The following is a 72,089-nucleotide window of genomic DNA, read 5'->3' on the forward strand; positions in this document are numbered from 1 at the left end:
GTCATCCTCTTGACCTTTGACCTCAGCCCATCATATATCCTCTTCCACCACCTCACCCTTCTCCAGCAAGTGCCCTTTTAGATAACACACCTTCAATATGAAGATGGAGAACGACACACACGTGCACAGTAAAACAACTTCTATCAGGGAAAGAATAGTCCTCCATCTCCAGTGGGCTCCGAAACACCTCCGTTTTTTTGTTTAGTTTTATGTTTTGTTCACTTATTTATACCAGGGTGTCCATTCTTTACTATATATTTTGTCCATCAAAGCTGGGTTGAGAGGTCACGGGGAGGGGCTCTTGCGTGAGGATCAGAGTGTGACATTTCAGTTACAGGGCTAAGGCCAACCTCACTACAACACACATGCATGCAAACGTCAACCCACACCAGAGCTGGTGAGGCACGCATGGGATATAAGGGGGTTAACTCTTCTTCCTCTGGAATACACACAAATTCTGATTGGATGGAAAAAGAAACTATGACAAATAGCAAAAAAGCAGGAACAGGTAATGGAAGTGGTAGTGTAATAAAGAAAAACGAAATAGTCAGAGGCACTGCAAGCCAGTTTCATAGCGTCTAATTGGCAGAGATGGGTCAGGCAGCGAGGGTTTCCAATAGCTCTCTCTGGCACAGTTCCTCCCCCTTTTCCTGTCTGGCTGTCCTTCGACTGCATCTGTCTGTGTCCTGTCGCTCACACCTGGACAGGAAGTGTTTGGTTCATCTGTAGTCTCATGTCCTGAATGCTACCGAGAATCTTCTTCTGATGGCCGGCCAACGTTACCCCTATCCGCAGCAAGTCCCTGTGGAGTGACAAGAAAGGAGAAGAAAAATGAGAACAGGTGGCTCGGTCATAAAATAAATAAAAGTAGACAAACATCACATGTCTGAAGTTGAAGTGCAACTTTCACTTTTCAACCACAAGTAAAGCACTTTGGCAATCCCCCATAAAATGGCTTCAAAATGTGAAAACTCATCCATCTTTAGTTAATGGTAATCTTAATGCAACATACTTCTGTTGCCTGGCAGGTGGGCAAGAGGAGTGAAGTCAAGGGGCCATAATGTGATGGTTAATGATTAAAGAGCAAACTAAGCTACTGTTCGGCAGCTGGCAGACTTCACAGCGTCCACACCAGCCTGCCACTTTGTATACTTGACAGATTACTCAGTAAGGAGCCTGTCATTCATACTTCTGTGTCAGTGTATCAGGTTTAACTTGGCCACTGTTACACAACATTCCTCAGTGCTTAAAATAGCCAAGCAAATAAGACTACAAAGTGTAAATGAGTGTTTTAGTCAAGATGCTTACAGCAGCTACAGCGTGATCTTAGAGTAAGTAGAGGACCTTAACCTCAGGTTCAGGGTGCAGTGGGAAAATATGAAAACTGTTGACATACAGTGGACATTACTACACCCTTAAAAAGGCCTGGGAGAGCGCACCTGCTCTGGCCATCATTAGTCAGACGGCATAATCTAATCATCATGGCCATGTTGGTTTAACGCTGTATCACAAGAACCTCTCTTTTCCGCTTGCTTGTTTGATTTCCCAAGTCGATAGCTGAGGAAAAAGCGGACGGCGTCTGGAGCAGCGATTAGCTGACTGTTAGGGCCCTGCCACAGTCTGCATCCTCTCCGTTCAGTCATACACACACTCGGACACACACAAATACTGGATAATCTAATATTACATGCAGGCACCATACACTCTGCTTGTCTCAATGACTTTGTGGCCCCATCCATTTTAGTACAATTAACTCACACATGAGCAAACGCACACATGCATGTAGTAGCACACACACACACACACACACACACACACACACACACACACACACACACACACACACACACACACACACACACACACACACACACAAATCCACACTGCACATCCATCCTCTCCAAAGCCAAATAAGGGCACATTACCACAATTTCACACAAATAAATAGTGTTTCTTTTAGTTTTTTTATATTTCGCCATTCCCATCAGTGTAGCGATGGAGGATGAAATGATAATAAATGGGCAACATTAGAGGAATTACTGGCCATTAAGGGCAACAGAGAGCCCCAGTACACCACACCTGTCAGCCTGTCGAAATTGAAACAAATTACCCCCACCTCCGTTGCCTATTATGCAGCTAATGAGGATAATTTATTTATCATTATAATCCTAATTCATTTATTTGATCATCACTAGCCTTCAATTTCCATGACTTCCATTACATAATTTCCTGTTTGTACACACGGCAGAAGGTGGGTGACCCATCAAGGTAAACTGGAGATCGTAGTTAAGTAAGCAGCGACGGGAGTTTGGTTAAAAATTGTACTACACTGTAAATTGTGTATTTGTCCATTGTGTATCAGATTTGCTGGCTTCTGAAGCAGGTGATTGTTATTAATATCCTCATTACATAAGCCTCCCCGTTCTACAGCAAACCTATCCTGATTGGTCAAATTAGAGGAAAAGCGTAGAGGATCTTATGTTTAATCCATTGTTGTACTACTTAATATCTCTCTCTCTCTCTCGTGTCTCCGCAAGTTGTGTTGCCAGTAAATGTCACATTTTCCTTTTTTCCCCCTTTTTTAAACTAGTTTTCTTTATACACTATAACGTGTACATAAATACTGGAACACATAACAGTAAAAAGGTGATACTGTATATCTTCAAAGCAGGATTTATCTTTATAGCACAACAAACATGAAATGTCTGCTTAATGTACCAAAGTAAAATGTGATTTTTTTTTTCTTCTTTACATCTGTTCTTATGTATTAATTTATTGTCTGAGCCTAATCAGAGCCGCATTTCCACATCTTATCATGTTTAATTTAGACTATTTTTATTCCCTCAAGGTCAATCTGTACAACACTAATTTGACTCTCAAACTCTCAAACTCAACCCAGTCAATCACTTTAGGCCTGATTAGCTGAATCCACTCCCTCTCCACTCACTCTGCTGTCATCTGGGCCACCAGGTCAAAGGAAGCAAATCCGGCGTTGACGAAGTTATCACGGTAGCGGCTCATCTTGATGGCGTCCAGCCAGTCCCCCACAGTGGTGAAAGTGGTATAGTCTGGCACACAGCGGTCAAGCAAGGGCTGGGATACCCTACATTGGGGAGAGGGGAGGGAGGAGGGAGAAAGAGAAACAGAGAGAGAGAGAGAGAGGGTTTAGGTCGTCACTCTACTGCCTCTACCGGCCAACCTCACCCCCAAACGCCCGTCGCTGAGCGCCACCTCTCCATTTCTCCACCTCTCCTCCTCTCTTCTCCCCTCCCCTGTCCTCTTCTCCAAATGTAAGGAGTTGTGTGCAGGGGGGTGGGGGGGGGGGGGGGGGGGTCACTTTTATGACTGTGGAGAGACTGGCTGGAGGCTTGGGTGCTGGGTGCTGGGTGCTGGGTGCTGGGTGCTGGCGCTGCAGCTGGTGAGGCAAGGTGGTGTGTGTTCATAGAGCAGATGTCAAATCTGGTCTTGAATGATGACTACACACATTGAAATTTACAAGGAACCAGACCCTGGAAATATTTGTATGGCTCTCTCCCTGTTTGCTGAATCCTGTTCTTCTTCTTGTTGTGGGGACTTACGAAACAGAAAAAAAACCCACTTGAAATTCAATCTGAGTGGTTGTACTGAGTTGCACCACTTAACTGTACCAAACAGTGGGGGAACTGTCAGGGCCCTCTAGGCACTCAGAGAGGGCCTAAGATATCCCAAAGAATAATGTTTAAAAAGTAATCAGTTGTAATTTAATTTTATCAGTAAATATTTTCACTATCTAAACTTCTAAACAAAACGTGTTTGGGGAAATAAACCCTTTAAACCTGCCTATTTAGTTTGTGTTAGAATGTGAAGGGTTACATTAATTTTGCTGCCTCTGCAGTTGCTGGGAAGAAGATGTTATTCTTTCAGCTCTGTGACTGGTGGTAAAGGGTATACATTTCCAAAGGCCGAGAAATAGTTTTTAATAAGAGACTAATTTCAAATGACAGTCAAATTGACCATTCATGTCTTCACTCTAAATAGGTGGGCTTTGTTATCGCTAACTCTAGGACAAGTTCCGCCCGCTGTAGGGGACACGAATCACAAGCAATCACTGCCTATACTTCCATGAGCACCGCTGATAAGTTAGCTAGCTAGCCTGTTGGTTAACGATGGAAGCCAGGAGTAAGTACATTACAGCTGGTGAGGAGGACATCGTTGAAAATGTATTATCCAGGCCGTTTTTAAGATTAACTTTTAATAAAAAAGTTGGAGTTAATTGGCAAAGAATGGCCTACACCAGATCTCAATATGGTGCCGAAAACCAAGGCTTTTGAGAGACATTTCAACTAAAATAAGGTTTATTTGGGAAAATGGTCACCATGCTGAATAAATTTACCAACATTTTGCATTTACTGTAACTCTGCATAATGACCGTTTTCTCAAATAAAATGTAACATGCATATATATTTGATAGGCCACTGTGCCAATCTAAAAATATTATCTAAAATATTATTTATTAACAATATTGCTTGTTTGTGGTGGTGGGTTCTAAAATGCCATGACCACTGTTCACTGTCCATGGTTCTGAAGTGTCTTTTGCTAATGGTTACTTGGCTGTGTGCACGTTGGCATAATGTGTAGGCACCATGGTATAGGCTTACATGAAATTTAGTTGGTTTTGTGTGGTAGGAGCGGATGGCTGTCATGCATTTTGCACCCAAACCCGGTGTCACCATATTCTGCTGAAGTGCAAACGCAGCTTGTGTGATGATGCAATTATTTGTAAGGAACATTTTGTTTAAGTAATCAGCTGTTTTTTGTGTTGGTGATAATACTCACTCTCTCTGTGCTGTTTGCTCGCTGCATTGCTAAGGATGGGACAGGCCTATTAATTTTTGTTTCAGAACTGGAATTGTCATAACTAACTTTTGCAGTACTAAAAGAGAGGACACAATGAGCTAGACTGGTAGTTTGCTTTTTTTTTTCCAACGAGGGGAGGGGGGGTCAGAGGGCCAAGGTTTAAGAGTCACGGTTCGCTACTGCATACAAATGTGGTTTGAATCTGATCTGAGAAGATTGGATTTCCTGCAGTTCTTCCTGGTCAGCTCAAATCAGATGAACATGAGCTTAACTAGTAGGTTATTAGCCATATGCTTTATAGTACATTGTCTCAGGGTGTGTTTAAACATGTATGCATATGTTCTTGCTGGAACATCATCCAAGGTTGAATAGACAAAAAGGTAACACCATTCCACAGAGGTGGAAAAACATTCTGGGAAAATGCTTCATGACAATAAAGAAATATCTGTGGAATGTAAACACAGATGTGTGCATGGTTGACTCAATCCTGTAATGCTGAAAATGTGTTTGAGTGTGTTTTGCATGTTTCTGCACACCTGTTGACAGCCCAAAAGGGCCATTCTAAAGAAGAACCTAACCCTCTGTACTGATCAATGCTGTAGATAGAGAGGCCACCTTGGGAGTTTTAATAAAACTGTGCTACAACTCAGAGAGAAGTGGAGCAGATGAACAAGAGAGGAGGTGGAGGTGGAGCGGGGGTGGGGGCTGAGGCAGGGAGGTGCAGGGAGCTGAAGGAGGAGAATCAGATGAGGGAGCAGGCAAAGAGAAAGAGTGCCACTGTCTCCCCTCCTCTCTGCTCTGTTGATCCCTGTCATCCTTTTTGATGGCATTAGATTCATTAACAATTAAAAGAGGAATGGAGAGAGAAAGAGGGAGAAAAGAGAAAAGGCATGGAGGGGGAGTTAATAACAGTGATACAGAGGCTCCATTGAGTGGTGAAGATGGAGTGATTTTTAATAAGGCCTGTGCTTCGGATCCCAAGGCCTCGGGCCGCTGTTAACGCCAGACTCTGGCTTCTCTTAATGGAGTGTTGTTAGTCCTCCTCCTCTAAAGTTTGCTTCAAAAGGGTCCAAGCCGTTGCTGGCCACATGTGAGCCACAAGCAGAAACACAGCAGGAAAGTAGGGCCATATTGTATGCTAGCTAATGAGACAGTTACAGGCCAAGCCTAAATTCAAAGTCAAGGGTTGGGACTGTCAATGTTTCTCCAAAGGGTTATGTCTGTTTTTAAGAAGTTTAGAGAGTGTGAATTTCTGCATTTACTTAAATAAAAACACAGAAATTACTCATGGCTCTAGTGCCGGAAACCTAACATCAACAAACCTCAGTTGCTCATTCCACTTTACACCTACAATGCAATATGCAGTCATGTTAAGTACACATAACACACACAACCAAAGGACTTTGAGCCCAGACAGTGTTAGCTAACCTCCAGCCACCCTTCAATGCCGACCAGGACGGCGCTATCATCTCTCACTCCTCCCTTTTTTTTTCTTTGTCGGCAGGAGGCCACCTCTCCACTGGCCCGTTTTAAATCTCGTTAGTTGCTAATTAAAAGGCGCTCCCATCTCTTTTTTGCATCGTCTTAATCGAGCTAATTAACCGCAAGCTTAATCTTCTAAGAACGTCACTCCGGTGGCCAACCGAGACCCTGGTTTTCCCCCCTGAGCCTAAGCCAGGATTGTCTGTAGCCCTCCCTCAAGACAGAAAGACCCTGATGCAGGGACAGATAGGTAGGTCATCTTCCTCCCTATGGCTCCAACTCCACCACCTTCTATCCTCCGAATTCTTTCCAAGAAACAGGTTGCGGAGGAAGTTAGTGCAGCTAAATGTAGATGTGACATCATTGATTGAGCTCCCAGTTGGCGGAAGAGTTGCTGTAAGGGCTGTCTATTGAGCAATGGTAATTTGGATTTGCATAATGGCCCAGGCTACATTTGTGAGAACTAAAGAGTTGTATGGGAAGACATGTGCACTTTACAGGAGTTAAGAGATTGTTACAGCTGAGTCAGAGTGACTCACAAACACAGTATCAACTTGGATAAGGAATATGTGCATAGTGGAAATCATTATTGCGGTTACTCTGGCTCAGCTGCAAATGAAATGGCTTGGCCAATAGTACTCTCACTGCTGAAAAGTCAAGTGACTTCATTCAATACACTAATGCCCTATTACTGTGGCCCATCACAAGAGCACAGCAGGTCTCCTCAACATATGACCGAAGAAAACCACAGCAAATTTTTAGAAAGCAATCAGCACTAATATCCATGATGCAATGACCATAATGAATATTTATCGCTCTTTATGAAGATCACTAATGCATCTAATAAAACTCAACAAGGACCTCCAGCAAAACTAAGAGAAACAGCATCACAGTTAGTCTATTTCTATAATCGTAGGCTTCACCGAGCAAACACAAGATATGACATTTGCGTTAACTGTGTTTTTGCGTTTACTTAAGACCAACATACAGTACTAGAATATCACAACTTACCCAGTAGACTGTGTGCTGTTGGTGACCACCTTGAGGCTGGCAGCATTGCGGATAAGTTTATCCAGCGTGGCCACAATCTGGGTGAATTTGGGTCGCAGGTTCCTCTCTTTGACCCAGCAGTCCAACATGAGCTGGTGCAGTGCTGTGGGGCAGTCCATGGGTGGGGGCAGTCGATAATCCTGCTCCACAGCATTTATCACCTGAGGAAAGGATGACAGAGAAATCACAATCACTTCTAATCACAGAGTACGGCGTTGAGGGAGAACAGAACACAAGGAGAGAAATGGGTCGATCAAAATAGAAAGTGAGGGATGACAAAAGAGGATGAATGAGGGAAATTATGGAAGAGTCAGAGATAAACAGGAAAAATACTTTAGGGAATACATAGAAATAAAGGCCAGAGAAAGATCAGCTTTGAGTGGTAGTTGTGGGTGGGTATGTAGGAAGAGAATGGCTTTTAAACAGTGATGGCAGAAGTGGTTGAAAACTGTTTTTTTATATGTACATTTATATTTTCTAGGGCAACATGCTACTGTTTAATACAGCATATTTCAACAGAATGCCTGTGCTTACAAATTATTAAATTCAACAAAATCCTCATATCAGCTTACATCTTGATTGCTCATGTCCCAGTACGGCCTCTCGCCATACGACATCACTTCCCACATGACGATGCCGTAGCTCCACACATCACTTGCCGAGGTGAACTTCCTGTAGGCAATCGCCTCAGGAGCTGTCCAGCGAATGGGAATTTTCCCTCCCTGTGGATATGCGAATGAGTAGGTGAGCATGAAATACTGGAGGGATGGAGCACAAACACAGAATCACACACATACAAGAGGGAAAGAGAGGGTGAGAAAAACACAGTCTAAGGGAAGTGTTGATGCACAACACGTGGGTGCATGCTGTAGAACCCAAACACACACATACACAAAAGGTTAGTAACAACACAGTTACAGAAAATGACACGTGAAGCCAGAAGAATATTTAATGTGCTACAAACTGTATTTTTTAACATCGATATATCACCATCATAGAATCCTTTCATATAACTACCAGACAAACTGAACTGTAGGCGAGGGGATTGGTATTTCATGCCAACAGTGTCTCTCAAAGTTAAGAACACACTTCCCTATTAACACCATTGCTTCCTGTCACCAAGGGACTTTCCATTATAACATACTCAGAAGGCTTTAGATGCGTTGCCCTGAAAGAAGAGAGCCCTTTTCCTGTTTTAATAAGTCACCAGACCAACACAAACTAGACTTCTGTATACAGGCCGACGGAGGTTGCCTATCTTTGTACTAGAGCTCATGCTCATTTATGACAATTATGCTCAATCTCAAAGGACCCTATCCTATGTGCCTTGACCTGCTTTGCCAATTTTACTTATTTGTGAGATGTGAGAATCTGAGTGAGAATTGAGCTTACTTATCACACATTCCAGTAATTTGTCGGCTGTGCCATCCACAGTGAGAAAGAAAGTCCCTGTCTACCCATAATGGTCATGTGGGAACAGACTTGATCTATTTTTTGAATACACTCATACTTGGCAATGCTATGGATTCATTTGTAAAGAGGACTAGAATTAACATAATGGTGAAGTATTGATGTTAAAATGTTACATGTAGCACCTTTAAACATTGCTTTCAAACATGAATTCACACACACACACACACACACACACACACACACACACACACAAACAAACACAAACACACGCTTCTACTCTGACTCACCAGGGAGCTGGTGTAGGTGGGATCTGTAGGGTCATCCTCGAGGAAACGAGATAGGCCGAAATCAGACACCTTACACACCAGATTACTGTTGACCAAGATGTTACGGGCAGCCAGGTCTCTGTGCACGTAGTTCATGTCTGACAGGTACTTCATGCCTGCTGCGATACCACGCAGCATGCCAACCAGCTGGATCACTGTGAACTGCCCGTCATTGAGCTGGCAAAGGAAGAGAGAGAATGACAAGGATAGATTGGATTGTAGATCAAGGTTGCATGTTTAAATGGATATATGCTTGTCTCCTTTTTTTTACCTTTATTTGTCCTACCTGCCTTTCTTTTTTCAATGTCTCTTACAGATTGCTCTTTGCATATGTCCTCTTGCCTGCATGTTTCATCTCCTATCACTTCACACTGTAACTGTTTTTCTCTTTTCTACCTATCCATCCTGTATTCCTCCCTTCCCCTTTCTCTGGCAGACAATGTATGATGTGACTTTGAGGCAGTGATTCATTGTAGACTGAGCTCTTTGTAAATGTCACCAATCACCCGAATGCAGCATTTGTCAGATAACCATTGTGGGCTCTGCAGCAGAGCTTAAAAAGACCCTTTATGGCTCAGAAGAAAGTGAGATAACAAAAAGCAAGATCAAGCAGATTTTGGTGGGCTTATTTGCAAGATAGTGTTGCATTATTGATAAAAATCACAGATACATGTTTTATAGGGAGTAGCTATTATTAGATCTATTCTTGTGTGTAATGTGTTTGCGTGTGCCATTTTTCTTCTTCTCACCCTTAGGAAAGAGTCCAGGGCTCCATTCTCCATGAACTCGGTCACAATCATCACTGGCCGACTCTTGGTGACCACACCTTCCAGACGGATAATGTTGGGGTGGTCGAACTGGCCCATGATGGAAGCCTCAGACAAGAAGTCTCGCCTCTGGCGGTCAGTGTAGCCCACCTTGAGAGTTTTGATGGCTACGATGATCTCCCGGCGCCCAGGTAGCTTGAGGCGACCGCGACACACCTCCCCAAACTCTCCTGCGAGAGCCCACGTGAGGCAGTCAGAGAAACGGAGAAAAAGGAATAAAAAGGGAGAGAGAGAGAGAGAAAGAGGGAGGGTAGAGAGGCATCAGGGAAGAGTGGAGGAGAGTGGGGGAAAAGAGGGGAGAGGGAACAGTTAACTGGTTAGAACCAAGGAGCCAGGAGGGTAGCAGGTGGGACAAGGGGAACTGCAAGAGAAGCCAGGACTCTAGGCCAGTGTCAAGGGATGGTGGTGATGGGGGAGCATACAATGACTGTGTGCTGTTAAGCTATGGATTAAAAGAAACAGCATGATGAGTATGAGACATGATGGCGAAATGTGAGAAGATGTAGAGTTGAAAAAAGCGCATGTTGAAATGTAAAACAAATGGGTAAAGCAGGGTGACAGTGTTTGAGGAGCTGAGGGACAGAGGAGGAATGGGGCAAGGATCGGGGCGGGTGGGGGGGGGGGGGGGGGGGGGGGTTGGGGTGCTAAGCTTCAGGGTGGCTGGAGAAGCGGGCACAGGGGGAAGAGATAGGTGGAGACAGAAGCTTGGGGGTTCTTGAGGTGGTGGATGCTTTCCGTTTAGAGTCTACACCAAGCGTGTGCAAGAATGCAAGAGAAACAAGGTGAATGGAGTGATGTGGGGGAAGTCAGGGGAGAGAGGGGCAGGGATGGAGGAATGGATTGAGGAAGGGGGAGAGGAGAGGAGGGGGACAGGGAAGACAGGGTTTGAGGGTTCGTCACTTTTAAGGCGAATGCTGGGAAGCGACGGGTTTCAAGTAGTAGCCTCAGAAGTAGAAGAGCTGTCGTAGCAGTAGCAGTAGCAGTAGTAATGGTAGTAGCAGAAGCAGTAGTAAGGACTCCCATCTCTGAGATCACGTCCTCCATTTTGGTTCAGATACAATGCTAAGAAAAACTCAACCTCAATCGGCACAGTCCTGCAGCTTTTGAGCAAAGATATTACTATCAAATATATTAAATACATAAAATATTTTACTATCTACAACATCAAGTGTTAGGGAGGGGTTCTAAAAGGTGGGGACACAACCACATAATGCTAGGACAAGGGGTTAAATATAGTGATCCAGTAGAAGCACCCTTAAATAAAGATATTCTATAGACACTTAAAAAGAGGGCAGGGTCAGGGACGGACAATCCTGGAGAAGAAACATTTTAATATATTATGCCCCATCCAGACAGGATAAATATTTCAGGGGGATGCGGGAGATAAATATTAGCCATGCACCTTGGTAACAGGAATTACTTTGTACAACCCCAGGCATCCTCGGGCGACTATACATAAAACAATTTAATGTAAGGTGGACATAAACTATTTGATAAGCCTGTAGGGTCAGATCGGCTTCAAGTAATGGGTTTGTGTAAAATTCTTTCATTACACCTCTCAGAACTTAAACGCCGCCGACTGCTGAAATTTAAAAATGGGAAACTGGGAAATGCATGTGCAAATATTCAAGAGTTACATTTAAACACACAGCATGTCTATTTGTACAGGATGTGAAAAAAATGGGGGTCAATAAGTGTGCCAAAAAAACCAATAGGGATGTAATTAATACTGGAAGAGATATGAGAAAAACCACACACATGCGCTCGGACAGGATTAACTCCACTAGAGAAATAAATCCTGTCTGTATGGGGCTGTAGTCTTGCATTGTGCAAAAGCTGCTTCAGTTAGAATCAAGAATATTTTTTAATCGTTTAGAAAATAAATTTAGAAAGCATCTCTCTCATTCCAGGATTGGGCTCCATTTTAAGAACACAGGTGAAATAATAATCCACCACACATAAAGGTATTACAGCTACTCTTAATGCACAAGGCATGGTAAACAACATAAGGGTGCTAGGACTGTGAGTGACACTAACTTAAAGAGGACATACTGTAGCTTGTAATGCTTTAAAACATCTGTAATACAGGAAAGGGGTTCCTAAGAGATGGCGAGTGTGGGAGGGGAGGGAGCAAGGAGAGGGCTAGCGATGAATTGAGTGAAAGTACCGCTTGGTGTGAAGTCCTCTAACGGTATGGCCTGGAGGTGACTAGCAGTCTTCCCCCTGTAGCTCAGGAGCTTTGGTGGGTTACCTGCGCCAATGACCTCCTCGATCTTCACGCAGGAGACGTCGATCTCCTTGGCAAACTCGCGCACAGCCTCGTTGGGGTCCTCATAGGTGAAGGGATCAATGTAGACTTTCATTCCCGGCGTTACTATAGGGGATTCAGTGGCAAGAACAGGAAAGTGAATCTATGACGTCAAACTAAATTTCAACACTATGTAAAGTTATATAAACATATTCTTTATCAACCAAGTATAGATCAAAGCAAGATCATTTATAATACTTTATTGTTTCACTAGATGATCAAGCCAATTTATGTTATGTGAGCTATTTTTTAGTGGTTGGGGATGCTCAGTCATTGCTAAGTTATAATGGCTGAGCAGAAGTATAGGAATAATGCCGTTGAATTTTGAATAATGTAAAAAGGAGGGGCATCTCAGCAAAGAGACTTACTGTACTGCTGCAGTTTCTCTGTGTATTCCGACTCTGAACCATTTCTCTGCTTTCTGTTGAGAAACATCAAAACACAAACTGAGTCACATGGGCTAAACACAGCAGGGTGCAAATACCAAAAAGGAACAAAGGCAGGAGGAGAAAACAGATACCTAATAATGTCTGCGGAGATGTAGCCATGCTACGTTGTGGCTTGGGGAAAATGTTTTGCCTTTTTGCATTGGAAGCGAGGGATATAATGTAGATAAAGATTGGATCAATGCCTTGTGGTAAAATGATTCAAACTTGGGGACTGTAACATGAGTTTTAACAAAAAGATATCGTACCATTGTCTGAAGCAGCAAGTGAAAGCCATTCACTCTCGGTACCTCCAAAATGAGCAGCCGAGACAAAAGCAAATTCAAACTGCAAGCTCAGCTGTCTCGCCTTTCTCGCCCTACAGACATTACATTGTTCATTTCAATTTAATCTGCCTCTTATTTTGTCTTCATTGACTCTCTCTCTCTCTCTCTCTCTCTCTCTCTCTCTTGCTGTCATTCTCTCTTTCCATTTTCTCTCTTTTTCTCTTTTACCCATAGAACCATCATCTTCCTGCACGTGTCCCTTCTGCACCGTAGGGAGGGGGGTGGGCACAATGAGGATGACAGAGCGAGGGGGCTGGGTTGTTGAAATTACATGTTAATGTGCTTCCTTTGTTGTCTAACCAGTAACCAGGGCAATAATACCCTATGCTGATTTGCATCTTATTTCAAATTCTAATTTGGTTCCGGAATATGCCGAAGCTCTGTGTTTTGTGTTATTACTATTTTGTCCTTCTTCTGTGGCAGTCGGAGCAGCGGCTAAGCCAAGACTCTGAGAGAGACACAATGTAGCGGTGTGAAAATAGAAGAGAGCGAAGATGCAAGAGGGAGAGGTGGGGGAGCAAGGGCGATTATTATTCAGTCTAGCGTGACCGATGCCCACGCTTGTCAGCCGATGCCTGAACTGGCTTGTGGAGTGAACCCAGTGGGTGCTAGTCAGTGGTGAGTGCCAACCATCCACACATATATACACACATGCACTGCATTTGCTGCTTGACAAATGATTGGTATAAGGATAAACGAGTGTGGTTAGAACCCAGCTGATGCATTATCAGACTTTTTAAAAGGTGTGAGCAGCTGCTTGCATCTTCCCAGTCAATTGGGCCCAGCAGACAGGAGCGCATCTGTGTTCTTTGTGGTCGGGCAGACGCACAGTTGATTCTGAGTGTCAGGCCATGAGGACAGGCCTATCAGGCCCAACAGCTGCTCTGCCATGCTGTGTCCAGTGAGCAAAGTAAGATTTTGGCCAAAGCTGTTTACTATTCACAGATTCAGAAGGCTAATCTGGCATTCAGTGGCCTCACAGGTGGCACAGCAATCCGCTGAGACTGTTCTGGGGTGGTGTGGAGGACATGCAAACAAAGTTGACATTTGAAGCAATCTCCGTTTGTTTTTTTCAACTTGAAGGAAAAATATTTTCCACAAATGTGTCTGTAAGTCCTCCCTGTTTGAACATATTCTGTCATAAATGAGTCAGTGTAGACGTGCTTTGCCACACATGCTCTTCTTTCACGTGTTCTGATTTTTTGAGAGGCCGGTAGAGGAGTTATCTTCTGACCTGAGGCAGACGAGAGCGATGACCACAACTGCAATGATGAAGACCAAGGTGGCGGTGGCTGATCCCACGATGAGTGGCAGCTGCTCCTGCCATGACTTTGGAGGGTCAGCTTTAGGGGTCAAAGAGAAAAAATGGTTACTTGGAGAAGTTGACAAAAACATACATCTACACTAGCTGCAATCATTTGTATAGCTAAAGACTGTGCCACTGTGTGCTCTGCCGTAGTTCTTACAAATAGGCTTGTATGCTTCCCACGCCCACTTCAGAATTGTATGCTTACGTAGGTAACTATGCCCTTGTGTTCATAATGCTGTGTTAAGCAAAATGGAGAGCCAGCTGGGACTAATAAATGCATTTATGAAGACTATAAGACTATTCAGTTATTTTTCTTTGTCTGCTTAGTGAGTGGGGGAGTGAGGCTGATACCTTGACTGATTGCTAGGAAATAGTAGATTTTCACCAAATCATAAGTCAGTTTCTCTACAAGAATTTCAGTATTTCTGCATGAAAAATAGGCACAGTAGCTTCTAGCTCTATACGTTTTTGAGCCTCCATTATGTTCATAAGCTTATGCACAGCCCTATTATAAAAGTATTGCTGTTAAGCCCCAAATAACCCAATATATCCCTGGGTAATGAAGTAGGTATGGGAGTAACATACTTTGCAGGTTGGTGCTGAAGTCGGCTGGGCTGCTGTAACGACCATAACCGGCCACTGTTCGGGCACGGACCTGTATCACATAAGGCGTACCAGCCTTGAGACCTTCAATGCGGGCGTTGCTCCGTTGGGCAGTCATGGTATGGGCGATGGCCTCACCCTGATCCTGCAGAGACAAAGACAGTCAGTGATGAAAACAATACCAAATACGTAGCAGCCCCCTGCATTGTCCCACTCAATCCCCTCTCTGATGCTCTACCCTTCTTTACATGCTAATCTAACCATGCAAGCCGGTGAAAAAATAATATGGAGACAAGAGTGAGAGAGAGAGAAATGGAGAGAGACAGTTTGTAGCCGGTGTGTTAATTCAACGGGAGGAGGACATGACAACAAACAGAGCAGATATACACTGAGTGCCTTTGTTCTCTCCCTGAGGCAGACCCAGTCACTACTCTCTGGGCCCCTGGAAAATACAGAAACTTTCTAATGCATGGAATGAGAGGGGACGGAGGATAAGAGGGAGGGCAAGAGGGAGAAATGGAATTAGGGGTAGAGAAAAGGGCAGAGCATAATAGAAATATGGTAAAGGATTGGGAGGAGAGAAAGAGAGAAAAAGGAAGGAGGGATAGAGGGATGGGAAGAGGGGAATAAGTAGGGGAGGATCATCACACAAACTAAGATTGGAATTGGTGACTTGCCTCACTGCAACCATGTGTTTATCAGCAGAGGCATTGTTTTCCACATTTACAGAAACACAGATGGAACAGAGACCATGCAAGTCAATGAAATTGGATTGAATTAGAGGCGTTGACTTACATTGCTGCTTACCTTCTCATGGTACTTAATCTCATAATCCAGAATGATTCCGTTGGGTTTCTCTGGAGGCAGCCAGGACAGGCTCATGGTGCTCGCTGTGGCCGCCATTAGGTGAACTGTGGGCACTGCAGACGGAGCTACACAGGGCAAAACAAATAAAGGAAAATCTGCTTTATTTATCGTTTTCTATGTTATGTCTTTTCAAGTTCTATGCCCTTTGTATGTCCACAGAAGGCAAAATCCAAAGTCTTAGACTGTGGGCTTTGTGAAAAGCATTGGCCAATAATTAGTATGCAGAACCATTCCCCGCTAATGCTCAAACTCTCCCTCCCAGAGTCCTCGGGGAGGGAGGACTGCAAAACTGATGGATAAGTTTCTGGTACATGCAGTTCTCTCTACCATACACCAACTGTAGGCAAGCTTAAGGGCAAGCACACATACAGATAAAGACTTTTCACTTTTAAGTTAACTGCATCCATGCTGAACTACTGCTGCAATTTTGCTCCAAATTCTTGAAGAACTATTTTTCTCTGTTTGTCGTTTTTCAAGATAAAGAAATCCTATGTATTAAGCCTATGTACTGTGCATACATTGTATTGCATACAATTGCCACACTTAATTAACACTTTACAGACATAATTTATATAATGTGCACACAAATAGACATTCAATGCATTGGTGGACACACACACACACACACACAGAGGAGCATGAAACACACTGGCACTCCACCCACCTGAGCTTTTCATGCTTCTTTCACATGGGCCTATTAATGGCTTCTGTCTGCCTCCCTGTCTCTCGTCCTCTTTTCTAAGTTCAGGCTTGTTCTGTATCTCTGACTCACTTCCTCCTCTTAGTCTACTCCATTGCTTTTGTTTCATAACTGTCAATCTCCAGTCATGCCTTCTCTTCAAAAATGAAGTTCTTCACTTTTTCCTACACTCACACAACCACATTCTTTAATTTCCCCTATCCTCTCCAGTGCAGACCTCCATCTCCGCTCTCTCAGTCTCTCTCCCTTCCTTTTTTATCCCTAGCTTTTAGTTCTTTAATCCTCCCCTTGCATTTCCTTTCTCCCTCTGCTGCCTGTGTATGTGGCCAGACATCCTTCTGTTTCTCTCACTTTCTCTCTTTGCTCCCTAAACCTTCCATCCCCTGCCCCCCTCCCACATCCACCCAGGCCCACCACGTCTCTCTTTCACCCCCAGAAGACAATGCTTCCTAGGCAGATCCCCTAGCCAGGGGATTAGGGGCCCTCCTCCAGTAGAAGACGTTGAAGTAACCATGGCGGTGGCCCCTGGGGCTTATCACCACCCTAGTATTTATTTTGGTTCTTAAAAGGTGAATGCACATGCAGGGATGGTCTTTGGACTACACCAGGGGATAATCTGATCACAGCTGATGCTCTCTTGCCCCCTCCTTTCCCTTCGCTTCTCTTTTTGCACTCAACTGACCCCAAGCACCCAAGGATGGACAGTGGCCCTTGTCAGCCCAGTGCCCATCCCCTTGTAAAACAATGAGGCCTTCACAAGGGGGCCTGTAGGGCCTTTGGGTCCTAGACCCACAAACAGAAGGCATTCCTAAAGCATCTTTTAGGTTGGAGGTGAGAAGGACAAGGCCATGGAGAAAGTGAGAGACGATGGAGGGGATGGGGGAGGAGCAAGGGCTAATCCTTGGTGTTTAAGTATGCAGATATAGCAAATTTAACATAGCGACTAAACACATCCAAGGCCCAAATGAAGAGCCCTTGGAGAACCTCAACAAAGAGACCAACCCACAATAACTAGCATGTAAAGTAAGCTTAACAGCGCTGAGGGTCATTTAAGGTAAACCAAATGCACCGAAATTGCCAAATTTCAGTAAGTAATTGCAAAAATCTACTTGCCTACCCATCTACCTATAGTAATGCAAAACCATTGACCCTGACAATAACAGCGTACATCTCAATGTTATGAGGAACGCATGCAATAGCTTATCATTACTATGCTAAATTATTCCATACATAACGTTACATCAGCTGGGTTTCAGTCTTCTGTAAACAAAACAATGTATCTCAGCACTGATTGCTACATTGGCCTAGTTACCGTTATTGCTGTGGGCTGTAGGAGTGGTGGATTGGAAGCAGTGGGCAGCTAGAATACTGAGGGTTCAACACTTTCAATACATACTGCCTCGCTATTGCTATTTGCAGCGGTGTTAGTACAGAGCATGCTGTGGGTGTGTGAAAAAGGTCCCTTTCTAAGCTCATTCAGAAGAATGTCTTCCTTCTCAATCCCTGTTCAAAGGGAAAATATGTAACACACTCCTACATACATACAAGAAATTGATCTTTACTTCTTAAGAGCAGAACATATTCTCTGACATTCTTTTGTGTCTTTTTCCAGACTTTAAAAGTTGGCAGTGCCTACAAGTTCAATATTGATCTTTGACAGGTAGCCACGAGGCTGCAGTTTCACCTACCGGCCTGATTTGTGGTGATGTTCACTGCAGAGAACTGCGGTGTGTAGGGGCTCTTGTTGGAAACACCGTTGACTGCCTGAATTTCAAAGCTGTACTGTGTGTGGGCTTGTAGGTTACGGACGGCAACGCGGCGCTGGGTCAGGCCCAGGTGGCGTGGCGAGATATCGACGTTGTCGTCACACCGTGAGCACATTCCTCGCTCAGGCAGGCACTTCTTACAGATGACGTTGTAGAAGATATCTTCACGGCCACCCAAGTCACGTGGGTCGCTCCATTCCAGCACAAGCGAGGTTTCGTTCACACTGGAGATGACACTGCGTGGTGCAGAAGGAATAGCTGCAAAAGGGAAGCACAGCGTGGATGAGATGAGGAAAATACATTTGGAATGAGAGATAATTTAATCTCCATGTACAATAGGTGTAAAGAAATTTGTTTCAGTGACAGTACAGAGACATACTGACAATAGACAGAGATTCATACTGTAAAACACAGTTTACATATCATTATACACACATGCATTCATTATTCCATAGCTGCTAGCAACACAATTCATGACCCAAGAATGTTCCTTGTGCTGTGTGGTATTAGTACATTTTTCATGCATTAACTCAAACATTTTTTTTCTTTTACATAACAACTGTCTGTCCCAAGAGTTCTTAAAAAAAGAGGACAGGAGTTAAAATTTGAATTGGATGTTCATTTCCACTGTGTGTCTGTGTGTGAAGTGCTGGGAGGAACGAGCAAGACAAGCTATTGGCAGAGCCTTGGCAATTCTTATCCAATTACAGGAGCCTTATCTTTCACTGCACTGTGGGAGAACCAGTTCCCCACCCCATCAACAGAAAAAATGATCTTCTCTCTTCACCAGTGAATGAATTAGCTCCTACGTGTGTGTGTTTGCTCTTAATGAAGGCACTACTAGACTAGAAAAATCCCTCCGCTGTCTGTCTGTAAAGGGATGGCAGCATCGAGAACAGATAGACTGAGAGTCGGGCGGGGGGAGGGGTTGGATGATAACGTTTCGGATAATGTTGAAAAAGCAAGCAGACTTGTTTGCCATCCATTTGTCGTGGTGGGAACGTATTCCTGGGGGGTTTTATCACCCATTGAGAGAATAAAAAGAGGGAAGTTTGGGAGAACATTCACCACACATTACATTTTTTTTTTTTTTTTATGGCTATCAATATTACTATTACTGTCTGAATATGAGGTATTTCTGTCTGGTTTTCAGAAAGGAATGCAATAACATAATTTCAGTCTCATTTCAGTATTTAGTCAATTGAAAGCAGTCTTTACTTACTGGTACAGGGGGAGTCGGGAGAATCGGTGTCTGAGCGGTAGTAACCATTTCGACAGGAGCAAACGCTGGATGCTCCTGAGCTGGCGCGGCTGTTGGCTGGACAGGGCAAGCAGAAGCCGTCTCCCTGTTTGGACTTGAAGGTGCCAGGACTGCAAGCTGATGGCAAAAGAGAATGGAGAAAGATAATTATTATAAGTAATAGTGTGGATTGTACATAACAATTTAAGGTAAAACTGTTTTTGCTACACTTGTATATTATGTTTGTGTGGGTCACATTTTCCAAATGGGCAGTAGGCCACTCTCATTCTGGAATAAAAATACTACATGTTATTGGTAACACCGTTCCAGCCCACTAAAACAGCTTATTTGATGTATTTAGCATGGGTTTGTTTATGTACATGTGTGCACATGCACATGATTTGTTTTCATCCCCACATGTTCCCTTTTCCCCATATGGAGTGTGAATCTTCAGCAAACTGTAGTGGGAAAGGAGAGGGAATTTTGAGCAGCATGTAGCTGTTTGCATAAACCCATGCTCACACAATAAGACTGTCAACCCAAATTACATACACGACCTTCAGAGCCAAAATGTTGGCATGGTGCTTTTATCTGAATTCAGTATTTTATCAAATGCATATAAACAGAACACAGAAAATCAGAGAGACACGCATGCTGAGGTGTACACAAACATGGGTCTGTGCAAAACTGCACACAAAAGACACACACACACACACACACACACACACACACACACACACAAGCTTTTGTTTGCATTCTTCTATCCTTGAGATCACTTCCTTTACAGACCTACAAAACTTCTTTCAACATAATTTCACCTAAACTGGTTTTCGATTAGTGAAGCCTAGTTAATCAGATGAAAACACTGCTGGTCTTTGTAAATGCCCTATCTCCATTCATAGCCGCTGTTTGCAAGTTTATAACTCAGGTGATAAGCTGCAGACATGCAGGGAAACACTAACAGCGGCACTGTGATCCAGAACACTTTGGCAGACTCTATATCTTTGATAAACTATCTCGTTAAAAGATGAATGAGTTTGCCGCAGTGCTTAATAAAAAAAAGACGAGAGCAGGTAAGACAGGCAACATTTACAGGGGCCAGTTGATTAGCTGACCCACTAGTGCGTTAGCTCGTCAACGTCAAGGACACACTGCTATGTTTGTCCCTCTGAATGATAATCATCACTGGAGCTCCTGTGTGTTTTTCGCTCCCTGGTAAAAACAACCAAGGTTGGAGGTAAAATCTACAGCAGACCACTTCCTGCTCCTGCTGTTTCCCCGTTTGTTTTTTTGAAAGTTCAATATTAGCACAAAACCACCAGTTGACTGCACCGTGTACATTAGCACTGAGTGTATTTGTTCTTCCACCATTAATCAGAGTCATCCATGCCACTGGCTAACAGGAAGTACTGCTTGATAAACAGATAAGATATGACCTCAAGTTTTACCATGTGGGGGAACAACTTCTTCAAAATGGTATCATGACCCGTACAAGTTCATTTAAGTTCACACAGAGTAAACTACAAGCAATTTCTCAAGTCCCAGGGGATGAGAGTGTTAGTTTTTGAACATGTTGGCCTAACGAAAGATGTTGATGGAGCATTCCCATTAAATGAGGCTTCTTCTTTTTTCAGGGAAGGCCTGAAAGTGCTGATCAATCACTTCCAGTCTGTAAAGGGGTCATCATCTTCCTTTCATCAATTTTCCCCTTAGAGGAACTGCTAAAGAATGTGGAAGAAAGAGAGACAAGGGGCTAGAGAAAAAGGGAGGGAGAGGTGGAAGAGGTGGAAGAGGTGGCGGCATAGAAAATGCTAATCCTGCAGGCGCTTTTTTCTCCCCCTTCCCTACTCCCCTGTGTCTTATCCTAAGCTCTATGTTCATGCAGAACATAGAGCTTAAGGAACTGATTAGAATGTATGCTGAAATTGGAAAGTGTGGAGCATGAAGAAAAAAGTAAAGAATATTGGGGGTGAAAAATGTGCAGCAAATGAGTGGAAAGGCAAAAAAAGGCTCATCGATTAATATTAATGCAGACACCCTTACTGTAACTCTGGTGGCGTATTAATGAGAGCAACGGCCTTCAGAGGACAGGTAAAGACTACAATGGAGAATGGGGGAGCGACGGTGGCGGAGCAAGAGGAGATGCTGCATGTTGTAACAAGGACAGAAAAGCAGAGAAATGAAGAGTCACGGCAAAAGGATGATGAGTAATGAATATGGAGAGTGGACCTGAGGAGAGGTGAAGTGAGAAGAGAAGAAGAGGAGATTTATCCCCTGTGGTTTCCACTGAAGCTTGATTAGAGTACATTTTATCAGGACCCAGTAGCCAGGGCTTTAACCTTGAGCTGCCAGGAGCAAACAAATTAGTTTTTAACCACATACACCATTCTTTAGATTTACTATGCTCTCTCTCTCACAAATACACACTCCTTCGAAAGGTGAGCACACATATTTAGGGTCTGCCAGAAGCTGCCAGGCCACCCTCTCTCTGGCTGAACACCCGTATGGGTACTTAACTTAAAGGTCTTCTCAGCTTTATCTCTCTCTGGTATAAGGAGAAGAATGCGCCCTCTGAACCCAAGCCGACACAACCACACACAAACTATACATGCACAGACACCTCGCATTCAACCTTGCTGATCAATAACCCTGCCATCCCCCCTTCCTCTCATTCTGCTGTCTCCGTTTGACCTGCGCACCCTAAGCCTAATTTTACGCCCCCATACTCCTCACTATACACACATTTTCCCTTTAACCCTCCCTGTCCTCCATGCTGTCACCTGCACTCCATTCCAGTCGAGACCTTGCTGTTTAAATTTACCTTTCTCTCAACCTCTGTGAACCTGTCATGTTTTCCATCAGACCTGAACCCATCATAGAGCCTCTCAGAAACAGCCCGCCTCCCCTGCATTTCCATTTATTTAGCAACCAGCTGCCAGGCGAAACTGAGGTCAGCCGCGTGCTGTCAGTGTCATCTAGGCTGTATTATTTTACCTTGTCATCATTGGATTAATGTGTCAAAGAATACAAGGCAAATAAATGGCTCACAATAACGTGGCAGCTGGACAATCTAGTGATAGAGGCTGTAACCTGTAGCCAAAACAATACCGGTTCAATCTCTCCAACAATCAGTGTGTGTCCACAACAGCCATTTGCCAGATGAAGCGTCCTTCAGCAAGACTTTGACCCCTTACTACTCACTCATTGTAATTCACCCTGCATAGAACCATCAGATACTATACGCCTAAAATGCAAATGTAACTTTTCTCAGCACTAATAATGTGATACATTATTGATCGCCATAGGGAAATCCCCCCAACCCCATCACCATCTTCTAGGAGGGTAAGACTGTGGAATAAGCTACAAAATAGCACACTGTTCTGTAGATTTGTAAAGATGAATTGACTTGCTTTGGGTTAGTTCAGGAGCTAACATAGAGCTTGAACCTTGGGTACCCTGTTGAAGAATGTCTCGCTAAACACTGAGTAATAAAATTCTGAACTGACCATAATATCTGTTGTGAAAACACTCACCTTGACATTGGGTTTCCTTCATGGCTGGTTCAAAGCCAGACGAGCAGGTGCAGGCTCCTACGGGAACCATCCACTCGCCGTCTCCGTTGCAATAAAGCTTCAATGGCACGGACACCTCCACGCCGTTGGGGACACAAGTTCCTGGCGCAATGACTAAAGAGGTTGCCTCAGCCCCAGTTGCTGTCTCCGGGAAAACGGCAAAGTTGGCGATGGTGGTGGAGCACTTCTTGTAAAAGACCCTCACTGAGATGAGCGACATGCAAGCACCAAGGTCCTGAAAGGCCAAGTAAAACCCGGCTTTGGACAATGGTCCAAAACTTCTGACTTTTGTGTTTACCCGGCCAGACTCAAGCATGGAAAAGCTCTCATCTGGGGCAATAGTGTCAACCTTCACATAAGGGTTCTCCATCCAGAAAGGGCTGGTGGCTGTGGCTGAATCTGAGTCAGACTCATAGTAGAAGAGGTTGAAGGTCTCTTTGCAGGAACCTGGGATGTTGGGAATGCTGTTGCAATCGCGCACTGTGAATTTCATCTCCACATACACACGCAGCACATCCTTTCGTGGGATGAAGTCACTGCGTAGCCAGTTATTCTGGTTGACTTCACGTACATTGCAGACTTGGTATGTCCGGATGGGGTTCATGGCATCATCGTAGCCACTCACCTCTTCCCACTGAAAAGCGAGTAGAAAAGAAACATAAACAGGTCAGAGGGTGTAAATGCGTAATCTTATCACTGACAGATACACATACAGTTCCACAAGTACTTAGACATTGTGTCTGTCTAATTTCTGGGAAGTGCATTCACCGATCTCTGTACACTTTGCATTAAAACTTTAAGAGCTACATTCAGTCACATTTCATGATAAAAAAAAGAATGAAAAAAACAGGGCAGAGGTTAGAACTTAGAGAAAAAAAAGCAAAAGTTAATCTCTTTTTTTGTGACTTTTTGGGTATTTTCAGTTACAGTCCCTTGCCTTTGTCATGCTACATTTTTCATCTCTGGTTAGTGTAGTGTAAAAAGCCAGTGACGAGGACTGCAAATTCATCTCAATTACGGCAACCTGTCACCTCCTTATCCCAGAGCCACCACAGCATGTTTACCTCATATCTGTTTGGAAATAGCAGCCACATTGCTTTACAACCAATTACGCTTCAATTACAGAGCAATGATCGCAACGTCCTCTAATGAAGATGCCGGTTTAACCTTCATGATTTTTGGTTCTTACACTCCTCTACATCTTTCACTGGTACTACAGTACCCAGGGGGTGAATTACTCAGGATAAAATAGGATTACATTTTCTAAACTTTGAATACCAGCTTCATTAAATGAGCACAAGCAAACTCGACTGTAAAAGCTGTTAGGCACTGTAATCTAATGCATTTTTCAATCTCGAATGAGGACACCACGATTAAATCATTTCACTTCAAATAGCGATAGTGTATAATATATCTTTGTGAGTGTGTGTGCATGCATGTGCGTGTGTGCTGAGGGATCTGCTCCCCTTTCCTATCAGACAAACAGAGTGCAATTTTTTCTTTAGCTAAGCCAAGGCCTGGCAAGTTTATTTGCATATCACCTTTCAAACAAGTGTTTTGCATAAGGCATGGCAATGCATTAAAGCATTTAAAAGGCAATGAGGAGGAAGATTAAATTAAACACAATTAAACTAGACAAAGGAATAAAAGCTAGAGTGCAGCTTCAGCTAAAAGTCTGTACTACTTTATATGGCTGTCATTGGACTTGCTACCTGAATCCATGAGATTGAACCTGTGACCTTCTGATTACAGGATGATCTTTCACATCACTCAGCCGCCCTGCCACCTTAAAACACTAGAATACTTAAGTTTTTATGCCAAGACACGATAACAAATTAAATATGGTTGCACTCTTGGGACCGAAGCTAGCCTTGGAACATTTGGCTGTCTCGAAACTCTGGCATTAAGGCACCAGTTTGTCTCCAGAGCCAGTTGTTTCTACCTGAGCTCTTGGGTACCTTAATTGAGGCTGTAATATGGATGTGGTGGAGACACGGCTATTCATCCAAGACCCTGGAGGCCATGAGGGAGAGAGGGAGAATGGGCATAGCTCGGCCGTGGCATTAAAATGATGGCCCGGCGAGAGCGAAAGAGGAAGCGACCAGAGGGAATCGATAATCACCGACCAGGTCAATGGGATGGCTAAAAGCATGAAGTGTCAATGGGTATTTAGTTCAGTGTAATAAATCACCCACTGCAAAAGAGCGATACAGCCAAGTGTTTGTGGGTGTGTGTGCTTGTTTAATTGTGCTTGTGTGAGTCTGTCTGCCTGGGTGTGTATAGCTCTGTGTGTTTGTTTGAGAGTATGTAGGTGTGTGTCTGTTTGTGTATGCGTGTATTAAGAGAGAGGTCATTCCCCCCGAGACATGACCAGTGGCCAAACACGCCTGCTTACCAAGCCTGAATGAATTAAGTAGGTCATGTAAAAAAGGGTCAAGCTTCTTGGCATCGATTTCCATCAAGATTAATCGTTATGCAAGATTTGCGATCGACTCCATTTTCTCGTTGTCCTTTCCAATCAAAGCTTTAAATTATACTTTCAGATGACAATGAACAATGCTTCTGTGACGCACTATCACCCTCCTTGAAGGTCCAAAGGCCCACTGGAAAAATAAATTCCGCAATATTTTGGCAAAACTATGACTCTTTGGAACAAACTACAGATATGAATAGAAACAGGAGACACAGATTGTGCTGCAGGGGCTTAACCCTTGTGTTATTTGACCCGTTTTCTAAATTTCTATATCAGAAATATGTGTACCTAGTTTTTATCAAAAATAACAGGGATGATTCCATACAACGTGCTTCGCAAATACAACAAAAGATCGGATCTGTACTTTCATTGAATTTTGGGTGTTTTGTTCAATTTTTTAACATAAAAAAAAAGAAACAGACAAATGTTTCGAAACAGAACCCGACTGAACGTTGACATATACCCTTCTTTGATTATCCTTCCTTTAATATTAGTCTAAATAATTCATAATTCCTGCTTTTTTAACTAAAGAATTAGGTACAATTTCCTAAAAAGGAGGTTTATTGACCATGAATTCCAAAAATAAGTGTAAAACTATATAAGTTGGTGATGGTGTTCATACATGGTAGTGAAAATAAGCATTATATGTAAAAAATAAAATAAAAAAAGCACCAAAAATATTTTTAAAAAAAGCACAAAAAAGGTCGAAAAAAGACACAAAGACGCCTGAAAAAGTCTGGGTTTTGACCTGGCAGGATGATGCATGGTCCAATGGAAGACAACACAAGGGTTAAGACGTTTTCATGGGCAACTTTTTTCATTCATGAACCTTAGATTAATTCAAGGTGAACATTAACTGTTAGCAACCTTGATGGTAACTTAGATAAACTAGCATTAGTACTGTAGCTTTAGGCATTAGCTGAAATGCTGTAGCCCCAACAGGCTTTTATTTGTTGTTAGTATGAATAATCTCTCTAAGGCTATGTGAAGCAGACAGTGATACACCAAGAATAGTTATTATCTCCACAAGCTAGCTAACTTTGTATATTGTTATTAGTGTATGGTTATGGAAAACCCTGTGGGTGTCATTCCAGATCTGGGGAAGTCTTGCTATAAAGTGGAATTACCCTTTCATGACCCATCTGTTTTGAAAGATAAATGATACGGTACACACACACAATACAGGGAAACATAGTGGAAATTGGAAATACAAGCAACAACACAAATGCAGCTCAAGATAGGTGTCCACATGCACACACACATACACATACACACCTAGACAGAGACATGAGACATTATGCACATATGCTACAGGCTATCTACAGACAGATGCAAACAGTGAGACAGAGAAATCCACATACCAAGGTGCAGACACAGAGGTAAAAGAACACATGTACACACACGTCCACATATAACATGGTATGTGAAGGCAGTGCCTTATATATAATAATTGAATGTGCTCTTACACATTCACAAATGGCTTTCACACTTTTTACACCAAGAGTGGTAGCATTAATAGCACTTATATGCTGGTCGTCTTTGGATCCACAGTCACAAATAGACACAGTTCAGGTTTTCTCTGTGAAGCTTTATGTCTGATGCTTTATCTGTATGTGTTTTGCAACACAGTGAAAATACACAGATATGCTGTGACTCAGACTTGGCTGGACAGCGTGCCTAGGAGAGTGTGTGTAGTCTGAGGTGAGTGTGATTGGGTCTTTTTCTAAGATTTTTTTCTTACAAATAGATTTTTGTTCTCTCATATGCTGTCTCCCTCTCTCTGCGTGGACATTTCTGTGTACTTTACTTAATTTTAGACTCACTGCTCTCCCCCTCCCTTCCAGCTCTCTCAGTGTGTTGTTTTGTTTGTCCCTTCAGCCACTGTATCGGCTTCTCTTAAACAATCGTCGTTACCTCTAACAAAAATAGGCTGCGACGCTCCTGTTTCAAGACTTCAAAAGAATACAAATAAACACACACACACACAATACATTGTGCATAAAGACAGAAACAAGACAACAGGAAGAATCGATTTCTTTGTGTAAGAGGAAAATAAAATGAAGGAAAACAGGGTGGAAAGATAACTCAGGGACAACCACCGGCTGGTTTTTTGTTGCTACAAAACAAAAAAGGCAGGGGAAAAACTCATCTCCAGTCTTTCAGTTGGTAATGTGGGAAATCTGGAGTGCAAAACGCTCTCCACTGTATGTATATCTTTTGTAAAGGAGCATCTGTTGCGGGTTTGCTTGGAAAAGAAACGGGGAGGCGTTTTTTAGTTCCTATGCCAATCTGCATGGGACCGGTGGGAGCATCCCTGCTGCATTGTAGCTTAACGAGGAGGGGGGCAAAGGGAGGCAAAGGAAGATGGACGGATCGGAAGAGGGAAGAGCTTAAGGGAAGGAGGGCACGAAAGGCTGTGAACTGATTGTTGCAGCTGAGGTGGCTAGTGTGTCTGGCTTCATTAGTGCTTAGCTACTCGGAAGTAAAGGAAGGGGAGAATAAGGGGGGTGGGCGACTTCAACCAGCTGGGTTGGAATCTCCATGCAAGTGTGTTGGGGTAAAAACAAAACGTAAAAAAATGGGGGCCCACCTTTCAAAACACAAGGGTTAAGTCAGAGGCCCACACAAAGACAAGGGGAGGAGAGCTGGGGGTCTTTGAAGTATAGCTGAGGAGGGGTCAAATCTCTTTTTGCTCCTCTTTAGGCCATTTTGGAGACCACATGGGAAAGCAAGATGGGGCTGTCAGTGGCACTTTGTGTGTGGTAGATTTGGATGCCGGGGCATGCAATGGGTCAACGGCAAGACATATTTCAGTGTATAAATAGTTAGTTCATGAGGAAACTGACATTTTCACATGTTTTAAGTGCACTGGGGCAAGGGGAAGGGAACATCTGTGACTGGGCGGGTCAGTGAAATTGGATTGCGGTGTATCTTTTTCTACCCGCTAAAAAGCGCATCCCAAAACATATCCTGTTGAGTGATTTGTTTATGAAGGTGTGCAAGACTGATAAACTTCCAAAAGGCATGCAGACACAATGCAGACACACACACAAAACTGGATGTACCCCTTGAATACAGGAAAGAGTCAAAGTTACTGTCCACACATGAACATAAAAGTGAATGTGGTTATGTTGCGTACACAATTCCCTCTTCTCTTACACCATGTGTCCCCATTAATAAATCAGTCTTACTCTGCATGGACACACAAAGGCAAACAAAAAACACACACACACACACACACAGTGCACAGTAAACTCACCCCGGTCTCAGGGTGTGCAGTCCAGGCTAATTCGGTCGTGGCCCACTTTGTGTCCATCAGCGTCTCTGTGAACAGAAGCAGAAAGAAAACAACCAGATCAGACAAAGAGGAACAGGGTGACAGAGGAGATCAATATAACTTTCAATAGTTTTACAACAATGTCATAAAACTAGTCAAATAAATAGCCGAAGAGATAAGAGGCTTTGACCAAAGTTGTTCTCAGATCACTGGGTGAATAACTGAATGACAGAAAGCGCAGGCTTAGAGCGATATTATATTCAATAAGACAAAGAAGCACTGTATGCCCTTGTGTGACAGGAAGACCAAGAGACAGTGGAATAGTGAGGCAGAGATCTAGGTGGGGGATCTCTGTGAGGTATTGTATGACATTTTATTGCCGCTCCTTGTCTGGCTAATTAGTCTCAATTAGACGTTGCTTTTATACAGGGGAAAGGAAACAACATCGAAGTCTCGCTGAGAAACGGTTCCGCTTCCCACAGGGCACAGCAACAGACACACACACACACACACACACACACACACACACACACACACACACACACACACACACACACACACACACACACACACACACAGCTACAGGTTGTAAAACTCCACAAGATCTATAACCCAACAGAAGGCTTGAATGAAGAGGGGGGGTAATAAAGTTAGGTGTCACAAAAGAGGAGCTCTTGAGCATAACAGAGGTCAATACACTTCACTTGGATTTACTTTCTGTCGATACTTGAACACATACACTTTAGTTTTATGCCTGTCGTACAGCAAAGCGCACACACATGTACACAATACACACAAATGCACAAAATGGTGGACAGGGATCTCTCCTGCAAATCCCTTTTCTCCTCTCCACTTTCCGCTCTCTTGTTTCTACTGGCAAAGACACCGGCTTTGTGAGAGCTGGGAAGGAACACTATAAATGTTGAGTCTTTTACTACCTGGCGCTCAAGGCGCAGCATACAGCCACCATTATTATCTCAACCGCTGTGCTGTTCTACAAGATAGTAAAAGATGATGAAACGCCACTGCCAGAAAGTGAGATTAAACCGTGCCTGGTCATGGAAGGGAAGTGTGAGATGTTCCATTTGTCCTGCCTCAGTTGTAAGACATGAACCTGAAGAAGTCTCTCAGCCCACTTTGCTAGTCTATCACCATCTCTGAGGTTTTCTTTGCCTCTTTCTCCCACTTTCTTCTTAGATTTTTTTTTTCTCCTGGCAAGCTGACAGGAAATAGGACTTGGGAGCAAAATAGAAGAGTAAACCCCGGGATTTCACCATTTCTTCTCCAAATACCTGCTGCCACCACTGCTGCATTTAGAAGCACCAGCAGTGACAAGTGCAAATACCCTAAAACTCAGAGACCCCTTGTGAATTATGTCTAGCACTGTAGAGACAGCCTACTCCTACAGTTAGGAATTCCCATTGAATTCCACCCCCTCATGCTTTGAGCGACAGTGTCGTTGACGTGTATGTGCAAGTTACACCGGTGAGAAAACACGACTTCCAAAAGAGTTCCTGCCATGGGGAAATATCTTCCTGTGCATAAAAACAGTGGTTTCACATACAATCAGATTTCAAATGTAGCTTTGGCTTGTTGCCCTCAGGTGAAATGGTCTGGAGTCTTCACTGTGAGCCAGCTCACGCAGCGAGAACTGTCTCTCTGGGAGGGGCTCTGGTAAATATCATGTACTCGCAGCAGTGCAGGGTCAAATCCAGCACACAACCTTTGTCGCAAACAATCCTCTCCCTTTCTCGCCTGTCAGTCTCGGATTTTCTCTTTGTGATGATAGTGAAAATGCTTTTAAACAAATCATGAAATGTGTCTGCTTTTGCTGAGAGCTCTCTTTGTAACCAGATGCAACGAGCCACATTTGTCTCTTGAGCAAATAAGGGCCTAGTAGTGTTTTCATCTCAGAAACTGTGTCAGTGCATATTAGCTGCGGGACTTCCCCTGACTCATACTATGACTGTGTGATTTGGGACCTGTTACAGACAGCTACGCAGTTAGGTAAGCTGCTGTGGTGGAAATTATACACCTCTGCCGCCTTGTGTTTATTATTATGACTGGTCCGTGTGTATGCTGTGTAGGCTTGTCATTAGAGCTGACCTTGCTGAAAATGACAGCACAGTGAAACAAAATGACCGACGGGGAGATTCAAAGAGGGGAGAAAATGAAGAGACAGAGATGAGAGAGAAAGAGCTGGAGAGCAAAAAGGGAGATATGCAAAACGCACACACAGATGTGCAGTCTGAATAGTTTAGTGGATCATTCGGGAGTGCATGTGCATCAGTAACCCTTCCCGATGCATCTGCATTGTTTAAACGTACCAGATCTGTGCTTGTGTGAATGAATGTGTGTATATGTCAGAATGTAATTGTGTGTGTGTATTCGGTGCAAAGCTCTGTATTGTACCCAAAGTGGAGCACCAATCCGGAGTCAATGGGCCAGAGCAAAAGCACTGAATGACCCCAACCTAACCCGGCCACTCCTTCTCATGTCAGTGTGTGCGTGCATGTGGGTGGCTGTTTCACCCACAAATGGCTGCTCATTTGTCTCCGCACACCACGTTTGTGTGTGTGAATTGCAAATCAGGCAATAGAAGCACATTGCAATATTCATAACTGTGCAGCAAATTCAGACACCTGCACAGTCACAGAAAAGACACACACACACACATACACACACACAATACACAATAAACAGAACAAAACAAACAGAAAAAAGTGCCATATGCCCACGCACAAAGGAACAACCGTCTCTGTGTGCCAAACCAACAAACCTGTGCTATATGGATGATAAAGGATGAGAGGGAGGCAGAGTAAGACAGATTAAGGAGAGAAAGGTATTTTTTTTTAAAGCAAACAACCCCTGAAAGCTTCTAAGGCCATCTGGCGGCTTGCCTAATGGGCCCGGTCGAGAGAGAGAGACAAAAAAGAAAAAAATACAGAAAGAAAACCAGAAGGACGAGTTGAGGGAGAAACAGCAATTGTGTGACTATAAGATCCTCCCCTGTACAGAACGACAGTGCTCTCGTTTGCCTTTTCTCTATATGTTTTACATCACCGTTTAAAATCCTGGAAGTGTAGAATGAGAGAAGGAAAAATTTTAGGTGGGAGGAGGAAAAAGAACAAAGAGTAAATCAGGCAAATGAACATGCAAATTTGCTGCCGTAAAACACACACACACACACACACACACACACACACACACACACACACACACATACACACACAGTGAGAGTGAAGCATATAAATGTGGGAGGTAGCAGTTGATCAGGATACACAGATGAACAAGGCTGGTTAATCCATCTTCTTGCACGCACTCTCACTTTTTTTCTCATTTATTTTCAATCTTTGTCATCATCCCTGTGAAACGATGGATTTAATTCCCCATAGTCTCACTTTCTCTAACTACTTTCCCTTTTTCCCTCCACTCGGAAGTTATAGGTTTGACCTCTTTTCATTTGTCTTTTTCCTCTTTTTCCTCTTCCCTCCCCCTTTTCTTGCCAATCTCTATATCTGTGCTTGTGTTTTCACGCTGTGAAGTGATGGATGTGAAGTGCAGCGTACAGGGGAATGTTTTTCGACCTCCTACCGCTCATGAAGACTATTCAATTAGAGAGTCACTGTTTGAGTAACCTGAGGATTGCCTTAGTAAAGTGTTATTTATGATCAAGGTCAAATGCACCTGGGATTAGCATAACAAACATGGGGGGGGGTGGGATTTAACGTTTAGTTTTTTCTGCGAACTCTGATTGTGTGAGAAAAATTGCAGAAATACAAACAGGCTTGGAGAGATCATATGCAAGCAAATACATGTGTGCAAGCAAATACATGTGCACACGCACACACACAAACACACACACACACACACACACACACACACACACACACACGCAAAGCCAACCCCTAAACTCTAATCCAGTAATGACAGGGCAGGCCTAATAACAGGGGAGGGCATTGAAGCATTCGTCCCTATGGCCGCATGCAACACACACATACACTCACATGCACACACACACACACACAGCACCCACAGTTACAAGCCTCTTAAAATATTTCTTTGTTCAAACAAGCAGACTTGTTAAAAGAAGAAAAAAAGGCCGAAAGAGGAAGAAAGGCCATTATTGAGAGAGAGGAATGTGATGTCGTTTCACAGGGCTATAAGTCCCCGGGTTGCAAGGAGCAGACAGGTGAGGGATTTAGCTTGGATCTTGCCCTGTCTACTTTGAGCTTTTTAGCATGTTTGTCTTTGTTAGCGTGACCCCATCAGATGACAACTAAAAGGTACCTGAAGCAAACACTGAGGGAGCTAAAAGATGTCTCGACAACCATGGAGATATGAGTGTTACAGAGTCGCAGAGCGTCTTTAACGTTAAAGAAAAGCTGACTTGTTAGCTACCTATTAGCTTGGTTTCTTGATATAAGCACAAAACAAAATGGCTTCTTCTCATGCTAGCATTAACTGCTGTATTAATGAAACATGATGACAGCCGGATTTTGTTTTCAGCCAAAAAAACAAATTCAAACCCTGCTAATGACTCCTTTCCTGAAATCCTTCCCAATAGGCTTCTCCACTAGTTAATTATCTGCTCCCCACCTCTCTTCCGAGTTGCTTTTGTTGTACTCCCCTATAGTCAAACAGACCAAGCACATGGCAACCTGGCATGGGGTAGCCACTCCATTAAAATACTATGTTGTCTGGTTGCCAAACACTTCAGCCTCTGTTTAGCCACAGAAACAGTGAAATGTGTCAACATTGAGAGCGAGGACCCCATGCTCAACTTATTAGCGCTATTAGCCTGATTGCTTTCTGTGCTATCTTTGTTGGCTCCGCTTTTGTCATCCAATGTGCAGCAGAGACAGAGAAAGTTGAAGAGAGACACAGAGAGCAGGAGGAGAGATGCTATTCACATTCAAATCATTCAAGCAGCCTTTTTTTCCTTTGTGCGGGGCCAGAGTGCGATGATTAGGAGAAGTCCCCTCCATTTTATGGTGAGACCTCCCCTTCAGCACCCACACACACACACACACACACACACACACACACACAGTCACAGTAATTGGTTCCTGCGACATGGACAGGCCAAGGAGGTGATTCCTCTGTGGAATTTCTGAACGGACTCGCCCCCATGACAAAACACTCCCCCCTGCCCATCAGCACACACACATACACTCACACATACTTCACCCCGCTACCACTCGCTGTCAGTCATCCCACAATGCCTGTCACACAAGAGGTTTGTGATGTGTGTGGCGCAAACAGGGTTACGCAGTCGATGCATTGGAAATAAGCTCTCTTTCCACCTTTCTCCTTGTCTCTTATTCTTTCCCCTCTCACTAATTCTTGTATCATCTCTCCCCATGGGGAAGTCTAACGAACGCAAGTCTTTGCCCTCTGCATTTGTCGCTAGGCCCCTGCCCTCAATTATTTTTCTCCTCGTCAAAAGATACCTTGGGGCTGAATACTATTTGGGTTGTAACAGCATGCAATTTTCTATTTTTTTAGTCTGTCTGCTTGGCCCATCGTGGATGCAAAGGCAATTTCTGACAAGCAGCCCTTACCCAATGACTCTGGGACTTATGATAAATAAACAACAACAAACACAACGATGTTCCTTTCTGTCAGAGGCTTTGATGGAGCAAAGCTATTGAAATGGAAAAAAGAGTTTTGATCGCAGCAAGGAGGACATTGTGAGCTAGCGCAGGTGGTTTTTCAAATTACTAAATGTGTGTGAGTGTGTGTGGAAGTGTGGGTGTATGTTTCTGCTGCGACTAAAGAGTGTATTGAAGGGCTCATGAAGTCTAGTCTAGTTCCTGTACTGCCGATGGACTGGGCCTCTTTGTCTTTACCCCCTCCTTTTTTTCTTTCTCTCGCTCATACGCAGTCTTTCTCTCATCTCTCTCTCTCTCTCTTTCTCTCTCTCTCTACCCCTTCCTATCCCCTTCTCTCACTAACTCTTCTAATTACAAAGCACAGGGGATCTGACGACCAGGTAGCCCTAGGGGCAGCTGTCTACAAAACCAGGTGTGCCTCCGTGTGTATGTGTGTGTGTGTGTGTGTGTGTGTGAATACATGTGCGTCAGCATGACTGTGTGCATATATGTGTGCATGTTGGATCTTTCGAAGCCGGCGGTTTGCTAAGTTGAGTTTGAGTGATCGTACGTGTGCCTGTTTGGGTTATCGACGTATGCAGTGGTTGAAAATGGAGTTTGTGCTTTGTTAACTGCAGTGTCACTTGGCTTTTAGGATTAGTCGCTTTAAAGTCATGTTGGCCACTTAGAAATGCAAGCTTATTTCACTGTTTCACTCAGTGTAAGTCAATATAGCTAAATACATTTTCTTGCTGACTTAAATGAAAATGCTAAAAGATGAAGTTTCACACACTACAGCTTCCCCCAAACTCCTTTTTTTGTGTGCATATGTACGTGTGTGAATGTGCACATTCTGTCCCTTCTGTTCCCCAACTTCCTAGTTAACCACCCAACCCCTCACCCTGCCCGAGACCCAGCATTCACAGCGGTTTGCATTGTCCCATGAGTTCATTGAATGGCTCTGTGTTCGGTTTGCTATTGAATAAGTCAAAGCCCCTTCATTAACAGTAGTGACAACATAACACATACACACACAAACACACACATTCATGGTTGGGGTGAGCCATTAGGACTTGTGTTATTGGCTACTTGCTCTCTGACACAAGCACTTTAGATTACCTTCAAAAATCCAATTCTGGAAAGGTTCAATGGGAATCCTCGATAGTGTGAGTGTCTGCGTTTTATCAGGAGTGCCATCTTTGCTCCTGTTCGTGTACCTTGATCCGATCAGCAACTTTTTTTGTCGTTGTTTGCGTTTAAACCAAAGTACCGATGTTATAACAGCACAGCAGATTGCCCGAGACATGCAGTTTAACTTACAGCTGACTGACGAAGTGTTTTCAGCTACTTGAGCTCGCTTTGAACCTGCAACCTTTAAGTTACCGCTCCATTTACCATACTGTGAGACCTGCACTTTTTTTTTTTTGCTTGGATTGTGAAAGCTTTTGTTCACCATCTATAACATTCCACATTTATCTTTGTGTCTCTCCCTGCTGCTTTACTCAACATGTACACAGCTATCTTTACGTGTGTGTGTGTGTGTGTGTGTGTGTGTGTGTGTGTGTGTGTGTGTGTGTGTGTGTGTGTGTGTGTGTGTGTGTGTGTGTGTGTGTGTGTGTGTGTTTGTGTGTGTGTGTGTGTGTGTGCGGCTTCCACCAAACTGCTGATGCCGACGATGTTGACTTAATAACAGTTCTGGGCATTTGTCTGAATAGAAATTACCACCTTTGTTTTGTTTTTTTACAGCCATGCCTCCCTGCTTGAAGTCAAGTTTACTGGGTTTCATTCCTCACAAAATATTCCTCTGAAGGGGCCATCCCAGACCCAGCTGGTTTACGACACTGAGATGTTTGGCCTTGTCATATGAAGGTCATTAGGGCTGCCGGTGCTTTACCTCACCTCTTACTGGAAAACAAGCATGGGAAATCATCTGAAATGGAAATATCAATTCTACAATTACAGTAAACAAGGACATTGTCACTGCAAAAATACCTCTACCCTTTTTGTATTTTTTCACGAGTTGAAGAAGATTCAAAAAGAAATCAGACTTGAGTAATAATCTACTAAGTATTGCTTCATTGTAGCAATGATTTTACAAGGTTTGATGTCACATTTACCACTTACGTTTCATTTTGAAAAGGTCTGTTCCTCATTTGCAAATGATTATGTTAAGGGAATCAGGTCTGCCAGTGTTTAACCACCAACAGGAAACGGGCACAGAACCAGATTTCTGTAGGGACACGGGATGTTTACATCACCTAACATGGAAACTGTTGCCTCAACCTTTACCATAAGTGAAGCGAGTTTTCATTTACAACCCTTCCTAGAAATCCACACGTCTCTCTCTCTCTCTCTCTCTCTCTCTCTCTCTCTCTCTCTCTCTCTCTCTCTCTCTCTCTCTCTCTTTCTCTCGCTCTCTATGTTTTACAACATTTCATAATTCAGTCTGGGTTCAGATATTTTTTCCTCAATTAACATTCAACATCAAATGCTGACAGTAAACACTGTTTAAGCATAATACTCTAGTCATGAATTAGACTGCTAAATCCAAGCACAGGGTGACTCTGCGTGAGACGGCTAGATGCCATGATCTGATTTCCTGGCAAATGACTCAGCGAACTGCGTCTGAAAAATGCAAACAAGCAAGCAAGGAGCGGGTCTGCTTTTGGAGGAAGGATCTGCATATGGAAATACGGATCTCCTAGTCAAGTTTTGTGATTAGTTGCGCGTGTGTGCATGTTTGTATTAGTCAGAGTGAGAAAGGAAGCGAGACAAAGTAATTTGGCTGTCTATTTGTGTGTGTGTGTGTGTGTGTGTGTGTGTGTGTGTGTGTGTGTGTGTGTTTGTGTTTGATAAAGTGTGTGTGTGTGTGGCACTACAGCTGTTGATTTCTTTTCGTCTCACTTCCCACTCCCTGGGGGGTAGCAATACCTGGAATACAATTCATATTTAAAACACAATATAGTCTAACTGCAACCTCAGCAAGCTCTGATTGATTTACTAGTCTGCCACATAGATGAAAGGCAAAGAAATACATCACACATACACACGAACACATGTAGTCACATTTCAAACTTCTATAAAAAGACTTCTTTGACACATACCAAGATAACAAGCAGGCAACACGCCTCTCTAAACATCAGCTCTGCCATTACTTCACTTTCAACCACACTTATTTATAAAATATACTGCAATAAAACCTGCACTCTCTGTCTTTTACAGTTATAGATAAAAGACATTATCTGGAATCGAGCAAACTGATTTGGTATTCCATCTATCGAAAAAAGACAATCACTTGTTCAGCAACAACGCAGCCGGCATGATGAAAAATATTCTTTTACATCTTCTAAAACAGATACATGTCTCTTTATCTATCCATCTCATATTCCATGTACTTTGGCATTTACTTACTTGTTACTGATGTTCAACAATTGCTTCATTAAATGTTCATCTACAAAGAGAGAGACATAAAAGCGGGGCGGCGGAGTAATTTACTCAATCAGATAAAGCAGTGCCGATATTCTTTGATTTGCTGCTTTGTCTGGCCAAACCTGCGGACTGCTCTGATGACTCCTCAGTGGATATGGCTAATGAACAAACAGTGTGGCGTAGCTCGCAACCCTGATAAGAATCAGGGTTAGCAGATACTAATAAATATGAAGTGCCTCAAAGGTCAAACGAGAAGAGGGAAAGATAGATTATGATTTAATTAGTCTTGAAATAAGCTTCATTCTTACTGAACACTCATTTTAATGTTGGAATCCTCATAAACAATCTAATTAAGTTGAATGAGTTGAGCTGGAGAGGCAGACATGCATGCTTTAACACACACATTTGTGCATAGAAAACCCAGCATTAAATATCTATCTATGAATCTTTTTTCTTTCTTTCTGTCTTTATTCAAGGAAGGCAGCATCACAGCATAATGTTAGTATGAGCCTGTGTGTCTGTCTGTGAGCAGAAATTCACCTGGCGCCTCTGCCTCTCTAAGGGATTTGAGGTATTAGTGGTGCAGGCTAACATTGTGACAGGTGAGTGTCAGGACTCGCTAACCCCATCAAAATCACATTTAGCATGTCAACAATCTGCCCTTATTTTGTATTACATTTTATTTAATTTTACTTTATTTTTATTTTTTTTTATTCTTTTATCTGTTTTTAATTTTTTTAATCGTTTTTAACTGCTCTTTAATGTTTAATGTAAAGCACTTTGAATTGCCTTGTTGCTGAAATGTGCTATACAAATAAAGCTCCCTTGCCTTGCCTTATAGTTTACCTTCATTGACCCCACTAGTCACATTTCTACAGATTCTGTGTCCATTGGTGAGAGCAAAGACTTCTTGGGAGAGTGGCCTTGTGGTTACAGAGACCACGCTGGAACTAAAACTTCACTTTGATCACGAACGACGTGCGTGTTCATTAAGGCTGTTCATATGTCCTTGAGAGAGAGAATGAACCTCTATTTGCTCAGTGATTGCAAGTCACTCTGGAGCAGTGGAATTTAAATGTTGGAACATCCATGCTAGATATAAAAAGCAGTGAATGAAGGAATGAACCATGTGAGAACAATAATATATGTGGCTACATTCTCCTGCATTTTACATGCATTACTTCCCAGGCTAATACAGCCACAGCACAAAGGAAATAACTATTGAATATGGGCTTATTTGTAGCGATAAGAAAGGGAAAGGCGAATGGAGACAGAGAGAAAGAGAGAGGGAGAGGAAGAGAGATTCCCAGCTTTGGGTGTGGTTGCTTGCTTGTGATAAAAAAAAAGTCATTCAGTGCACACTCATTTATACCAGCGTTGCTTGTAAGTCTCTGTAGATTTCAGCAAAAACTGAAAGAGAAAGAGGAGGACTAGGAATCATGAAAAACTCAGGGGGAGGGAAGGGGGTGCAAGAGATGGCAGTGCAAAAGAAAAGAAGAGATATTCAAAGAAAGAGGAAGGGAGCAAAGCAGAGAAAGAGATGGGAATGAAAGGCAAGGGGGGCCAGTAAGGTAACAAAAGGGGGGTGAGGAGGGAGGAGAGAACACAGAGGAGAGAAAAGGAGGGAGAGGAGAGGATGGAGAGCTGGTACACGCACTCTTGTATTCCCCACAGCCCCTGTGCTTCTTTTATTGCCACTGTGTTTTTGGCATGCTGACATGCAGCGGCCTTGAGAGACTGTGTCTGCGTGTGTGTGTGTGTGTGTGTGTGTGTGTGTGTGTGTGTGTGTGTGTGTGTGTGTGTGTGTGTGTGTGTGTGTGTGTGTGTTAGTGTGTGTGTGTAGATGTCTACAATGTCCTGTGTATGTGTCTGCCTGAAGTGTCTGTGTTTAACATGCAGCCTGATGGGAACTGTTTTTGCTCATTGCCTTTCTGCAGCCCAGGGAGCCATCGTCTAGTTCACTGCTCTGCTCTCCTCTCCTCTCCTCTCCTCTCCTCTCCTCCACTGCCCCTGTGCCAACCAGGGCGTCCATTCATAACAGCTCGATAGCTCTGGCAACAGACTGTGTAGAAGATAACAGCACAGATTCCTGGACCAGACATACGAAAATGTGATAGCAGCAACTTGTCCTTGGGGAATAATGTGTGAATTTCAATGAAAACATTGAAATTGCTGCCGAGAATGGTGTTTGTTTATGTGTGTGCACTCCCACACTCACTTGTGTGAATGAATGAGTATTTGCCTGTTTGAGTGGAAGCTGCTGATTATCTGAGTGTCTCAGAGGCACTATAAGCATAAACATGCACAAAACCACACACATGCACACATTTCTGTTCAATACAAGGTGGGCAATTGTGCTGTCTGTGCAGTAGGAGAGAGTGTGAGCAGTTAACTCACAGCTCTAATAGCAGGTTTTAAGCAATTCCGTGTGTCAGCAATGGCTGACTCAACAGAGCTCAATCATATGGGAACACAAACCCATACTGTACACTTACATGATGCTAATGCATACACATTATGTATAATACATTATTTAAACAGTAATAACAGCAACACACATACAAATAGAAAATGAGACATGTTATTAAGACACGCACACACACACACACACACACACACACACACACACACACACACACACACACACACACACCACAAATCCTGTTTGTTCACTGGGGGTGTAGCCTAGAAAGAGCTGGAACCGGGCATTGAATAAAAGCTGTGGCTTTTTGAATGGCTGAGCACCACAAGAAAAGGGCTTAGCACCCAGCTTTGCCATTCTGTTTCAATAGCCACTGAGTCTCTCTCACAAACACATGCCCTCTCCCTCTCCCTCTCCCTCTACCATTGTTTCTCTTAATACAGTCTCTCCGAATACTGTCATCTGCCAACATATCAGATCACTTTACAATGCACTTCCAGTGCAGCATGTAATGATTGTGTTGAATCTAATTAAAGATGGCTACTTCCTGTTACACCCGGAACAGCTGCCTGTGCGTCTGCAGCGAGGGGCAAAGTCCCGATGCGGTCCGCATTTTACGCATGCCAGTGGCTTCCAATTACTTTAAAACAGTTTAAAAAATACTGCGGTGGTAGAGACCAAAAGTCTTTTGAGGTTTGCTTGTTTCTTTTCTGCTTCTCCTCGGAAACTTGCACAGACGGGATAAACAAAAAACAGAACCAAAATAGGAGCTGGGGACTACCCTATTAGCGTGGACTCCAGCTAGACATACTAAAAGCCGTCTTTTGGCTCAATGAGCAACCGCTTATGATTAATGAAGATGATGCAGGGTAATTATCAAGTCAATTATCACCGCCAGTCTAGTTAATTTACCAGGTATGCCCTCATTTACCTGTGAGAAAGAAAAAAAGAGGAGGGTGGGAAAAAGGAAAGGAGAGAAAAAATGGCAGATGGGGAATTTTAGCAGATGAGTAATTACACTCTACCCCCATCACCATCACACATACACACACAGCCCCCAATCCCATGTCCTCTCTTTTCAAAAGGAAGGATAAGGAGGACCAGGTGAAAAGCAAACCCTGCGGGCAGACTGGTACTTCTCACATCAGCTCATTTAGTAGACAGAGGGCTTGTTACAGTTTACCTGCCTGCCTAGTCATTAGCCATTCAGGTCAAAGACAGAGAGAACAAAAGGGAGGTTAGGACAGTTAAAGTCAGGAATGCAACCCACCAGGTCAGGGCTCTGCGGGCCTGTGTGACTGAGACACTCGCACACACCCTTTCTCTTACAGCCACGCAAATCCATATACACAAAGATCACATAAAAGCGCACATATCTCTCTCTGTAGCCGCAAAGAAATTGGGGAGTGGCGCTTTATGATAAACAATTAAAATTGTAATGTAGCATGCAACATTGCAAATACAAACAGAAAGAGGAACAATGGCCCAGATGCACTCACACACTAGATGGGCAAGGTAAACTGGGCAGGTTGTCTGGTTTGTCCTTTCTCTTTCCCTCACTAATCCTTTCTTCCTTCCTCTCTCTTCTGTTTCTCTTTTGATTCTATGACGGAGTCTCTCCTTCACACACACCGCTACCATCCCCATCCTTCTTTTTCTCCTCCCTAGGTGTTCGTTTGCTGGCTATAACTAACTAACCAGCTTTGGAGCTGTGAAGTGAAGTAGTTCAAGTTTCGACCCCGCAAAACCTTGGCAGCAGCATTGCTCTCTTGCATGAGATAGATTCTAGATTCTTAATCACCACTGGGTTAATTAATCCCACACTTGGCTGCTATAATAACTTGACTTGTTAGACCTCCTCTGTGCAAATGGACTTCGTCTCTTTAGCAGCTAAAAGCACCAGTAAGTAAAAGAACCAGCCAGGAGACGGGCACAGAGAAAGAGCGTAAGGAGCATCCATAAAAAGCTTAAAACATGGTCATGTCAATGCTAATATCTGCTCCACCATGTACTGTACATTAACATTTAGCCATTTAAAGTACATTTCTGCAAAGTGGCTTCTTGTAAGTGTAGCAGTACTGTAAAATAAGCTCCAGTTTCTTGATTGCCAACATTGCAAAATGATATGAGAAAATGCAAACATCAGCTACAGCATTCTGCCAAAGATGCAACAAAACCTTAATGTGACTCTAAGGGTATGATGCCATTTGAAGGAAATAAACAAAAGCTGAGGAGAAGGAGAAGAAGTTGTTGTATTGCTTAATAATAAATTATTACCATGTTTATTTAAGGTGTTAGTATAATTGCCATAATTAACTGAATCCCTGCTGTGAAGATTGGCAGCGTCTGACCTCCAAAACACAGGTCACATTCTGTACCACACAGATTGCAGAAACCTGGCTGTATAACTTTACAGAACACAGGCGGATTACCTTTATGACACAAAACAATAACTACATTTATATAGCAAACAATACAAAACGTTATTCCAAGATTTTAACAACATGATCTTAATATGACAAAGGGTTGTTTTTGGTTCGTATTCTTATGTTTACTCTTAACAAATAAAAGGGGGAGGGGGGGGGGAGCAGCACACATTTTATTCTTTATATACCACATTTATATATATACAGTATATTGTGGATGAAGACTATTGGAAATGTAAACAAAAAGGTGGATTATAATGACAGTGAATGTTGCAGCCAGACTAAAGCCTGTAGCATTCACACTCTACCTGTTCTCAGCCAAGCTCAGTATTATCTGGTCAATATCATGGTCAGGGATTGGTGAGGTCCCAAACTGTATTACTTATTAATGTATTTAACCTATAAAGAAACCACTCCCGTCATCATGATAGTCACGTCATAGAATCCGCTCTGGGCAATTAAAAGAAATTGACGGATGGACAGACAAGGCTGCTGGGTTCCATATGGCAGGGGGCTTTCAGAGGCCCACTTCAATTACATAAAGACCTCTGCGCATTGGCACGACACACAGAGGACCCCAGACAGCAACACCAGAGCAAGAAGGAATAAATCATACAGCGGTTAGTAACATGCACACATGAACACACATATATGCACATACTCATGCACAGAAACAGACAGACTGGCAAGGATGCAAGTCCCAAAATGCAGAGGGTGAAGCCTCTGCATTTTCAGCATGGGCCGAGATACACACAGACAAACTGAACTTTCTATCTTTCTCTAACACACATACACAAACCTAAACTCATCCTGTCACCATCCTAGTAAGATGGATGTCTAAATAATCACACCATGATTACAGAACCACATGCATCACCGATCCAAGCTCAAGGACCTTCACACACTCCAGCAAGTCCACTAAACCCACGCTAGCTGACTGGCCTAGAGTTTATGCCTCGACTCCTCTTTCATCTGAAGGTGTCCTGTTGTCCTTAATATACCTAAACAGCCGCATAAATCTAAAAGACAGAGGCTGATCGTACACCAGGACAAGGGAGAAGGAAAGGGACACTATCTAAACAGGAAGTGAGGTTGGTTGAAGTTTCATGGTATGGCTGAATGATGTGGATGATACATTAGATTAGGGAGGAATCGGGGAGCTCTGGATTAAATGTCTTTTTTCTTCTAGCTTGTTTTTTCTTAATGGAAGATATAGTTAATGTAGATATTTCTCATTATGTCATGTGTCTACCTCTCCATCCCTCTGTCTTTCTCTTGGGATATGTAGGAGTAATATAGGCTACCCTAGATAATGTATTATTCACCCTTCATTGATGTGTAACTAAAGCTGGCAGTTAGGAGAGAGCAGGGTGTCACCAATAACCCCCACACCACCACTACTACCTACACACACACACACACACACACACACACACACACACACACACACACAGTAGCTCTACCCACAAGGCCGCCATGCACCCATTGATTTATGTGCTGACACACGTTTGCGCACATACATGCACGCACGCACGCACGCACGCATCCACATCCATGTGTGTGTGTTTGTGTGTGTGTGTGTGTGTGTGTGTGTGTGTGTGTGTGTGTGTGTGTGTGTGTGTGTGTGTGTGTGTGTGTGTGTGTGTGTGTGTGTGTGTGTGTGTGTGTGTGAGTCCTGTGGTGTGCCAAACATCCTGGAAAACCAAATGCGGGGTCTGATCGCTCAGGATAAAAAGGCAGGAATCTTGTTTGGCACCAAAGTTGGCCAAGAGAGGTAATAGTTAACTGTTTCATTACGCGCCAAGAAGTTTCCCCACCTACCCACCTGCCTTATTGTAATCCTTATAATACAGCCTCTGGCGAACTTCGCTAGTTAAAAAATAACAACCCCAATGTTTATGCCTAAACTCACCCATTAGCAAGTGTTCAGCTGGGTTCGCTTCTGTTGTGGCATGTGATGATACAATCTGAAGGGAATAAACAACAGCTAGGTGCAAGTTTGCTTTTCTCCCCAACTGGGGACGTGAGAAATTAGATGTTCCAAAAATATCAGAATGTTTCCATGCAACCCAGATGTGTTCAATCTACCTTTGACACACACACACACACACACACACACACACACACACACACACACACACACACACACACTCAAGCCAGACCTCTTGGTGGTCCAAGTGAGCTAGGTGGGGTTGGTAATGCTCCAACCACAGGGTGTGGATCAGCACTGACCTGATTAGTCATCGTCCTGACCCTGAACCAACCAAAGTGGGTAGAATACAAATGAATCCCCAGGGCCGCTGGCCAGTAAATCTGACTCAGGACCAGTGTTTATGGGATTCAAACCGCACCACACAAGGCCACAGCTGATTGGCTTACTGACCCTGAACAGTGACTTCATTGAAAGGAAGGGAAAAAGGCTTTTGGGCAGGGTGTTTGCAGGACTGATTGGTAGTTACAGTAATTATAAGATTGGGGTTTATAGTAATGATGTCATGCTACTGGCATACTTTATTCAAAAGAGGTGTTATGAAGTCAACAGTATACATCCGTTGTTTTTCCTTGTAGCAAGCCCCTGTTTCAAAGAAGATACACATATCAATAAATCATTGCGGCGTCCAAACTGCAAAGCCCTCGCTGCTCTGGGAAAGTGTTAATATTTCACCAATGTGAAGCCTCCCGTTGTCTGTTCCTTCAGGTTCTCTTCCATATCTAATGACTGTCGATGCTCAACACATCCGGGCTGCTCTATTCTTGGGTTAATGAACAGGTGAGAAATTACTTAGACAGACGGAGATAGAAATTGATTTTTTTTAAGTGTTGTCTCATTATCCCATGTGGGGCACTTTAAACAGTACCACAGAAACACAACACCCCACACAACACACAACTTGGGTTGTGTAACGTCAAGGTCATATGGGTGTTATGCTTCCATGCGTGCATTGACAGAATGGGGGTCGGCGGTCTGGATTGAGATTGTATGGATTGTCTGGAAGCTTGGCCATTAGTGAGGTACTAATTAGGGGAGACCAAGTGGTCTCCAGTACCGGTCGAATCCAAGATTCATAAATAAGTAAGTGCAGGGGCAGCTTGGTCGCTTAATTAACAAAGCGTGAAAAAAGGGCATGAATCCCAAGAGGCACAAACCCAATATGGTTGCAAGGGTGGGCAATCGGCAGCGATCCTGTCGATCTTGGTGGCATTGATTGATGGCAAGCCAAATTGAATTTCTAATCATCACCACCGTTTTAGCTCCTGCACCCCTGGGGATTTACAGAGGCCAAAAGTGGCACAGGGGGTAATGCTTTTGTATTCCTTTCCTGACACTAGTGGCACAAACATTGCAACCCCCCAAAACCTCTCTCCCCTGCTCACTTGACCATCCCCATCTGCCCAGGGGTTATCTGACCCCTGTGTGTGTTCTCGCTCATACTTTCATGTCCCTGCCGATTGTTTTCACACTCTAAGCTGTTTGGCTCCCAGACACCTCACGCGACTCCCACTTAGACACCCTCTCGTCGCCCTCCTAAAGCAACATATTGCATTACAGCCCAATGAGGCACTCTTGCCATTCTTTTTTGCAGCCATTCCTTCTGCACTAATCTTTTTTATTGTCTAACCTGACAGGAAAGGACCATGTTTTGTGTAAAATGCCAAGGGCGACATGTTGAAAGAAAAGTTCATGTCAGACCTGTCATGTCAAGAAACAATTTTGGTCAGTGGAATGAGGGGAGATGATGTGCATTTGCAATGCCTTTCAACTGCAGACTTCCCTGTCTACATACACAATAGGGAAAGTCCTCTCGACAGTCAAGACCTTATCAAGTAGTACACAGTAACAAAGGGTCTCTGAGCAGTAAATAGCATCCGTCTCCTAGCTGCTTACTGTCACTGTTGGGAGTTTGCTATCACAAGGACATGAGATAACAGGGAAAGGAAAATAATACTGCAATTAGGACCTACTGTAACTGTGATAAGCTTCGGTCACAGAAGAGAGAACTGAAGAGGGGCAGAGGGCAGAACGATGGCTAAAAAGGATGGGATGAAAGAACAAAGGACAAGAATGACGGTTAAAGAGAGGGGGTGGAGAGATCATAGACTGAGAGCAAGGCTGGGAAAGGGACAAGGCCAAAGAGAGTGACAGGGAGGTGAAGAAAGGGAAGGTAAACAGCATATAAAAGGAGGCTTTGTTTGAGGAGTTTTTCTTTTTTGGTGGAAAGCATTGAACCTTTCGGTTCTTCCTATTTGGCAGGACAGAATACCAAGCTGTCTGGCTAGCACAATACCTTAGAGTTAGTCGTACCTGATAAACCACCACTGCAGTTATAAAACCTCAGACTTCCTCTAACCAAATGGCAATAAAATATATCAATCCATATAAATCAATGGCCATCTGAACCAAAGGCAAACATCGCCATTCTATGAAAAGAAACCAAATGTTAAGAAATGACTCTGTGCTTTGTTCCTGTTGATAACCTAGTTTAACATTGATATATTTGTTTACTCACTCACTGTTTACTCACACTCTGCCTTAAGTTCAACTCTAATTATTTTGTTCCATCTGCCAATGACTCTACCATTCTGACACTAGATTGCATCTTGAAATCATTGCACAATGTTTTCATCGATCTGCACTGGCTTGCTTGTCAGATTCATTAAAAACCCAGCTGGCAGATTCCTTCCAGACTGCATCAAAGCCTCAACCTTTCATCTGGGACCAATGTGAGCGTATGTGTGGACAAGATACAGAGACTGAGTGTTAAGGATATAGTGAAAGGTACTGGTGGAAAGCAATGGATCTCTCTTCCCAGGCACAATCCTGTATCTGGGAGGATGTGGCATGGTGTAGAAGTAGAGACTTGGTTGGTGGCAAGCATCCAAGTCAGGAGATTACAGTTTCTCTGCTTAGATGGATCTCACAATCTCAGAACCTACTGTTCCTCCTGTGTGCCTCCTACCTGTCTTCCTCCACTCCTTTCCCCCCCCCCAACCAAAACACAATCGACCTTGGCTCCCTGCAACCTCTGGCCGGCATAGTTGCTTCTCTCAACACCTTTTGAAATGAACTGGCTGGCCAATAAACAGAATTAAGTGGTTTTTGATAAAGAAAACCCCTCTCTCGCCTCTCTCACTCTGCATGGCCTCACACACACACACAGCTCCAGCTTTGACAGGCTTTAATAACTGATAACCTTTCTGACTTTGACTCTGTAGGTGTGGGAGTGGAGCATGGCGAGAGTTGGACCCACCATACACATCGCTCACCTAGCCAAGCTAGAGGCTCAAACGGGTGGGGCAGTTTATACCTCATGGCCAAGAAGGGGCATCCCTGGAAGCGCATGAGCTTGCACCTGGCTGAAGTCCGCCACCTGCTACCTCCAGTCTTCCCGTGATGTTGCGAGTCCACAGTGCTAACACGCTAGTCTAAGGTCAAAGGAAGGTCGGATACCATGTATAAACTCTAGGAGAACACGTCTTGCCTTCTTGATCTTTTTTTAATCCCTTCTCTCGCTTTCATTTTACACACATACATACACACTGCTACACAGCATCAAAACACCATATTTCTGGGGAACCAAAGCGGATAAGAAATAAGGAGTCTTTGAACTGCCTGGATGTTTCAAGCCCCTTCTTCTCCTCTCGATCTCTGAGCTCCCCTGCTGATTTGTTGAGACGGCGAGAAAGGGGCTGATCGATGGGGTCTGACAGCAATGAAATGAATGGAACCAGCTGATTGATTCATTAGCAGAGGAGTTAGTGGATGTGAATGTGTGCGTGGGTAAAGATTTTGTGGGGACTTGTGTGTGCATGTGTATTGGGCGGAGGTAATGTGTGCCTGCGTGTGTATGGCTATGAGATTAAGCAACTGTCACCATTGATGTGTGTTAAGTGTGTGTATGTGCGTGTGTATGTGCGTTCGTGTGTGTGTGTGTGTGTGTGTGTGTGTGTGTGTGTGTGTGTGTGAAGTTAGAAGGGATTGCCATAGGGTGTGAGAGGGGAAAGGGAAGCTGTTTGGCACAGAGGGAGGTGGTCAACCTATATTGTCCGGTGCTTTCATCTGGCTCATTGCAATTAGTCTTTCACAGCACAAATCCATGTTAAAATCACAGCTAACAACCACCATCTGCACACTGAATATATATTTAAAATGACATGATATATATGAATTATAATTTGTATCCACAGCTAAGTTTGCAGGTGAGTCAAATATAATGAATATACTAGTTGCAGTTGATTGCATCTTACTATCAAAAGGAAGAAACTCTGCTGGAGAACAGATTTTCTTGAAACAGTGGAGCAACAACTCTGTGAACTGACTGAAGCTGATGGCAAACCCACAGGGTGGCCCCCTTCCCTTCCTCTATCTGCTGTTGAGAAAACACATCATGAGTGTATCTGTGTCACACACGCACTACTTTATAGCCCTCCTCCATCTATCACTCTACCAAATGGACAGGTGTTAGGGCAATCTGAAAGACCAAAAGCAACACCTCCACATTTGCTAGATTTCCCCCATGAAATGCTTGCCTTAATAATAGCCAGTAAGGATTTTTGACCTTCCGTTCATTGTCCTCTACATATTGCACTCACTTAAACATAAAGTCACTGTGTCACCGAAACTCCGTTCCAACTTGATCTGAGGTTAAATAAATGCTCCTCACAGCTGGCAGTGCCTCCAGGAGGCTGCAGCGTGGAACCATGGGGATTATGTAAATATCTTGACAAAAGGTCACATGTGATTGGTGCTGCTGCCACCACTGAAATGTGTTGGGCTCACCGAGTTTTGAGCTGTGCAGAAGAGAGTGGGTTTAAGATGTTGAGAGTGAATTTGGTTCACTGTTGATAAGAGAGCAGGGGTCTGGTTAAACCTGCTGCTGTTCTCAAGAAGACAAAAGGGAAAGGGGGGAATATTTAATAGAAGTGGGGAGCCCTCCTCATGCCTGCGGGCCTTTTGAAGTGTAGCTGAAGTGCAGGTGGCAAGTGTTTTTGACACCAGGGATGAGAAGTGGGGCAGAATAAAGTCTGATAACAGCCATCTGCTATAGTGAACAGTAACACTCACACATAGACCCCTTACAAAGTAAAATATACACTGTTCAAAAACTCTTGTTGTCACACATGCATTATGGTTAATTACACTGGACGTTCGAGCCCATCACATCATTCATGAAATCAGCTTTTCTCTTAAAGCAGTTCCTATCATCACACAGACTTACTACAATGTTTGAAAATTAACATTAGCTGATTCCCTGCTCTTGAAGGGAACAAGGCCTGGAGATATGGGCACTGTGCCTCGAAAAGTCTCACCATCACCAGCTATACGTAGTTAAACCCAAAAAGAAATGCCCCTCCCTATTTTCCCCCATCTCTCTTTTCTTCTTATATTTAACAAGACCGGCAAAGGCTCAAACCAGGTGATGTGGCCTTTCTTCCCCTCAAGGCACACTGTTTTACAGCGGCGTCCACTCTCCAGACAGATTTGTAACTGGCAATTTTTTAAAGACAAATATCAAAGATCTCTTTCTGCTTCATTGGCAAAAGTTGTTACAAGAGGCTGTAGCTCGTAAAGAAATGGTGGGAGGAGGCCGTGAAGTCTACTCCCCACAAACTCCACCCTGTGTTCCTTCGAATAGCCCTGCTTCTTCTGTCGCCAAGTGACGAACGGCATAATGGCCGCAGCATGTCCATGCAGGCTCCTAGTCATCTCGCATCAACTGCTCCAGGTCCATCATGCAAAGAGTCTAACTGCCTTGGTCTGTAGGCTGACCTGGTCTGTTTGTGTGAATGTCAATGCATCAACGAGCTGTGGAAAGTTGCACAGTCGGTCCCTCCAAATATACACATCCTCTTTCAGTGTATTTTTATTTGCCACTGGAAAAGGATAACCCCTGGAGCTTGATTGTGTTAGAACAGCTATTGTTGAGAAAGAACAAGACTAGCCTTGGGGAGTAAGCCCTCTCCAAATTCATCCAAACAGACCCCTCCCCATGACCTCTGGATATGGGTCACAGGACGTGGGTTGAGAGTGGGTGGAAAGCACAGCAGGTCCTAACTCACTTTATAATCTGGACATTTTGACACATGGTAATTTCAGCTGCACTTTATGGACATCCGGTGCAGACAGGGCCTATAAAACACTAACTCTGTTGGCCATTAATATTATGTCAAACATTTTATCAGTATTTTGAAAGCCATTAATATTGTTCAGTAAGGACCAAAGAAGGGGAACATCCCTGCCTGAGTCAGCTTAGCAATGTGAAACACCCATCATACACCCACACATGCACACATGCTATAAAATGTTAATCTTCTGGGCATTCCCATGACAAGAAATGAACAGGTTCTGAAGAAGACATTTGATTTTAAAATGGTCCAAAACTTCTAAGCGAAATGTTTTAAGTAAAAGGATTAACTAGAACCTTAGTTCTTATAAATGACAAAGACATATATATCTCTATGCTGACATCGCATGACTATGTCTAATTTAATCCACCTTTGTTAGAGAGGACTAGGCATACCATAACATACTGTACCCCCAGCAATACACACACAAACAATCCCCAAGCCTTAACCTCCCAAACACACTTCTACACACTTCTACCCCCGAGATGTACCACCCTGTGAGTGCAAATTCTCTCTTTCTCTCACTCTCTTTCACTCCATGTGTCTGTGTGTCTCTCTCCCTTGTTCTGCTTGGCTGACTCCAGACACCAGCAGTGTGTCTGTGCAGTGAGCAGGCCCAGACACATTCGCCCTCCCCTGCTTGCTCTCGACAGTAGGTGTCAAAGACTTGCCATCCTACAATGCCCCTCTGTCAGAGTCCAGGATGGACTGCACACACAAATACCATATTCAAAAACAGCAATTCTCCCAAGCTGCATACCCACATACATATTTGGAAATTGTTTGGAAAATATCCTACTACTAATATTGTACTCCAATTTTATGGAATTAACAGAGACAAGTTACAACGTAAATTCAAAACAATCACGTTTCTTTAACTGTAATCGCGATACTCATGTCACAGTTATGTCACATAAACTAAATTTGTGTCATATGAATAGCTGTACTAAACTAATTTGATTATTAGCACTAGTTGTTGCTATAATGCACATATATTACATAGCCACTGACATTTTTATCAATATAAATTGATCTTCAATAAAGTCTCCACAGTACAGTGCTAAAGACTCAAAACCTATTTTAACCCTTGCTGCCTTATTTTCATCGGTCACCCTGCTTCGTCCACTTCCTGGTGTATGAAGGCCCCAGCGGGCCTGACACGGCTGTTGCTTGCCTACATGTGAAATTCCAGCTCGGTGAATCTTTCCCCGCCGCCGTATGAGCCGTGAACCATCAGTCGGTGCACATGAGCACTCCTGCAGGCCCGCTGCATCTGTAAAGTCTGTCAACTCTGCTGCTCTGTGGGTCTCTGATCCAAATCTGCCCCATATCCCAAACACCACCTCACAGCTCTCCCCCTTACCATCCCACCCCAACTCTCAACATGTCGTCATCCACTCCCCCTTCTTCCTGAGCTCCTTACGCCAATCTGAACCTAAGTCACTGTACATCTGTTCAACATGGCTGCTGCCTATGTGACCTAGCGACTGGCTATGCTCTCTGTCGAGGTCAATACACCAGGACACTGTTGAGGGTGATGGGCAATGTCTTTATGGTTTCCTTTATTCATTTATTCTTTGAAATAAGTGCATATATGTGAATGCGAATGTGAATTAAAAAATGAAAATGCACTACCAATAAGAAGCACAGTTTGAAAATATCAGCATGATGGGCGAAAATAATTAGTTGGATTTATTGTTTAATATATATATATAAATATATATATATATATATATATATACAAATAGAGTTGACCAATAATTATAATAATAATAATAATAATAATAATAATAATGATAACAAGAATTTTTCTGCCTTTTTCTATTCATAAATTTATATTTTGTTAAATTATTTACAATTTCCCTGATAACAACATTTATTTCTTTATTTTCTTTTTTGTAAGCCTACATTCTTATTTACAGGCAATAATAACAATAACAATAATAATACTATATTATTATTATTATTAATACTTGTGTTATTATTAATGGAAACCCTTAGTGAATATTGCATGAGAAGCGAAGTCATCGTTCACCCAGCCAATGGGGACACATTGATAAATATCATTATGAATTGCTAATTGCTTACTGCAGGAAGACAACTAGGCAGTCTTCATCATCAAACCTGATTCTGCGGTTTTAGAAAGGCTGAGCAGCTCTGATTCGCTCGATCAATAAGACAGCATCAATTGACACTTTGAACACCTCGTGTTGTGTGTGCGCTTCGTAGCGACAATCTATTTACATCTCTACCAGCAGTATCTTATTTCTTAAATAAATTAAATAGATAGATAGATAGATAGATAGATAGATAGATAGATAGATAGATAGATAGATAGATAGATAGACAGACAGACAGACAGACAGAGATGCCACATCGGGAATGATTAATTAGTAGAATTACCAGATTCACTTTGCTTTTATTTTGCAAATGCACACGCCTCTTTAGCAGGTTGCCACTCGGCCCTTGAATGGTCTGTGTAGGCCTAATAGCCACCACAGAGCAACTAACAGTTCCCTTTGTCACTTCAATTGTGAGCCTAAATACATTTGTTCAGTAATTTGCTTTTGAATGTTATGTAAAAGGGGTAGAGGAGCTCCTGGAGTAAAGTTTAACAAAGCAGCGTCCTGTGTGTGAGTCCTGCTCAGGGCACACATGACTGATGCTTGCGCGGCTCTTAAATAACGTCTGGTGTTATGAAGGCCTTCGGACAGCAAGTGTTCCGGACAAAATGGCCCCGTTACTCCCTTCATCATTCATGTTAATTGAGTTTCAGCAAGATGCAGCTGTCCCAAACCTATAAACAAAGGCCAACATTTGAATTTGTACATGTTTTAATTAATATCAACGAGTAAAAATATCAAACATATAATATAGGCTATTTGAACGTAATTAAGGATGAAAAAATACCTCAGTTAAGCATTTGTACAATTCTTTTAAAATAAAGTAAAATCGCATCACTTCAATTTATGGTTACCCATGTTTTATATTTGTGGTAACGGACTTTACATTGCCTATTTGTCACTTCTGACGAAACATTGTCTATGTGCCCTACATCATATAGCATGTAGTAAAACAGGATGGAATTTTTACTTTTCATTCTTGAATCAACATATTTTCGTATGGGCATTTATTGCTTGTTGATCTTCAACTGGAAATTATAATTTACAAGCCCACTCCCTCACAATTTAGGATTTGCCACTTTAAAGCCAATGTCTGATAATATTAACAATAAAATAATGATAATGGCGAGGGGACCTCCTCTACTAAAGAAAGAGCAGTGGAGAATACATCATGGGAGAGAGTTAGATGAAAAATGTGCCAACTGCAAACAGGCACAGGAAAGCTCCTGTGGAGGTGTGATCTCACCCACATAAAAACATAAACATGTGCGCTTCAAAGGTCCTGGTTGTGCGTAATCACTTCACGAAATGCACCGCCATAAATAGAAAAAAAAACATGGAGTGTGAGTAGGGAACCCTGAGCTGCGACCATAAAAGCCCATTTGTCTCAGTTTAGACAGAAAATAATTCCAGGTGAGAGTTGTTCCACTGGAAGTCGTCGTAAGAGCTTTGGGCTTTTGGCTAAAGTGTAAGCATAACGGGGTTGACGTTTTTGTCATAATAAATACGCGCAAAACCTTTTCACTGAACACAAGTCTATTCATTTGTGGCACCTAAACCGGGACCCGGAGTAGGCCTAAGTTTGTCCACCTGAAACTCCTTTTAATGCTTACATACTGGTAAAGTCTCAACAATAAACCGTAATATTTCGTCTGTCAACAACAGGGATGTTGGAGGCTTACATAAAGACAATAAACTCAGATGCACAGCTGGGTGTACTGACCGATAGCATTCCCGAATATTAGATTAGATTATATTAGATTCAACTTTATTGTCATTGTGCAGAGTACAAGTACAAAGACAGCGAAATGCAGTTTGCGTCCAACCAGAAGTGCAAAAAAGCAGAAAAGTGCAATGCGATATACAAGTATAAACAGGTGGTGCATAGGCAGGACAAAAAATATATTGCAGTGTTATAAGAGCACAATAGATATAGCTATGTAATATGAACAATGTATGAACAACATGTACATATATGTGAATATAATTATGGTTGCCTTTTTCTGTGTTTCCTCCCTCCATCACAAGTCATTTACACCGAGGACTACCCACAGCGCCTGTGCGCTATAGAGGACTGCCAACGACGCAATTTGTCTCCTCAGTACACTGATAGCAGCAGTTCAACAGCCAAGGCCTTTCCTACACTCACTGAGGTCCACTGAATATTCTGACCTCACCAGCATTGCCACAATCTACTTGTCATTTTGACCATAAACATAGCGAATTTCCCTTTCTAATGAGGTCGTGATCCTCAGACAATTAACACATTAAACACATTTGCATATTCCAAAAAGCGGATACAAATAACATAAGATGTGACCCTGATATTTTATTATTTAGAACAGAGCCACAAAACCACCATTAGAAGAATACTAAATCCTGCGCAAAATAACTTTAACCCTGGTTATTCTTTTATGTAAACGCACCCAAACAGTTAAATGAGATAACGTGTAAGCTATTAACAGCTTCAGAATATTATTCAGCATTGATGATTGCAGCCACTGAAAGTTCAGAAACGTGCGAAACCCTGGGTGTATTAGGCAATAGGCCGATAATTAAATAATGGAAAGCAAACTAAATTTACAAGATTGATAGCGTTGAGTCATTAGATGCCAATTCAAGGAGCGGGTGTGAACAAAAAGGAAAAGGAGGGAGAAAAGAGAGGAAAACAACATGAATTCATTAAGAGCATTTCCCCGGGCTGTGTGACCCCGGGACCCGGAGAGACGCACGGTGAGGGCAGGGAAACTTCCACACCAGGCCGCTTGTTTCTCCCTAAATCGCCATAAAGCCAGATATCCAGAGAGAAGACCCAGCAGCGGCCATAAATCACTCGGCTGTATTAAAAGCTTTGGTAAACCCCCAGCCAGGTCAGTCGGGTACAATTTATGGCATCACTTATGTAGGGAATAGATTGTTCTAACGAAATACATCAACGTCAAGCCCGCGCGCAGCCAACTCGCTTGTATTGTCAAGAAAACACCCCTCTCTCTCTCTATTTCTCTTTCTATTTCTCTATTTCTCTCTTTATTTCTCTCTCTCTCTCTCTCTCTCTCTCTCTCTCTCTCTCTCTCTCTCTCTCTCTCTCTCTCTCTCTCTCTCTCTCTCTCTCTCTCTCTCTCTCTCTCTCTTTCTTTCTCTCTGCACAACAAGTATCCTCTCATCCACTCAAGCCATGTGTTTTAAGTCAGACTCCCAGCTGGGGTCCGGTGACCTGCAGGGGTCACTGAGAGGGTCCAGGGGGTCCCTACAGCAAAATAAAGAACTCCAGTTTCAAAATAATTTTGTTCAGTTGAAGATAATGTTAGAAAGTTGTAATTAAAGCCATACCATCCATCTAGGTCTACAGAAAGGGACGGTAATTAATTCAGTACAACAACATCAGACTGCCTCTAAAAGTCAAGTCACTTCTGTATTGGGACTCTTATCATAGCCTTCCTCGGTCACCCCTGTTATTTAGTGGTTTACGGCAAACCTAATCAGATAATCTTTGCACTATTTTCACGCACGAGTGTTTTCTTCACGCCATGGTCGTGGCAGCGAACACAGTAGCTAGTTTAAAAAGCAATTTAGTCCGATTTGATAATTCCACGAAGAGTTCAAGAAGCAGCGTGTAATCTTTACTCAGCACCGACTGTAACGGATGTTTTCTTAAATAAGGGTCAATTCACTGAAATGGAAGTGAGAAATTAGCTTGAATAAATGCACACAGTGTATAGGCTACACACCAAAACATAACCAGCATTTTATATTGTTTATCTTAGTGGTTGTTGTATAAATTGGAGTGAAATAAATTAGCGTTTCCTTTCAGTGCAACGTCTCTCGTCGTTTGAGCTGTAGCTAGGAAATAGGCAGCCCATTCACTGTATGCGTCCTTTTATTTCAAAGCTTGGACACTAAGTATTGTCAAGCAAAGTAAAAATTGCCTTGACACATTATTGGTCTCTTTAACGTCAATGACAGACGCATTTCACATGTTTTGAGAAAAACTCTTAAGGCATTGTGCAGACAGGTCGAGAAACAAGCAGAGAGAGAAAGGCGTTGTGGCCCACTGTCCTACTTTCCTACTGGCATCACAAGCCAAGCGGGAGACTCGCCTGCGCTCCAGCATCCATAGTTCAAGCTTTAGGCCCCTTTCAACCTTATTTCCACTGTTCCTTATTCGTATTTCCCCAAACAGAGCAGAGTGATACATCCCATAATGTAAGAAAGGAATAATAGAAGAGTGGGACACTACCTCGCTGGTGGACAAAAAAATGACAGCTAGAATTTCCCATCGATTAACGCACGGCAAACATCAACACTAAACAGACGGCTTTGTTATTGGAAACAACAGTTATAAAACATAAATGTGAATAATCAGTCGATGTCACTTTAGGAAGAAAAAAAATTAACTGAACGAAAATTGAAGTTACACAGAGATAACAGTTCACTTGACTGTATTTACTGAATTACTTTTTGAGTTTCAAAGCAACTTTGAAAATAGAAAAAATCATGTAGCAGCTTTTGAATATCAAAATAGACGATTATCGGTTTCTTTAAGTGTATACTTTGACCTCAAACTAATAGTCCACATGTCAAAAGGCCGCACACTCATACAGCCCTAAAATACACGCAGCCGACCTTAGGGAAAGTGTCTGGGAGGGAGGGGGGGGGGGGGTCTTGGAGCCGCGAGTCCCCGATGAGATACAGTGTGAAGCTAATTTCCTTTAAGTGACGAAGAAAGCACTAGCTGTCGACAATAGCTGATGAAACAAAAAAAAAAAAAGAATACACAACTACCATTGAAATGGATGAGCTTTCCTTGACGCGCATTACAATTGTGTATTGAAACCTGTACCGGCCACAGCGCTTGGCTGCGTAAAGCCAATAATGCCATTGGTGAGCCCTTAAAACAAGCCAGATGGTCACTTTGGAAATGAGAGGTTAGTTTCAATTCGGGAATAGTAGAAAATTAAGAATTTAGGTAAACAGGAGCCTCACCCGCTGCGGTGCCCAGCCTCTGAGAGGCATGGGTACTGACTCGCTTTATATGGAGGAAAAATACGCTTAAGGCATTCAGCAACGCAACACCAACTGAAGATGAAATTTCTTACCTTCAACGGTGGACACCACAGGCAGCAAGAGGCTGCATAAAAGCAGAAAGTAATCCATTGTCATAAAGCAGTCGGGTCGGACATGTAAATAGACCCACGAGAGAGAGAGAGAGAGAGAGAGAGAGAGAGAGAGAGAAGGGAACACAATCCTGGGTGATTTGACGCTCCACGCACCCAGTCCCGTCCCAGTCCCAGCTGTGTCAAGCCTCCAGAACTAGAGTTACCCCCATTCACCAAAACACGTAAAGGTGAGTGTTCGGAGGAAATAACACCCTTAGTGTAAAATGTGTGAATATAGCAGCCCTTCTCGATTTTCAGTGATCTCCAACGCGCCTTATTAAACCAGAGAAAAGGCAGCGGGCACAAGACTTCCAGTCCCTTCCCCTCGCATTGAGCGAATCAGCTGAAAACAGGTAGTCCAGTCCGCGGTCACCATCCAGAGAAGATTTCCAGCAATATGTCGTTGTTAGTCAATGGGGAGGACAAAATAAATAACAGCCTTCGCGAGGAGATCCAAAGACTTTCTCTGTGGTCAGAGGAGCAGAGGCAGAGATAGCCGCACTTGTGTCAGAGCCATGGTGTACAGTCCCAGCCTGGCATGTGCACACTCACATGCGTCCACGATCAAGTGGTATTCCTGTAAAGAAACAGCCGCGCGGTTTATATAGATTTATTCCCTGAGCGAATTTATCAGCTTTGGCTGCAGTGTGGACCGTCTGCTTCGCTCGGCTTGTGCACTGGAATGAAGCACACGATTGTGGAGGAATAACAGCAGAGTGGAGAGAGAGAGAGAGAGAGAGAGAGAGAGAGAGAGAGAGAGAGAGAGAGAGAGAGAGAGAGAGAGAGCAGGGGGGCGCCAGGAGGAGGGGTTACGGTTGAAGCAGCTGCATTGAAAAAAATGACAATCATTTAGTCTCACATTTAATATCAAAATAAAATCTTTGTCGGTTTAAAAACGAGGGTGCGTTCAGAACATGTTTACGTCTTCCCAGAGTTTCAGCACAATTAAGTCAGCATACAAAACGTTCTTCTCTCCCAGACCCCTGATTTAAAACCTTTCTGTGGCAAAAGTAGTATAATGGGATATGTTTGGAATACTTTGCGCAACATTTTGAATTATATCGTCACTTGAAATGTTTAAGGATTTGCATGACTTAAACTAATGGCTTAATTGTCATGTTGGTAATTTTTTCTTCTTCTATTTTATCTTTCTTTATGCAGCGTGTCACTCCGCCTTTCCCTTGCTGGGACTCCCAGCTTATGTACACACATGGACACACAGCGCCTCCCTGCGGGTCGCTTCGTTTCTAAGCAGTGGGGAAAGGAAGTTTCTGCTGACTTTTTGCTTAGATTAAAACTATTCTCCCTTCAACTGCGTGGCTTCAACAATATTAAACAGAACATTATTAGACAGAAAAAGCTCCGGTGGACACTGAACACCCCCCCCACCCATGATTAAAAAAAGGACCTCGCATTTTTAGAGTTTTTTGTGAGTATGATAGTGACATCATCATATCCAATGCGTTTATATTCTAGACTTCGTTTAAAAAAAAAAAAAAAAAAAAAGATTTGGATGAATAAAATATGCAATTTAAGACTGAAGCAACAATGATATTCTCACGAGAAACATCAAAGTGTTCCACTAATTTCAAATGTAAGAGTCCGTGGCATCAAATCTTTTAAAGAAAAACTGTCCTGGACGCGACGCTTTCACTTGAGCGGAACATAAAACTGCACAGTTATTTAAATCGCTCGTTTGTGTTTATAACAGTGAGACATTTACCTCAGTTGGTCAGGCAAATGACATCAGGCAGTGTTTTTTTCATGCAGGATTATAGACCCGCAATTTACTTTTCCTCTTCCTTGAATATGTTGAAGAAGGACGAATCTGTCACGACCAGGCTTTTACAGCCTTTCTCCTCAATCCCTCTGCCTTTGCAGTCTTTATCAGTAAGTATCAGTAAGTGCTTCGGTCTATTCTCGAAACAGCAGTAAAGACAGTTAGGGAATCATTCAAGAATAATGCATTTCAGTCCAAACGGCAACCTTTTATATTTATTTTTTATTTACAGAAAGTTTGCTTCTGTTTACGGGGTCATCGTGGTGGTTTAAATGGACGGAAATAGCCATTTGGTCACTTAAATAAAATCCTATGATCTGTGGGGAAATTACAGGGCTGTTGACAAAACAAAGCCTATCACAAACAAAGCACATAGGTCATATAGGCACACCCTGATGTATAGGGAATATTTCTATAATATCCGCACTTAGTTAAATGCTGAGTAATACAGTGTCCAATTTGTATTGTTTAATTCAGTAATAACCGACTGATGCATTTAATCAAATCAGACATATAGGCTATATATAACAGAGCTAGTTGACAGGGGCTATGGAAGGCTGAACTAGACACAGTCAGCATTAATACTAGGCTACCATATAGCAGGAGTCAACTACATTATTAATCATGTTGAATATTGATGTGTTCTCTGCTGTATTTGGAGATCAGAAGGAAGTGGAGAGCTACACATAAAGTTATTAGTATTAATGATAATGTAAGGGTTGCAGTTTATCGTCAGGCTGCTTCTCCTTTATTCTGTGTGCAGAGATTAACAATTATGTTGACACAACAGAATTTTTTGCCTGTTCTGCACATATATAAAGAAAAGTTGTTGGTGTGTTATGAGGAAACTAGACCTGTGAAATGTCAAAGTGAAGCCAAATGACTGGTCTGTTAGTGTAAAGTTGAAAGGTGATTGGATGCCATTTCCTGAGAGGTGCAAGCAGACCGATGTAACCATGTGCTCTGCTGTGTGTCTGTGTTTTATGTGTCAGTGTTGCCACCGTCACACTGGCTGGTAATAAATAGTTAAAAAAGGTAATCTTGTGCCTTTTGGCTAATTTGTGTTAACTTATTTTCAGTATTACAGTGATCAGCAGTTTTACTTTTGTCATCACCAAAACTCCCACTTCATCTCATTATTTAGATTTATATTCAAATTATTTTAAAACTTACTTTAACTGACTTTTACCTCTAGTGTGATATAATGTGAAATGGCAGAAATGTTGACTTTCATCAGGAATAACTATTTCCAGTACTTTGGTTTTATTGGTCAAAAACAGATATTTTTAAAGTGAGAATACAACCCAATACAGATTTAATTGAATGAATTTATTTAATGACAGAAATATAACTTTTAAAGAGTTGTTGATGTGTTGTACTTCTGCTTTCAGAGTGTTAAGATTCAGTTGGCTGAAATGTTCCAACACTTGTAGCACTGCTCTAAATCCCATCCCTTCACTTTTTCGTTTTTCTGTTCAGGATTTTGGAGTGACCAGAGAAATAAAATATGAAGAAAAGCTTGGACTCCTGCATGTGAATGAGAAACCTGTTTTCCATCTTGGTGTTACAGGCCGACTTGTCAAAGAGATGTTTTCACTTTGTGCTCCCTCGTGTCTGAGAACTTCTTTTATGTTTGCATAATATGATATATATTTCTTAGAATGACTATAAAGATGACAAGAGGAAGATTTTAGAAGGTTAACTATAAATCCACACTGAGTTATTAATTCCTATTGTGAATAGTTATCAGCTAAGAGACCAAAATCTACCTAGATACCACATGAAAAGAAACATAATGAAAGAATAACCTCTGCTGGTAATATAAACAGTGTATTTACAACATTTCCTTTAAACAATTGCTCTGCTCCTGTGATTATTATTGCGGTTGTTTAATGATATAGCAGCCCAGCATCTAGGATAACACACTGCTAGAAAATGTACTCATTTTATTAACAATAACATTGCTGTATTATCAATGTTGTTCTGATGTTGATATAAGCAGGATAACTAATTTTAACAACAGTACTGTGCTGTAAACAGTGCTTCACTGTTGGTGTCATATACAGACTGCTACTGTGAATATATACAGTACCTTTAGAAATTCAAAAAAATTCATATTCAGAAGACGTGAGACAACTTTTTTTCTGTGGTAAATGATGGATTGATTTTACAGTAAAACAGGATTCAGGATTTTGCTTTTTTACAATGAAAAATTAGATGCTAGATATTTATATGTACATACTTTATTTATTTATTTATTGCCATGGTCAAAATATGTCAGTGCAAAAAATGACTATTTCTTGTATTTTCTATGACCAATTATCAACTTTAGCATTTTTGTCTTGATGTGCTAAAATACTCAGAAACTAGCAGAGAGGAAAAAAAGGCATTGAAGGCTCCCTCAGAATTAGTCAAGGTATTTTGGGGCATAGGGCTCGCGGACATAAAATTTGTCAGATTCCCATAAGAATTCCCGTATAAAGACATAGCCCGTTTGAAAGGAAAATCATTTCATAAGTGAAGCGTCATGGGTAAGATGATCTGTGCCGGCTTCAAAGACTGTCTCATTTGTTGCCAAAACCACCGAAGCCCCAGCTCTCCTGCCTGGTCGCCATTAAAGGGCAACCAGAAGCACACTGAGTTCACGACAGCCACCTCTGTTACTTCTACACGCTTAAGACTGCTCCTAAAAGGAAATGAGGTAGAAAGACTTAAAGGCAACTTTGCTAAGAAAAGAAAACAGATTTTACAGATCTATTGCCGGGAGTCTGTTTCACCTTTAAAGGGTTCTTCCAGAAGACGAGAAAGCAAAAATCTTGGTCTATGCTAAACAAAAGATTACCAGGGGGTAAGTCTCAGAGATTTGCTGAATGCCCCTCTGTTTGCCAATGTCAAAAAGAAGTGCGTCAAACCATAAATATGGGCTTGGTATAAACCAACACACTGGGGTGGGCTTTTTCCAATGACTGTAACGTCCACATTAATAAATCAACAGTTCTGTGCTTCGGTACCTATCGTTTGGTTTTTACTAAACGTTAAGAGCAGGTTTATTTTTCTACATTTTATAGTGTGTGTCATTTGGGTCCGGTGTGACGGTTGAGAGTTTTCTCGTCTATGAATGGCAGCAGTAAAACTTTATATAAAGCCCGTTGACATATAATGACTGTAGCAGGTCAAGATTAGTGCTGAAAACACCCACCAACACACACAGATAGCCTATTTCTGGAGACGATGCATTGATATTTTTTTCCTAGAAGCCATACCGTAACCATTACCCATAACCAAAACATGCCTGACCCTAACCATTGTGCTTACCTTTACCCTATAATCTCCCCAATGAGGACAAGAAGATATTTTAGCTGTTCCTGAATGCAACTGCTTTGAAACCAAATTGTGAACCAATATTGTCCCGAGGCAGTGGTTGATCTGGTTTGGAGTCCACAATTTGTTCCAAATGTGACTTAAAACAAACACACATACACATATACAGCACACAGACACAGAGAAATGGTTCACTAAGTGTTCGTGAGAAGCACCTGGCACACATTAGAAACTTGATAAGTAAAGTGGTAGACATTTTACTGCCATATGGAAATTTCTCAAGCTTACACCTACTGCGCCCTCTCGCCAGACCCTTGCTAACCTCATCCATCCTTCCTCCCACTCATCTCATGCCAGGATATCAGTGTCTCTACTTTCTCTCTTAAAACGCAACACAAACACACATACACACATAGACCCAAGACCTTTTCTGACACACACTTCTCTTTCCCTTCCTCTTTCACAAATCGCAAACACAAACACAGTCACCCCCTCTAGCATGCATAAAATTCTGGCAGAGTTCACACACACCCTAGAGTCCTTATGTCTGGGTATGGTCTAATAGCAGCACTAATGTGATGTGAGTGTGAGGGGATCACTTTACCCCAGCAATATTAAGGGAATGGTGAGCCGCTGGTTATGTTAGAGTGTCTTTTGACATGTGTGTGAGCACTATTAGTATGTCTGTGTCTGTGTCTGTCTGTGTGTGTGTCTGTGTGTGTGTGTGTGTGTGTGTGTGTGTGTGTGTGTGTGTGTGTGTGTGTGTGTGTGTGTGTGTGCGCGTGCTCGTGTGTGTGTGTGTGCGTGCGTGCATGAGTGTGTGTGTGTGTGAACAGGCAAAAAGTACTGGTTGTAGGAGCTGGTGGTGGGAGGCTCTAGAGAATCTCACAAAGGCTCAAAGTTGGAATCCATGCAGAGAGGAGGTGCATGCGAGAGAGTGTGTGTGCGGGACAGAAGGGGGCTGTTTACAAGAGTTCAGGGGGGGGGGAGGGGTGGGGGTTTAATCCTAAAGGCCTTCACCACTGACCGAGCACTTAACACAGGATCACAAATGCAGCCTCAGCTGAACCCCCTCAAGACCACCATCATCCAACCCCCTCTGCACACACCAGCACAAACACACACACCCAACACCAAATCCACTGTCTCGCCTCCAGCTGTAAATCAGCACCTCCTTGTGCCACCCCCCCTCTCCCACACTCTCCTCTTACCTTACCACCACTAGCACCCCAACTTCTGCCACAACCAGCTACTGTCTGTCTCTGGTGAGTATCTATCACCTTTCAGCACCTTCTCTAACTAACAGAAAAAAGATATACTTCACTGTCTACGGTGGCTGCAGATTTATGACTCAACCTCCCATCACCACGACCCTGCTGCCTTTGTGCCGACAGACATTTAGGCAGACAGGCAGTCATAGATAGACACAGTCATACACGTAGGAAGATCACGGTGCCATACAGGCACACACATGCTGAGAAACAACCTGGGCATGCAAATTACACACTGTGTGGACAAAAAGTAAGATACATTACTGTTCAGCACTATGACAGGATCACGTAGAGAATGTGTACAGAAACAGACTATAGTATGACAGGGCACGCACGTGGTGGGAAATCCAGGTATTGAAGTTAAGTTGGTGGATAAGTGATTACATTTGCTTCCAACTCTGGCAACGGAGGTCCAGTTCCTGACTTCAGAGGAAGCTTGTAACTGTAAATAAAGATGGTAAGCCACAACAAAAGCCTCATCCTAACATCAGTTGCACAAACTGAAACTGATAACTTAATTGATCCTCAACTTGCTTAACTCAATTAGCTAATATTTCCATGTGACTTGAAAATAGCATGTTCAGTTTGTCCAATATTGCTGTCACAACATTTCGTGTCCATATTCAGAATCAGCTTTATCGTCCAAGTATGTGTACACATACAAAGAATTTTACTCTGGTATTTCCATTGCTCTCAATGTACACACACATAAATAGACCTACAGGTGCAAACAAGGACAACAAAGCTGTTAAACATCACTTGTGTGTCAGACAATTTTTCTAGAAAACAAAGGCTGAACTGGGTATAGATGTATCACAATTGTAAAATAAAGTAGAAAAAACGACATTTAAAGTCCGCATCATTGTTGCTTCACTTGAAAGGGGCAGGAGTAATTTCAAGAATTTTAACTCGGCAGTTGAACCCTTGTGCATAAAAACTACATGAGACCCAACATACTATTCCAAGCAGCATATTTGTTTTGGTCTTAAAATATGTCTGGGGGGCGGATCTTTAATCATCATATTTAACCAACTTGTGTCCAAAATAGAAATGTCTTACTTTAAAAGCACTTGCTAAAAGTCATGTAGAAAAGCAAACACACATCAGTCCATACACCTCCCTCTTAACCCTCAATTTCAGTTTTTCTCTGCCTGCTCTTTTGCCACTGTGCCTCTGTTCTCTGTATTACAGTATTTTGTCTGGCCTAAGTTGCAGAGTATGTGGGGGAGGTCAAGGCAGGTACACTGGCCAGCAGAAACATTACTGTATGCGTCAGAGCTTTTCCCATTAACACATTGAGAAAATCATGTGTATTGGTACTATAATTGCCATTGTAAATGCATGGCCTTCCAAATGTGCGACCTGCTACCTCTTCTGCTCCGGTAAATGCCTGCCTGTAAATTCCAGATTTATATGCTGTCTCCTTACAACCATGGCTGAGCTTGAAACATCTCAAGCTTAACTCGTGCCAACAAAATTGCGTTAGATTTATAAATATTCTGGACATTTCCATCGCAGCTGTGGATTACTTTCACGTTGGACTGAGTAAAGAACGCTCAATTTACTTTAATAACTAAATGTTTTGAAGTAAATACAGCCGTGACTAATTCCCAAGGACAAAGTCGAGACAGAGAGGGAAGAAGGAGGCTCACGCAGGAATCATTTGACGCCAGCCGATATCAAAGGTCCAGGATGAATAATCACCGGAGCTGGTCCAATAACAGAATGATTGATTGGCCCAGTGCCCCACACTGTCTGAGATAACATTGTTCAAAGTGTCCGAACACAATGTCAACACAGAGACTCCCTCGTGGGCCACGTTCTTCATCCGTACCCAGAAACCCTCTGTTGACCCTTGACATTTTAGCTGCAAAATGCAATCTTCCATGTATGCAGGTCTGTGACCCTGAGGGTTCCCAACAGTGGCAAATGGTGGCAGATGCTTTCTACTGTAGGTTATTGGAGGTCACTATAAACATCCCTCAAAAACAAGTGAGGAAATGAAGTCATTCAACAGGCCTGGAGATTTGAAAGAACATCAAAATCTGTGATAGTGTAGCTACTGCAACACTCATATCTTACACAGAAGACCATTGACTGAAGTAGAGGTCAATAGCTTTGGTGTCTACTTTTTATGAGCATCAAATTACAACAAATCATCTCTGTCTAGTTACTGTCAGTCGGGTGAAAAGGGATTTTCTTCCCCCTCAATGCCCAGCTCAACATGACAAAGTTTCTAACCACAAAAGCACATGGTTTCAGTTTAGCCCTCGCTACTATTCAACATGCCTCCCATCGGGTCGCTGTCTCTCTCTGCATGATCACACCACATGTATACAACATACCTTGACCCAAAGGGTGCGTAATGGGAAGCAGATAGCCTTAACCACCACCGCCCTCAATAGGAAATGTCATCCACATATTGGAGTAAATGCTTGCAATATTTCTAATGACTCTTCCTTTATGGGTAAGAGGGCACTGCTGAATCATCTTAAACCCGAATAGAGAGTAATTTGTTTTGCAGAGGTGGTAGTGGTACTGCATACATGGAGTCAGCTGGTCAATTAGTTACTGTAGCTGATCTTTTGCTTGGCCCGCTGGCTATTGGGCATGTTGTGAGAGAGCACAGACACCTGGCAAGACGGTGCAACACTGTAGTCATTCTTGAGTGTTTATGTGTAAGCCAAGCCCTTGTTACCTCAGTGTGGGTGGGTGTGAGGTGGTCTGACAATGTGTGTGTGTATGTGCATGTGCGTGCTATGTCCTTATTACCTTGCGTATGCGTAATGTAACAAAAGTACTTATTATCCTGGCCTGGCATTTTGTGAGTGTGTATCCCTTTTAGCTTCTTCCTCCATACCAGATGATACTCCCTGAGCACTAGTTAGCATTTAAAGCAACAACAACAGCAGGACCATTCCAGAACTGCCACTGTACCCCTTTACAGGTTAGTAACTGTAATGAAACTTACACAAGTGATTTGATTTGTAACCCTTTAATAGTTAAATAAAAGTGAAATCACATTGCTCAGGTTGCTAGGTTTTTTAGTACTTAGTTTCGGCTACCTAAACAACAAAGTTACATCACATCACATCACAGTATTTAAGGGTTGGTTGATTATGTTTAACCGTCATGCAGGTTTTATTTTTGTTCTGTCCCAATACAATAGAGGTATAAGGGATGTTAGTATTGAAAAATAAGATTTAACATATTCAATATCAGCATGTCTATCCAGAAACCCTCTCATTTAGGGTGGGGTTATGCTCTAGAACAACTAGTGCATACAAAGTGTTTGTCCAACCTCCGCGGAAATCAAAACTGTTCATACCTGAACGACTACACATGAAGGTAAAAAGCCAACCATGATAGAGAGGGGGAGACTCGATAATTGTCTAAATATGGGATGATGGCAAACATTTTTAGACTGGAAGTCATTGTTAACATTGCACTCGGTTGTTCACATGAAAGGTGACAGAAATAGTTGTAGTGCAGTCAAGGATTAAACAAGATTGAAAGATCATTTCAAACCCTATCTCCTTACTCACATCTTCACTATTGGACAGTCATGGCATAAAGTGGGTGTGAATGACATATTGTCGGTTTCAGAAAGTTACAGAAATTGTCAGTCTGTGGCGCGATCTAGCGTGAAAAAGGTGTGGGGGTTTTCAAAGATATTCGACCATCCGACAGTTCTGATGAAACATACTGGCAGCTTTACTCTGGATAATCCACAGACTTCACTTGAACTACTTTCTGACAAAGAAATAGTCCCTATGAAAACTGTTGAAATCTTATTCTGTGGCATATCCAGAATATACAGGACATTGTTTCTGAAGAAAGTGTTTTACTGTATGTTTTGTCATTTGGGTGAACCAACTCTTTAATATGGATCTTGTGATGTAATGTGGGTTTACATATCAAGATCCAAAAACCTATCCACCTCTGGTGTTCAGTGTAAGTAGACAAAAAGGAAGAGTTGGCAGGAGTGACTAAAAATACAATTACTTCTATCCAGAATGTACCTGAACTGCAAACAACTGCAGCAGTTACAATTTCATCTTTCATGTCTGTGCAAATGCAGCACAGTACATTTTCATGTGACTTGGCAATATTTACGCAAAAGCAGAAAAAAGATTAGTACCCTAGCATATAAAGGTCTAGCCACAGATGAAACAAACACTCACAATCACCCTGCAGTTTCACAGTTGTCTCAGCCTCCACCAAGAGGCAAACAGACAAAGCAGGCCAACGTTATTGTTTTGCCTCAGGGCTCTGACTTGTCCATGTATTTACACATGATTAAATCATCAATATTTGAGGAAACAAGTGCAACTTCTGCTGCAACTCATAATATATCACCTACTTATGAGTCACACAAAGTTATGTTGCTATAGGTACAGGTGGATTGTTTCACACATAATTACTATTTATTTATTTAATAACTACTTATTGGTTACCACTATAACCAATAATCATGGACTGACTGCAGATGACTTTCAGCAAACTTGAGATTCAACTTTTATTCAACTTGAATTTGTTTACATTGGGACTGAAATGTATTTTTAAAATGTGGACCCTTCTCCAACGTCTTGACAGTTTGTGCATATTAGTTTATCTATTGTTTAGACTGTGTAATTTTGTATCATTTTAAATTTTCTCTTCCTTACTGTCAATTGCCCTGTGCTATACTATCCTGTCTAAATGCTACACAAAATCCAAGCTAAAAGCTGAGTGAAGACTACAGCTGGTTGTGTGGGTTTAAAAATGAGGTTTGGAAAATTAGTACAGTGCGTTGTGCTCACTTTCTCTACACATACATGTTGTCACAACCGACTGGCAGAGCAAGAGGCAAGATCCCTGGCAGAGAAGTTTATTTGGTATGTAATTCAAGAATATGCACCCATGCATAGACAAGCCTGCACAGTATGCACATGGCAGAGGGGATGAATGCATGCAGTTGTGCAGGCACAAGCACACACAAACACATGACTGTACCCAACAAGCATTTGACAGACAGCAACACGCAGGAGGTGGCCAAGTTAAACCACTTTCCAATACGCAATGACATTTACATGACACATAGGGTGACTCTCTCAGAAAACATTAAAGCAGCTTTGGGAAATGTTTGGAGCTGATATCATAATGGTATTTAGTTTCGAATTTTAAAAAGCAATCCAGGCAGTACGAATGGAAAGCATATCATACTGTAATAGCTTTGGTGCTAGATTTACAGTACATGGGTGCAGTCCCTCATATAAGTTATATTCAGCATTAAAATGTTCACTAAGTATGCATGCTTGTATACACACATGCACAAAAACAAGTTTTGAATTTGCAGATGTTTTTTCTCCATTTGAAGCAGCCCCACCCATCTTTATGGAACAGATATACAAAGGAAACAGTCGCACTGCGAGCACCTACCCAGACACCAACCCATAACAACCATTGAGCTGCCTTATGCCTGCCGCTGATACAAACAGACAACACAAAACACTCTGCCAAGAAGCAATCAGTCAGAAAGAGTGCCTCAGTGATTTGTTATGAGCAGGTGCTGTGAAGAAAATTGACAGGCAACGTTTTATCAAGACAGAGTGAATTTACTGTCGGTAAATTGATAGTAGACATAATGAAACAATAAAAACGTCTCCAGCGCCAGCCGGGTCAAGGTGCTTGCATATATGTGTGTGTGTGTGTGCGTGTGTGCGTGTGTGTGTGTGTGTGTGTGTGCGTGCGTGTGCCAAACCCCCACATTACACACTCTCATTCATGCCTCATTGTTTTCTTAACTGATAAGGAAGTACTTGAGCTGTTTGCAAACAGTGTGTCAACAATGGGAGAGGACAATAGAGCTATTCAAAAGCCAGAAAGAAGGAGAAGGGAGTAATAAGAGGAAAAGAGAAACAGAGAGAAGAGCGTGTGTGTGTGTGTGTGTGTGTGTGTGTGTGTGTGTGTGTGTGTGTGTGTGTGTGTGTGTGTGGTTTGTGGGGAGAGAAAATGGGTGCTGTTCAAACAAACAAACTTCACCAAAGTGGCTAATTTTCAGCATTGTTGCATTAGCCTACATCATGTCTCCCTGCTGCAGGTCATCATAGGGTGTTTAGTGACTTTGCTCAGTGCTTTCTATATATCTCTACGCCTCGCACGGCACGACACGACAAGACCCCCCCCCCCATCCACCCACCCATACACACACACAGGTCTGTCACCCATGGCGATGTGAGTGATCTCTGTATGGACTCAAGGGGGCATCTGGTCTTTTTCCCTTCTCAGTCACTGAAATGTAAACACCCCAGTTGCCTGGTTTTGCCAAATGAGCACCTGGTATTTCAAAGTGGCCTCCTGGCTGTGTGACTTTTTTTCAAGTTGGGGTGGGAGGCAAGGCTGTTCTGCATTATGCAGACATACACACAAGCACACTTGCACGCACACTCGCTGTTGTTCACCACAAATGTATAGTGGGAGTGGAGACACAGGGTGAGACAGGCCAGCAGGCTCACACACGCACATGTACACAGACTTTGACACAACTACTTTAACTTAAAAAAAAAAATGCATGTGTAGGTACATGCGCACACTCTCTCTCACAGACACACACATACACACACACACACACACACACACACACACACACACACTGCGCACACTCCGTCATTCCCTCACCTTGGCCTTGTGTTTAGTCTATACAAAGTGTAATGGTATACGGTAGGATTACTGCGACCCTCTGAGGTGCTGCAGTAAAGCGGGGTGGTGTGTGTCAAGACTGTCTGTCCTCGTCCCTGCGGGCTGCTGCGACTTGTCATCAGAACAGTTTACCACACAGAGCTAAGCCAGATACCAAACCTTCACACTGTTAATATGAGAAAAAGAATTGGGGTCATCACACAGAATATCCATTGTAAAAAGAAAAGAATGTTGCCTGAGCTTCAAAGCAGATAACGGCTCACTTCACAAAAGTAAAGTAGAAACGACCAATATGAATATTTACAGTACAAAATCCAAGTTGTTCAGAAATAAATTGTACCAAACACATTTTGGCACATAGGGCTTCATCGGGGTGTAACCATGGATACCAGAACTACAGTGGACTAAATTGAAAGTTGAAAACACAACTGATCATCTTGAATGGATTCATATGATAATTAGGCCATACGCAGTAATATCCACAACTGAATACAGTATACACTAATCCTAATGAGAAAAAGAAGACAAAACAGAAAATTGACAATTCATTTATTTGAACACTATCTTGAAAGTCATCAGTCCTTGTTACATTTTATTATTTTTGAGAATGAATCTGTTTTTTATACTCACTTGATAGTTCACTTTTCCTTTTACAATTATAGATGAAACAGCATATTTACTGACCAGTTATGTTCACGCCTGCTGTTCTAATATTTGCTAACAAGCATATGTACCTCTCCTACTTCCTCCATTGCCTTTTTATACTGTCGCTTTCAAAATGGCAAAGGCAGAAGAGATATGCAGTCGCTTTATGATTTTGAGCAACTCAGTTCCCTGCACCATCAAGGAGGATGCAGTCCTCTGTGGTGTAATTGCTCATCGTGTTATTTATGCTGACACTTGCCAAGCCTATTCTTGGCCAGATTTTATTTAAAAATAAT

At 42.7% G+C, this 72,089-nt stretch overlaps 1 protein-coding gene across 9 annotated transcripts; it reads right to left on the reverse strand.

The window, feature by feature from the left end:
- Positions 1–477: 477 nt before the first annotated feature.
- Positions 478–58,802, reverse strand: ephb3b (eph receptor B3b). 9 transcript variants are annotated; one of them, XM_078258786.1, is made up of 16 exons: positions 58,036–58,802; positions 28,804–28,868; positions 23,033–23,705; positions 19,482–19,637; positions 18,182–18,517; positions 15,722–15,858; positions 14,909–15,071; positions 14,249–14,357; positions 12,611–12,663; positions 12,102–12,308; positions 9,857–10,104; positions 9,069–9,284; positions 7,941–8,090; positions 7,330–7,529; positions 2,948–3,103; positions 478–802 (listed from the first exon to the last, which is right to left on the reverse strand). In XM_078258786.1, the coding sequence occupies exons 1-16, from the start codon at positions 58,097–58,099 to the stop codon at positions 694–696; spliced, it is 3,042 nt and encodes a 1,013-aa protein (XP_078114912.1). In that variant the 5' UTR covers positions 58,100–58,802; the 3' UTR covers positions 478–693. The 9 variants fall into 9 exon arrangements, with proteins under 9 accessions (XP_078114912.1, XP_078114916.1, XP_078114911.1 ...); XM_078258790.1 differs by having other exon boundaries at positions 12,186–12,308; positions 15,734–15,858; positions 58,036–58,801; XM_078258785.1 differs by having other exon boundaries at positions 12,102–12,320; positions 15,734–15,858; positions 58,036–58,801.
- Between the last annotated feature and the right edge of the window lie 13,287 nt (positions 58,803–72,089).

The sequence above is a fragment of the Sander vitreus genome, chromosome 9, assembly GCF_031162955.1.
Source record: "Sander vitreus isolate 19-12246 chromosome 9, sanVit1, whole genome shotgun sequence".
Lineage (NCBI taxonomy): Eukaryota > Metazoa > Chordata > Actinopteri > Perciformes > Percidae > Sander > Sander vitreus.

Excerpts from the sequence above, each read along its gene's own strand:
- ephb3b (XM_078258784.1), bottom strand. The coding sequence starts at position 58,099 with ATGACAATGGATTACTTTCTGCTTTTATGCAGCCTCTTGCTGCCTGTG. Across the intron at positions 19,638-23,032 it reads GAAGGAAACCCAATGTCAAG|CTTGCAGTCCTGGCACCTTC; the intron begins GTGAGTGTTTTC and ends TTTTGCCATCAG. Across the intron at positions 12,321-12,610 it reads AGAGAAACTGCAGCAGTACA|AATCCCCTATAGTAACGCCG; the intron begins GTAAGTCTCTTT and ends TTCTTGCCACTG.